Source organism: Haliaeetus leucocephalus, unplaced genomic scaffold (assembly GCF_000737465.1).
Source record: "Haliaeetus leucocephalus isolate CR32 unplaced genomic scaffold, Haliaeetus_leucocephalus-4.0 Scaffold556, whole genome shotgun sequence".
Taxonomy (NCBI): domain Eukaryota; kingdom Metazoa; phylum Chordata; class Aves; order Accipitriformes; family Accipitridae; genus Haliaeetus; species Haliaeetus leucocephalus.
This window is the reverse complement of record NW_010972992.1, coordinates 5,993,693-6,065,781: the sequence shown is the minus strand read 5'-3', so window position 1 is coordinate 6,065,781 and position 72,089 is coordinate 5,993,693. Positions and strand designations below refer to the sequence as shown.

Sequence of the window (72,089 nt, the reverse complement as noted above, 5' to 3'; positions counted from 1 at the left end):
GGCAGAGGGTTTAAGTTGTGAATATTCAGGAACATCAAGCCTAGATGCTGTTTTGTGGCAGGTGACAAAACTTCACAAAGTTTGTCAAGAGTCTAATGTGAGTTTTGATCTGAACCTGTCTTTAATGTAAAAACAAAGATAAAGATTAGGGAAGACCTGCTCTTCCCATAGCAATCCACCTTTTCAACTGCACGTATCCCTTTAGTCTACTGCAACATGAGACACGTTCATGCAGTGTCATTTCTACATTTACCTGATGGAGTGATGTTCCTGTTCAGCTCCATGAAATGAGGTGATGTCCGTGTCCCTTCCTGCATGTATGTTCCTCCTGTATTTGAATGTAGGAGTCAGGGTGTGTCAGAGCCACCTGCTTGAAAACAAATGTCAGGAATTACTCATTCAAATCACAAGTGACAAGGATGTGGGTGATGGTAAGCATGCAACTGCAAGGGAGATGCCAGGCCTAGACAAAGAAAATCACATTACCACCTCATATAGTATGAAATACAGGCAAAGGACAAGAAGATATCAGCATTACCTCATGCCAGCAAATGGCATACCCCAACTACAGCTAGCAAAGCTTTGAGCTCTGCTTTTTTTTTTTTTTTTTTGGGGGGGGGGGGGGGGGGGAGTCATAGCAAAGCAATGTTTCAGATCCCTGTAGGTGAGAAGGCCCACAGTACAGGAGGCTGCCCCTTGGAATGATCTGTGCAGTCATCCCGGGATTAACAGCCTTGATCTTGTGAAATGTAAAGCGTGTGGGGTTCTCAGTAGCTTTAGGGAATAAACATTTTGCAGTGTCTCAGCTTTGCCGCTTTCATAGGCAGGTATCTCCCACCAGCACCACTCAGGAATGCTGTCCCCAGCCACGACTGCAGCACAGACATGCCATCTCCCCAGAAAAATCACTTCTCTGACAAAAATTCTGAGCATAACTGTGCTGTATCAGGGCCACTGTTCCCTACATAACATTTCCCTTTGTAGACTTGGTTTGCGTGTAGGAGATTACTTCCACTGCGATTGTTTCAACTCCAACCAACTGTCCAACTATTAAACTTAAACCAGCTTTCCTAATCTCTGATACCCACACCTGTTTAGCTGCTACTACCCATATTGTTGGCAACTGCATCTGTTTCAATAGATACAGTAAGCCTGGGTAAATCCAACCAATTTTGGAATACTGCAAGACAGTCGCTGCTTGCTAGATGCATCCCCCTAGACAGGTAGGGGCATGATAGATATCAAGTAGCCAAGCACACTTCGGTGCCTGCAAGCACTTATCTTGTTTTCAGCAGCAGATGTGAGCTGTTTCAAAGGCTGCTGCCAGGGCCTGAGTAACTATAAGATTACGTGAGCAAATAAAAAAGGAAGGTGGGTACGATGGAGTTTCCTTCCTGCCATCCTATTTATGACACAAATACATTGGTTTCCCTAGACAAGCTCAAAGTATTTCACAAACACAGAGGGCAAACAGAACAGAATCGCGTACTTGTGAGAAGAAGCGGCTGAAAGATGATATGGACATGGTATTTTGTTAGGTCTTGGGCAAATGAGATGGCAACAAGGAGAAATTTTAAGGGGAGAGATGGAAGGGCTACCAGTTATCTCTACCTACTGCAGCTAAATTTTAAAATTAGTGGGAATACCTCTTACATTCTGATCTGTCATGCAGAACTGAAGTAAATCCACCCAGCTCAAGCAATTTACACTAGTGCCCAGTAAGCTAATCGGACTCAGACCCATGTAAAGCAGTATTAGAGAGACTAAAATACATAATCCAAACTGATAGTCCAATAGCAAACCTGATCAAATGCCCACTCTCGGATGTGGAAAAACTCCCCAAAAATTTGAATGGGCAGTCAATTATCTTGATAACTTATCTTTGACAGAGACCTGACTGCAGACTGTGAGTAGTATTAGCAAGGCAGCTATGCAATGGGACAAAACTACTACCTGACACGGTGCCTTTTGTAACTGCTTCACCGTTTTAAGATGATGAGTGCATCACCAGGCCAAGAAGTATCAAGTCTCATCCTCAGAGATGTGGTAAAGAAAAAAAACATAGCGCTAGAAAGACAACCGAAATCACAGCTATAAACATGCTACACAGTGAAAACAGAGGATGTCAAGAATACGACCAGTTTCCTAGGTCCTTACAAAACCATACTGTATTAAAACAAGATCTCAAAAGCTGGCACATTAATAGCAGTCCTTGTGCTACAGACATTTATACTTGGTGACCAACTCCTGCTTCCTCCCCAATATTATAAAGTTTGGATGATGCCTGCAAAGCTTGTGGTACAACTTCAGTAGCGACACTGCAGTTCTATTAGATCTTCTGGACCTTAAACAGCCAACAAGCCAGTGAGTAAAATGACATTTCAAAACCAGATCACTTTGCATGGATAATTCAAATGAGGAAGCTGACTAGTGCTTCACTGCCTGCACATATTTGAATGCCAAATGATACAACAATAAAAACACAACAAACTAGCTCAACTGAGCAGATCCCAGGACACTGTAAAGGAAAAATACCACAAATCATCACCAAATACTCAGCAATAGGACCTTGATGCACAGTGACCCTTGTACAGGGTCTTACTTGAGTGTATAAAGGTAAAATTGGTTAGGAAAAAACCTTTTTAATCAAATGTTATACTTCAGAAGAGATGGTTTTCCTTCCTGCACCAAGGTGGGGAATATGCACTTCTACCTAACTGTAGGTTGGGCTCTCTTCCCATTGAGATTTGGCATCCCATCATTTCTCTGGTTATTTGAATCGCTTAGAACTTCATTTGATCAGACCTAGGGAAAGTATCAGTAAAGATGAGGTTGCAGCTATGTCTTCACAGACTTGTGAGAAACGCAGGAAGCTACACCAAAGACCATGTTAACTGTCCAGACAAGACATTAACTGGCAGAGCCAAAAAAGCACCCAGGATACCAGGATCGCATTGGTCTGAGCGCACCTGGCAGTTTCATACGCTATCAGGCAGCGCAGCGTGCTGCAGGACGTGCCTGGACAGGCAAGTAAGGAGGCAGCCTTATTGACAGGAGGCAAAAAGAGCCGAGAGCATGCCGAGTTCCCAGCCACTCCCCAGACAGCTCTTCTCTTGTTAGCTTAGACTACCTGTCCTGGTGGAGGGCGAGAATCTTTTTGGTCTTCCTGGAAAGCAATGGGCAAATCCGGTATCCTGGTTAATATCTTCCTGAAAAAAAATCCGGACTGGAAAAACCAAACACTTTGTACAAGGAATCACAGAGAAATAGCGGCTATTTGACCTTTCGGTCTCTGTACTGCTAGAACCAAAGTGTGTATTAAAGTAGAAGTAAATAGAAATAATTATTTTTGTTAGATTCATCAGAGCAGGAAGAATCTAGAACGAAGCCTGAGCAAACTGGAAGTCTGCTTAAAATAAAAACTTGTATCAAAATCTATTTTAAAAATATTTTTAACTAGCACAAATGTATCCTTTTTCAAATCTCACGTTCAGTATTAGAGATGCTGTTAGAAAAAGAGAAAATTACACTTTTCAGCTCACCAACAGAAGACCAATGCTAATTTTTCTTTCCCATTAAAACACTTTATCGTTATATGGGAAATGTTACACCAGTTTTATGAATCCCAAATGTCAACTTGTCCCAAAGACATTACACTTGAGGAAAACATCACTATTTTTCTTGTCATTACATGGATTTATCATTCTAGAAACCTGAAACATAGCTAGTTGGAAAAAGGAATTCTTTAGACCATTGCTTGGTTCTAGACTCCACTGGAAGCCTACTCTACTGTCTTGGAAATTGCTGCAAAAACTAGAATGATCATTTGTCTGCCAGCATGGAAAAATCTCTTCTGGAAGGATTATCTTCAGGTAGATACTGTTGCCACAATTTTTTAGCATTGGGACTTTCCAAGGGGTCTAAATAGCACATTTCCCAACACCCCTCGCCCCCAAGTAGTAGCTGTTCAGAAAGACAACTGTATCTAAAGTTTCCAAAGATTTAGCTGAAGAAAAAACCTTGAGAAAGTTATCAGTAGCCCTAATTTAAACCTAAGAAACATGAGTCTGCCTACCCAGAAAATGAATAAAAATAAAAACATAGCTAGTTCATACTGAACGTTTGCACAGAACATTAAGGCTTGAGATGAAAAATGCTACAGCAGCACAGAGCACTGTAATTTTACAGTGAGCTTCATTTGACAAGACCATCAGGGAAAGGAGCAGGAAAAAAAGCTTTTTACAAAGCAAAAAGGGAAGCAAACTGTGCCTTCCTGACAGCTGGCCTCATCAGTGGCATTAAGTACAGAAAGGAGGCAGGTATTATTCAAGAGACAGCAGTGGCAGGACTGGTAGGAGATCAGTAGTCAGCACAGGAAATGTGTTTTGAAAAAATCCTAATTATGGTTCTTCTCTCCCAGTCTATCCTGTGCTGCACTGTAATTACATGAACAAAGCTGAAAAGGGGCCATTTCTGAAGAAAGAAGTTGTGATACAGACACATGAGAGCAAAATCCAAAATGTGTTTACAGACAGTGGAAGCGATGCCCACACTGTCTAAGCTAAGAGAAAAGACAGACAAAAACAGACAAAAGGAGAAGCAGCAAGAAAGATACAGTGACATCCCATAGCTCTTTCTCCATGGTAGCCACTTTTGCTTTTATAGACATTTTTTAAAACCACGCATAGCTCATTTTTTCCTTCTAAGTCAGAGGAAACAGGAGGGGCAGAGGCATTAAAGGAAGGATACAAGCGACTCCATCACTGCATAAGCACATCTTCTGGGGCCAACAGAAGCCTAAATACACTGAGGTCAATGCATTTATTTAAGCCTATCTTTTATTACCTATAACTAACTCCAATGACTGCCTGGATTCTGACAGATTTCAGTCTTGGGACAACGGAAAACTATTTCACTAAGAACTCTTTTGCTCTGTTATGTGATCAGGACCTTCAACAGAGCTGCAGAGCACTACCACTGGATGGCATGGACCGTCTTTGCTGCTGCAATGAGTGGAAAGGGCAGGCTGCTCCAGTATCAGCATTTTCATTCCATAAAATTTGAACTACGAGTGCAAGCAGTGTTAATCCAGCTTTGAAAGTGGAAGAGAGCTGCTGACAGAAAAACCCTGAGAAATGACAGATGTCTTCTCACATGCTGTCAAGTACTTACCAGAAACCACTTGCATACAATTAAGATAAAAACATTTTTGGTGCTAATCTCATCAGGAGTTTCACTGAATCTTCTTTCCACACCAGAGTTATCTTACCATAGAAGACTCTGCTCTGTTGCTTCTCTAAGACCCAGGTGTTTTTTTCCAACGGGCTCCTGTGTATCTGCAGGAGGAGTGTGCACCCCAGGCTGTCAGGAAAGGTACCTGCGTCATGTTGGGCCACCAGCCAGGATGCTTGGACCCGAACGGACAGGCACTTGCCATAAGTCATGGGACTAAGAGCCTATTATGGATACGAAAGAATACCACAGGACTTACAGATCCACAAGAATAAAATATGGAGAACCTCAGTGTTACACAAACCCTCCATAGATTCCTTGTCAAAGCCATATCAGAACCTGGAGGGCACAGTGCAAGCTGTGCCATCTCAGGGCCCTATCCAGACATCACCCTTTACTCCCACGTTTACATCTATCTATAGGACATTGTATATATGCAACTTGACTCGGGCAGCTTCCTAGCAGCTATCATATGTGCCATTTTGAAATTGCCCCAAGGTTTCCATTCTACAAGGCTGACAAAGGGTCAATCCAGATTTTTGCATCTTGCCAGTCTCGAAAAGTTGCATAAAGCTCCAGTCCCCATTTCCCACTCCTAGCAACGCTGCTTCTGTGGCTGACTTCACCTACAATAATTGGTCTCTGAAGGACAAGAAATGGCAGTTAACTTGCGCTGGGTTGCAAGGTGTGGGAATGGAGGAAATTAACACCAACTCTTTTTTCCATCCCAGTGAATAATGTGATTACTGGGGAGGGAGAGGAGCGGGGGGAGAAGGGCTGAGGCTTACATCAGCTGCGAGATGGGGTTTTATCTTTTTTTTTTTTCCTTTTAAAACAAACAGATGGGGAGACCATTAAATTTGCAGCCCCTACCACACAAACGTACATGACAGCAGCTTTTGCCAATAAAACAGTTAAATAATGTGTTACTTAAATCATCGATACTCTTGTGTTTAAATAAATAAATAAATAAATAAACCTCTCTAGGGAAAAAGAAGGCAGCAGCATAACATAAAGTGATGCCAGGACGTTGAAACATGACATTCTGGACATCAGCCACACGGTTCAATAAAATGGTAGAACTGAACTAGTCAGTTATAACATATTGTTTTTTTCAGTTATCAAATAATTACCACTTCCACATCATTTTGTTTTGAGTCTCACCAGTTGAGGTGTAAACAACATTCCATATGATGATGATGATGCTTATTCCGGACTAGGATATGCCTGCACAGAGGCATAGTTTTCTTAGGAGAACTAGTTGGGAAGACAGGATCATCAACGTAGCATCTTATTTTCTTGACAGCATGCTGCAGCAGGCATCCAACTGCATGGGATCAGCTTTGCTATTTGGTGCAGGGGGGAGAAGCTACAGTACCCCGTCAAGCATTCAAGCTTTCAGAAGAAGCTAGACCTGTTGTCTTAACTTGTCTTTAGTACCCTTATACCAGTATTTACAGTAGTGCACAGGGCATTTCCATCCTGAGAAGTTTTTATACTAAGAGCAACCAAAGTCATCAGATAGCAAACATTAAGATAGTGAGCGCTGCTTGAAACCTCTCCATCATCTACTGATTTTGGAGATATTTCACAGGGACCAAGGTGGAACACAGAGATGCAAAACCCTCTAAATACAAAAGCTTAGATTACTATTTCCTGAACGGGCAAGAAGGGGAAGGGATTAATTTCATGAACATTCTCGTTCTTGTGAACCACTCACCAAAACTGCTCCTAAACGTTTATGGTCAGTCCTGCCCTTGCTTGCAATGGGACTTGATTCAAGACCTTTTTTGTCTCCAGCCATTTCTTTCACACATTACACCCAAACCACTGCCAGTAAGCAAACATGTGCAAACATCGGTCTTTGGTTGAAGCTGGTGTTGCATAGCCTGTAGGCTTTTACTCTGTGCTTAGAGTTCAGCCCATGCAAGTATCAATTAAATAAGCTATTCCAGTACTCTCCCTATTCAGGGTAACTTTTTATTTCTACACGTAATGAAAGATCTGTTCACAAATGTGGAGTATTTAAGGTTAATAGTTTTGGTCATTTCTTATAAGCATTATCATATTTCCCAGAATACAGGTGCATCTTTTGAGTACATTTTCCCTTCTGCCTTAATTAGATTTGAGCAGGCACATAAACAAGGATAACAATTGGCTCCAAAACTAAACACTATTAATACTGCAACAGTTCCGAAACTCTAGAAATTCTCTAGCCAGGAAAAAAAATAGGGATGTAGAGTAGTACCAATCAGTTTATATGCCAGGCTAAGATACAGAGCCTGTTTTCATCTGATTTTTCATTAACTTGCCAAGTTAGTAAAGCAGATGGTATGAGCAAATTCCACAGAACTATGCTTATAGCAAACTTTGAAAGCATCTGGTCTTGGGGGGGGGAATGACACACAGACAGAAATCAAACCGAGAAAAATCTGGGAAAAGACCAAACAGAAAAAATACAAGGGATAAAAGCCATAAACAATTAACTCTGAAGGGAAGAATGTTTGTGTCCAGATTTTGTTGATTAAAACAACACAGTTAAAGCCAGTATTTAGTATTTGTAACTTCTAAAAATGCTTCATCTGATTTGCTGCAGCCAACAGTTTGGCACCAATAGACTCAGGGACATTTCAGTCCAGTTTCTGAAAAAAAATCTCATCTGATGCTGCATATTTCTAGAACATTTTCTAGAAAAATTCATCCTGTTCTTCATTAATTTGATGATATCCATGGAGCCCAACCCTTAAGTTCTTAAAACATCATTCAGGTTTAGTTGAGATGAAAAAGGGTTGCTTTAAAACTGCTATTCTTCCTGCAGGAAGATATGATTACAACTTCATATTTACAAAGAGTTGCTTGTGTACTGTGGTGGGATGGCTGTTATCAGCTACTAAAACATCTACCTCTGTCATTGGTAGACCTTAAACCATTTCATAAAGGAAATTAACATTCTTTCCATTTTACAGATGAGGAGGTGGAAGTGCAGATGAACAGCAGCTTCCCTGAAGAGACTCCTTTGGACAAAAGTCCAAGTGCTCTTGCCCTTAGATTACACACAGTATCAGACATACGGAGACAAGATTTTAGCTTTTGAGTTGAGATTTGCCCTGCGCAAATCCAGACAGACTCTGCTCAAGTACAACGTGAATCCAAGGGAAGTGTGAGGGGAAAAAACATCCCTTTCCTTGCTCTTGACCAGTCAGGAATGCCTAGCTGACCATGTAAGTGAGACAGTCCACACTGTGCTAATAGTATAAGGAGAGCGTATTTCCACTGAACCTGCTGGGTATGCTAACGTTTTGGTGTGATCCAACAGATATTTGGGAGGTTCAGGTCAGGAGAAAATACTGTCCTTAACTCTGAATTTCCTGGTTTACTTTCCAACTTTGAACAAAGCAATCCCTATTTAAAAGATACCTCAATCCCCCCAAAACCCAGCTAGTTAGAACATGTCTTTTTCTCTCTTGGCACCCTCCAAGATAGCCTCTATAAAAAGGGCACTGGAACAGTGTTCCGAGCAGAACTGAGCACACTCTGAGTCATCCTTCCCACCACAGCAGTTAGTAGGAAAGGGTGTTGGCCAGCCAGGAAGCTCCCTAGATGAGTCATTATCAACTACAACCGTACCTAGATAACCTTGGCATGGCCTTGCTTAGCTCGGTTCATTAGACAAGACAAGCTCTGCGCTGCTACTCCTCCCATCTTCTTTTTGAAAACTGTCTACTAATGGCAGGAACCGTTGAGCTAATTGAATGCAGAGATTTTAAAACTGAAAGTCAAGAGACATGTAATTGCATTTAAAGAGTGGAGGATCATTATAACGAAAATAACCGCAATAAAAAGAATGAAGAGTACAAGGAAAAGCAAGTATTTGGTACCCAGCTGGACAAAATCAGATTCTGGCAGTTTTGCTCAAGTCATTTTATGATTTTCAGCACTGTAAGCATTTTCAATGCTTACAAACATTCCTCCAGTCTGTGTACCAAATTTACAGAAGACACCAGCAAGACATTAAGAGAATCCTGCCCTTTGCCGCGCAGAACTCTGCGTAGAGGAATCCTGTCCTTGGCTCGTTACTGAGAAATATTAGCATTGCTATCATAAAGGAGAGACAAAGCTTTTGAGATGGAGACACACACCACTGCTACAACACAGTGCAAGATGCAAGTGACTTGCTTTCTGTGTTGCAAGATAAGTTAACAACGTGGGATGGCCCCGTATTGGCCCTGACTGCAATGCCCAGTTCTACTTTGAGTACTGATTTTTCTCGCTTGTGAGTAAATTTGTTAAGAAGTCAATGACTGAAATTAGATATCACTTTCTGGCCTCTTGATTGCTTAATTGCCATTGTTTTGGCCACGATGATTGTTAATTACTGACTATCAAATAGAAAGCGTGATAGCGCATTATTAACCTTTAGCTAGCCTTAACATGGTGTTTGACAAATATAAGTAACTTTTAAAACCAGCTTTCTCAAAATTAGTCATGGTCCAATTTACACACCAGTAGTAAGCGATAGGAAAAATCCTACAGAAACATCACATGCCACATGAACAAAACGCCATGTGTTTGTCTTAAGGTTATCTTTTCCCTGGAATTCCTCAGAATCCATGAGAAAGGGAGAGGTAGCTGAGACCTGGCAGTTCACCTCTCCAAGGGTAGGAGAGCATGATGCAAATAGCATAAGATACTGCACATATGCCCTAGACCAGAGAGGGTCAAACCTGCGGGTATTCTTTTGGAAAGCTTTGCCTGCCATCAATGGCCAGTTCTGAGGTTGTCTGCAACTAAAGGCAAAAGATTTCCGTCCGGATGATGAACAACTCCCTTTACAAAAGCTACTCCCTTGACAGATGCTAGGGAAAAAAATTTGGAGTTATGCATTACCATCAAAGTCCCCAATGTTTACAAAACATTTATGTACATGTCACCTATTCCTATTCTTCTCCCCCCTCATATGCAAGCTGAAACTTTTTCCTCCAGTACCACTCCAGTGTTTCTTTCTGTAGCTCCCATCAATCTAACTTCAGGCCAGGACAGAGGGCAACGATAGTGCTGAAGACAGCTGAAGCCTGCCACGCTTGATCATCTCAACAGACTGACAGTTGTTCAGCTATGTGAACTCCAGGAGCATTGTGTTTTCAGCTCACCTCCAAGACACCTGAAATGGCCTTGCAGACGATTCCTCTGTGCATTCCTCAGAAAACGGAGGAAAGCTCACTTGTTCTGAAAACGGGCTGACTTTACCGGTCAACTTGCAAAATACTTGTCAGGGAAAGATGTCAGTAGCATCAACTAAAGGTCTGCTAGGGATGGTTTTTAGAGTTCATCCTACCTGGGGCAGAGGAAAGGACCAGGTGACCTCCCGAGGTCCTCCTGTCCTTTTCATCATTCGTTCCATGGCTTTCTGATCATTTTCCTGCCCTGCTTTGCTGTTTTGTAATAGCACCAGTGGACTTGACTCTTTCAAGCGAAGGATCTATCGCTTGTTAGGCACATTTTGCTTGCTGTATTTTGCTACATTAGCTGATGGCAATGTATAAATGAGTAATAATGCTGCTGATGAATGAATTTGCCAAGAGCTATCACCAAGCCATCTTGCTACTCACCACCCCACGCTTCTTTTGCTGCTTACAGCACGTTGCTGTAAAGGACCCCAAACATGGTTTGACACTGTGTAGCATCCAGAATTCCCATTGCAATAGAAGCTGTAAACAGGGTCACCAAGGAGACTATATCTTTTTCCGGCTGTTCCCTTTGCAATGCACTGGGATTATTACGTTTTGTTTGTAAAGCAATCCTTTCCTTAAGGGTCATGTCGCAAGATTATTAAAACATCATGAAATAATATAGATTTCTCTTTCACTAATTTACCTGATTCCCTATCTTCTTAAATGAAACAAAGGGAGGAAGTAGGATCAATAAAACATAATTCATTCTGCTCTTTTTAACCAATTGCTGATAATTTTCACTAAATGGGGAAATTGGCCCAATAGCTCAGTTTATCAGTATATTTTTTTGTAAAAAAGTTATTCTCATTTGTCCCTATTCATCTAACACTTAAAACTGCATATCCAGTGAAAAAGCTTGTGTATGTTGCCTGTAAAGAAATGCAGTTTTTAATCTGTTGTCTTAATGGTATGGTATCTTATACCACTTTAATTCCTTAAGAAAATTGAAAATTAACTTTTTTACCAATTTATGCTCCATTTTATTTTCATGCTGCTGAAAGGGCTAAAACCTGTGATTTATATCAGCTAGAAGAATTCTGATAGGTTCAAAACCTCCTCCTTCTAACCTGCAGTTTATTGATGAGAACAAAATAAAACTTGGAAGCGACAGATGAGCTAACCGACAGTTCGGAGCTGCAGGAGAGTGTTTTATTCTATTCATCATTTAGAGCATGACTGATTATGCCTCACCGTGGCTGAATTCACTATCTTTTTTTTTTTTTAATGGATCAAATATGCAAACTCGATATGACTGTAGCCAAAACACCCAGGTCAGCAGTTTTGGTAAAGGCTGTTATGTTTCTTACTGTGGCACCAAGTCTATTCGGCTAACATCTGCCTATAGATGATGCTGTTTCTTTTATTCTGGAAATGCAGCAAAACAGATAGATGTTTGCTAAAAACAAAGGTAGGCTGGGACGGTCAGCTGTCCCATGGCTGAGCTAACTCAAGTCTTCTCAGAAGAGTAGGCAAAAGGAAACCAGCTCTTCTTCAGAGGGAAGGCACAGAGCAAAGGGGAAACAGCTGGAACTGGAGAATGGGCTTGCTGCTCTGGATGCTCCCAGACAACGGGAGTTTATGGGAAGTTTCCACTTTTAGGAAGGCCAGGTCTCCTCCTACACCCCGTCTCGCTTCTTCCTCTTGGAGCATTTGATGCCCTGACACCTCTGGAGCAGTTGCTGCCAGTCCAACTCTCTAGGGCTTTGGCAGAATTGGAGTAAGCAAGTACAGCCACGGCCCCTCTGCTACCCCTGACAGCCCATGGTAGGCAGTTGCCTACTTTGCCTGTATTAGGGGACATTGGCCTAGCATTAAGAAGGTTGTTTTAATTGAGGTTGGGTGCCCAGCTGCCTCAGCCACTTAAAAAAAGCCCTGAGACTATTTTTTCCAAACCTTGTGTAATACTGAGAAGCAATTAAACAGTACTCTCTGAGAGGAGCTGCACGCCGAGTCCAAACCAGGCAGTGACTGGAGATAAGTACAACTACTGCAGGATGCTCACACGGCATAGAAACTGTTGTCAGTAAGTTGCAGAACGCTGTTCTGTAAAGAGCTCCTAGGCAAATGTAATAATTTTATGCTGTGTTTTTTCTGGAAGTATTTGAGGCCAGAGGTTGACTTGGACTGTTGGAGTCCACATGCTTCAAGCAGAAAAGACAAGCCCATTCAAGTTAGCATCTAAAATAAGAGTTTAGGGGACAGTATTTCTCCATCTACCCCAAGATCTGAATCCTTCCTAAACAAGGAAAGTTGGGGGCTGGGGGGAGCGGGAGGATGAGAGTGAAGGCAGAGAAAGAGATGGGAAATTGCTGTCTGTACTAATATTTATGTATTTTAACTGTAGATCTTGGGACCTTTTAAAAAAAAAAAAAAGTCTCGGTTACTGAATTTAGTCCATAATGTTGAAAAATGCATCTTGGAACGCCTAGATTTTTTTTTTTTTCATAGCATCCATGATTTCAGTAGATGCTGAAAAGCATGGAAAAGCAACATACCTTAGAGGATGTCAGCCCTAAGGCATGAAATCATTATGGCATGTGTTTAGGAACTGAACTCTCCTTCAAATCAATGGATGTAAATTCTGAAATGCCTTCAAATCTGGCATATGGGCTTTGATCACTTCTACAAATAGAACTCAAGTTTCTAAATCACTTGGAAGCTTGAAAATTACACTGAACATGAACTTGATTGATGGTGATGTTTTCAACTTGCTGATTCAAACAGCTACTCTAGATGAAAAAGGAATTTCTACTTGCAGAAAACAGGAGGGATGAGCTTGGAGAAAAGGGCCATAAAACAAATTAACACAGGGCCCTCCAGGCATTGGCTCAAAACATTTCATTCCTTTGAGATGAGGTACCTTTGGGGAAACAGAAGCAGCAAAACAAATGACAAATGGAAGCCGAGGGATGCAAATGATGAAACAAGAATGCTGAAAAAAGTTAGATAGTATTTGAGGACTGGATTTTTGTTCTGTACATTATCCAATTCTCTATGCAGAACAAACCTTTAGACAAGTCCATCTAAGCATTGATACTGGAAATAATTCTTTTTTTTTTTCTTTTCTTTTTTTACATGACTGTATCAGATCAGGATGTTGTCATACACTGGAAGCAGTGCATTACAGACTGGGGAATACCCTGTAAGCCTTGATACCATAGCAATCTGCTGCTCTAGTCCTACTTTTGCGTTCAGTGAGAAGTAGGCAATATAAAATACTTGCATCTACTGGCCATGCAAGATTCTGAAATCTGCACAGGATATGTAGGAGAGACAACAGGAACGCCAAATCTCTGACTAGACCTTTCCTGAGGAGCAAATTGACACGGCAGCAATCAACATGAAGTGCACAGAAGCGGCACTAGTATATCCAGCTGTGAGGGACAGAAGCCCAACTCAGTCAACTTCAGAAATCCAGAGGCAACATCCCCAAATGGCTTGTCTTACAGTAAACTAAGTCCCTGCAGCTGTTCAGCCATGGTACTAGGAAGCCTTGCTTTGCTGGCGATGGAGAATACTTTTTTCTACACCATTTCCACATAGGAGCAGGCTAATGAAAACTCCCTTTGCCGTACCCAGGCCTGCAACCGGTGAGGCACCAAATACTGTGCTGGTAAACTATCTGCCACAGTCCCCTCTGCGTAGAGAGGGCCGACAGTCCAATTTATTCTTGTATCCTGTATTACAGCTTTAAGTCCTTATACACAGGGTGGAAGGCACGGGCCTCATCTTAAACTGGAAGGTAGGTGGGATGGGCGGTTAAGAGCTAACCCTCAGTCAAAGGAGGAAGTATCAGGTGACAATTTTGTGAATCACCTACAAAAAATGTAGGTTGTAGCCTCAAAAGAAAAATCCAAAAAACACACTACAGGGAGTTTGAGAGTATAAAGAGTTCTGAGAAGCATCTCTTTACACAGATTGACTAATAAATACATTTCTGAAGTAATGCATTTAGCTAGCATAAGTCTCCTGTGGTTGGTTACATCATCTCTTACTGCCTCTGTAACTCATTAACTTGCAGCTTATCTCTGCAACCCTTTCTGTGCCCCTAATGCCAGGCAGCGTGTTCTCCCATAATATTCACTGGGCTGAGCATGACGTGCCAGGCACGGCTGAACTGGAGAAACAGAGCGGTCCTGGGCTGTGTCAGGGCTATGAAACACCCATCAGCCCCCTCCTTAGAGGAGTCCCACAGGCTTGAAACCTTTTTCCAGCACCTCAAGTGGCAGCTTCCCTAATTGGTGACCCTATACTGAAGCCTCACATATTGAAGCAGAAGATGCTTGAACGGTTCGAACGCTGCAGCACAAATATACAAACCAAGAGTAAACCCAAAACTTAGAATATAAATGTGGAACAGAAGAAAAAAAATAAATCTGCATCGCTGAAGGAGACCCCCTGCCTCCCAGCTACAAACACATTAATTCACTGCTATGCTTTCAGTCAAAGGTTTATGTCTGGTATAAAACAGCACTGCTCTCTCGTGTCAGCAGAGCTTCACTGTGTTACAGCACTCAGCTCTGTAGATAAGATGCTTCCTAAACACTTCTTGAGCTAGTGGTGCAGCAAAAGATTTTTTTTTTTTTTTTTAATAATTCTCTTTATAACTAGTCTGACAAGTACTGACCCAACCACAATAGAGTTTGTTCAAAAGCTTCCAAAAGCAACTCTGTTGCTGCAACCACCCCTACCACCCACTTTCCAACTTGAGTGGGAAAGCTGACCCCAGGGGAAGCACTGCTAGTCTTCCACCCTCCACATTTACAACACATGCCAGTAAGCAGGACTTATCACAACATCAGTTCCGCATCCTTAATTGTGGAGAACTGTGCAGCCCTTCAAAATGACAAGTTCTTTTCCTAATTCTGACAGCCAAGAGGGAAAAAATATAGAGGCAGAGACTGATTCTTCAGCTTACATTAACAGCTCAAAATAATGCGCTCAGTTTCTTTCTGAAGTAGAAGATAAGAAACTGTTGCAACAGGTCGCAACTCAGTAGTCCTTCCCCTGCTCTGGTAGGACTGAAAGCAACACTGGGGCCTGGCTGGAATTTCAGTGGGGATTTATGCAAAAGGAACAAGCATCTCTATCTCGGACCATCCAAGATTGTATGCTATCTTCTTGATTTTTAAGGCGGATAGTGGGAGGAACAGGGAAAAGGAAAGACAGGTAATGGGAAGAAATTATTATGACCCACAAATGATGTAAGAAGATTGAGCTGTGCGGAATTCAAGACTGTTTTTCTTTTTGTTTGGTGGTTCCTTTGGTTTTGTTTGTTTTTTTTTTTTCCAAAACACCTTGAGGGTTTGTTCCATTATATTCAGACTATTTTCCAGAAAATATTTTAATGTTAAAACAAATATTGCTGTGCTCGTGGCTTCATTTGCAAATAAAATCAGAGCTACTGTAAATCATAGAAGGAAGCTGTGATTCAAGGCTACACTATTCAAATCCCTTTTTGGTTATGAAATGCTGATCACTGAGCTTAGAATAGTTCTGATGGGAGCTATTGATATTCTGTTGCCATTTCTTCCACATACTGTCTTTGTTTCAGAGACACCTGACAGGATATTAATGTTCAGTTATGCAAAGTGTACCCTTATTTCCAATGTTAATTATTAGAGCCACTGATTTCTTCAATGACTTCTCAAAGCTAAGGCAGAGAAAGATATTCACAGGAAGACAAGTAAAATTTGTGAGATTTATGTCCTTTCATTGAAAGTAAAAGTTAATCTCTTTGCCCCTGTGAGTTTAAAGATAGTCAAAAGGTACCGTTGACTTTTAAAGCAAGGATGTAATATTGAAAGCTGTGGCTTTATTATACCCCCGGAGACATTTAACTTTGCATTTATGGCATTGCTACTAAGGTTTTTTGGTTCCTTTTCCCTCCAACCACCTGAAGAAAAGCCTGTTTGCTGATAGTGGTATAGGGTCCAATAGGTGAAGAAGCTAATTCCACTTCAAAGACCAATGCTTCAGCACTTCGACATCCACACCATCTCGTTAAATACAACATTGCTACCAAAACTGGACCAAAGTATACCAAGTGTTCCCCCTTCACTGAGACACTTCAGTTTGCCTTATTCAGATATACTATATATGTTTCTGAGCATTCCAGGTGCCGTTTATTCAGTTCTAGCAGCAGTTCCTTCCAAAACGATTACATACATACATACAACAGTCAAGTGTTAAGTATCCAGGCTAGTCTCATGAAAGAGGTGATATTAGGTGGGGTGATAGTGACTTTATATATTTGGGTTGTTCAGGGGGTTTTTTTGCATACCTATCTTTTGGATATCCTTCAAGTGAAGCAGGAAAAGCAAAATTCACTGAAAGTGGAGCTTATGTATTTTAAAAGTTTATTAGCAGGAGCTAGATTCTAAATTGCTTTCTCCCCCTCCCCAAAGATTTGGATCTGCACTCAGCTTGAAAGTCCTGGCTACAGACCAGATGTAAGTTCAGCTGTCCCTTCCCCACACACCAAAACAGTTTCCAAACACTCTGTTTCAGTCTTTAAAAGTCTATCATGGTTTGAACGGTTTGAACGTGGCAGGAATAATCACTCCATGCTCACATTTCCTGGGTCCTGATCCAACTCCTACTGGCATACCGCTGTTGATTGATTCCAATGGCCTGACACAATCGTGTTAGATGAACAAAAATAATCAAACATCTGGCTCTATTCTAAAAGAGTGCACATAGGAAAGTAAACCTAAGTAAGCCAGGTGCTGTTAACCCCACCACTACAATAAAGTGCAGCTAAGGGGACGATTTAATAACCAGCAGCAGAAGATAAGAAAGCTTCAACGCCCACCTAGTCCTTCAGTGTCATAGTCAGGAGAGTGCCTGGACCACAGTAACCTGAAAAGGACTGGGAAGAGAGAGGGATGGCACATGGCACACACCGTGGGAAGCAGTTTTAGTCTGCTTCATGGTCTCTATTCACAGCAACTCAGGAGTTAACCAACAGTAGGCGCCTGCACCTTTTATTTACCTTGGATTTGCACCAAGTTTGAGTCATCACGTTCAAACAGAAGAGAAAAAAAAATAAATTAAAAAAAAAAAAAAAAAAAACCAACAACCCCCCCCCCCAAGCTTCATATTCCAAAAAGGGCATTCCCATACCAGGACACTTTTAAGTTGTTACCAGGGAAAGGAGCCTTTTTGAATTAAAGTGAATTCATGCCTGTCTCCTCTTCTGAAGGAAAAACAAGATCTGTCCAGAACACTAAATAATCACAAACACATTCAGATGTACTGGTGTCTAAATAAAACAGGACCTCTAGATACATTATGTCATATCTGGCTCTATGGAAAGACTTAGCTTTTCTGTAGCTCCATTAAACTCATACTGTAGGTGGGACTGAGGGCTTTTATAGTAGCAGACTATCAAAGGAACGTAAGGAATGCAGGGCGTAAACAGATTAGATCTTTTCCCCCTGACTTATAGAACAACCTAGATTTTTTCCCTTTCCTCCTAAGCTTTAGAAATTTAAATGAAACACTGAAGCATGCATGTTACTCAAGTGCACCCTGTCCTCAGTCCAGGATTCAAAGCCAACAATTCACAGGTTTTTCCTGTTTAATCAGGGGTTGTGCAGGAACTTAACCAAGCTTTGGAACCGGATCCACTGGCAGTTTGGGTTGAAGTGGAAAAAAAAAAAAAAAAAAAAAAAAAAATTGACCTACAGCACATTAACCCCTCACTTTGCTACGTCACCCTTATTGAAGCGTTTACCCTAAGGTTACCAGTGATATCCACTGCTCATGTCTCCACTGACTGGATTTACTATCCTAATGGTGTAGAGTTTGCTGTACTGGATAAATAACAACCAGGGACCCAGGCCAGGCTTGCATCTAAAGTCAGTTTGGATGCTTCTAGGAACCTTTCTCAACAGAAGCTAAACCAGCTGACATCTTGTCTCAGTTATATGAACTATTTCACTCGTGATTCAAATAACAGTCTTATGAAAGCTAATGCACTAGCAGAAAAGGGATGCATGAATCACTAAAGAATTACTTACCCATCCTCTATTTCCTGCCTGTACTGGACTCCTTTCAATGCTTGTTTGGAGGTTCACATTCAAATGTTTCACTGGCTTTCCCAAGTCAGTATTGCCAAAGGTTTGGCCCTTTACATGGGATATGTGGGATTTGTTTTCTCATTTTTATACTGCAATTCTAAACCTACATTCACATGTAGAGGCAGTCAGTCTTTTGCCAAGATAGCTCTGTCAGTCAAGGAGAGACCAAGGACTAGCACATGATAAACACATGTAAGGCATGTACCCCAGATTCGGAGATGTACTTGAAGTTCAGCCAGAGAAAGCAGAACTACTTTAGACTAGGAGCACAGTCCTTTCACAGAGCTCAATTAAGACACAGGAAGAAGGTAGAAGATAAAGTCTAATGCAAGAACTGAGGTAGAGAGTTGTATCTGCATGTGAGAGTTAAGGACAGCAGAAGTAATGCTAACCACGATAGAGATATACTGGCAAACCTGTAGCTAGGTGGAAAACTGGAACTTAAAAGTTTCTTAGCTAATTGATCCAAACATTCAACTTCAGACTGACTACAGCATCCTTTGTATGAACAACGCTACAAGAGCTGAAGTAGACGGCCAATGAGTGAATAAGTCTGACGTGATTAATTCATCTGAAAACTTAACCCACTAAGAAATACCATTAGCACATATATTCGAAGCAAAGCAATTGCCTGGAAAAATCAAACATGTACCTAATGTGTTAGAATATTAACAGAAATCTAGGGAATTATAACAGTAGTAAAATCAAAGGTTCCATCTGAAGAACCTCATTATCATAATTTTTGAACTGCATTCATGTTGCGCTTTTGCACATTCAACAGCACTTGACATTAAGTAGTGAATAAGTATTAATTAACATTCCATCCCAATCAGGGCAAGAAGGTTAAACACTATGCTGTCTTCATAGCTAATCTTTAAAGAAAACTAAGAATTGCCTGAAACTCTAAAAGGGGAAAGCTTTCAAGTGTGTATCCTGGTAGTAGAGATTGGAAGAAGATAAGGAACAGTGTGAAACCTTCCTTCACTTTTCTTATTTCTATGTACAACTGGGGATAAACTTTAAGTCCACTGAAATATCATTTAATTGGGAGGGACCGAGTAGATACTTCATGTCTTCTATTCTCATTCAGGAAGTTTTTTAGCTAAGGATTCTTGAAAGCCTGCATAAATTTCCCTCATGTACTTGTTTATATATCCTGCCCACATGTTCATAATAGATAGGTTACACACAGTTTCTTGATCTCTATTCTTAACATGAGCACCCCACTTAAGAATTAATATAGTTTAGGGTTCCTCATCTCCCTGATATAACTGTTGCTTTAAGTGAGAATCAGGGTAGAAATTCCTATCAGCACTGCAAACACACACCATGAAATCAGACCAAAACAAACAAACAAAAAAATCCTCCGTCAGACACTCCTTCTCCCCTCCTCTTCTCCAGGGAACAATTCAATGGAGAACTCTCTGTAGGGGAAGCTTCTGTGAGTTTGTTTAGCTTTGTTGTCTTCCTGGCAGTTTTGCAGCACATACTTTATTCTGCTACTAAGTTCAGCAAATGTTTAGTACCTTCAGAAGGTTAAAGGGCCATTTTCTCAAGAGCCAAGCCTCTTTTGTTTTAAACTAATTGATTTGGTGTTAAAATCTGTTGAAAATGGAAGTTGGAAAAAAAGACACTGGAGCAAGAAAACAAGAAGTTTGAACATTTGAAAATGCCCGTGATCACTGGAGCCAGTTCTCACGCATCTCAGTCTTTTTAACCACCTGGCAGCTGGGCAGAGAGCTTCAGAAGCTGATCAAAGCAAAGAATACAGCTTTCCACACCAGATTCTTTCCCCAAGGCCTGTAGAACCTCTCGCCATAGATGGACTAACTGGGAACAAGAAGAAATGGAAAATGCTGCTTTTTTTTTTTCCCCTCCTGTTTCAGCTATAAAACCAAAATTTTACATACTCTACCCAGACACTTGAGCCAAGCCTGATTTCTCTGTATGCTGATGAAAACAGACATCTCGGAGAGAATCCCCTCTATCATATGCTGCAGGGAATCAATAAAGTGCTTCAGCTATCTTGTTTTCTTGAATTTATGTTCCTTACTAACATGCAGAACAAGCATATCTGGTTCAAAGCAGACTGACGGGAGGCAAAGCAATTGTTTGGGGGCTATTCAGCACCACCAGGCCTTGTAACAAACCTATAGTGTATTTTCATTAATGAGGTTTCAGTCCTTTCAGCAAAGGCTGCATTAAAAAGCAGTCCCAAAGGTAGAAGATACAGAAGGATTAATTATATGATGCAATCTTTGCCTAATTCAGTCCTGCTACTAGGTCCAAATCTAGAAACAGGCACTAAGGTAGGGAAAAGATGCCTTTAGAACAGTTGTTTGCCCGGTTACCTGAACGCAAACACTGTAAGGTCCGTGTGAGTCACTGCAATCTATCGAAAGGGCTGGTCCCACCAGGATAATGCAAGAGCGACCTGAATCCAGTAACCTCAGACTGAGAGTGCAGATCTATACAATCAGGAAGAAGAAACCAAGTGAGCTAATGCTCTGAATTGCACATCCTTGGCACGAATCACCAGATATTCAGATCAGGGGTTACCGTAGTCAATCCCTTCTCCCTAACTCTGCTTCTCCTACAGCAGACCCAGATTTACATGACCAGCATGAAATCAAAGCATCCCGCAATCTACGTAACTAGGAAACTAGGAGTGACTTACTGTAATGAACTATTCCATTAATATAGCACCACACTCAGATTGCTTGAGGTCCACATCAATAGATACAAAATGGAGAACTTTAAACCTTTGATGCCATCAACACTTCCTACAAAAAGGAAGTTACACCCAACTGGCAGCCCATCCAGGCTGTAAATTCCAGAAAACCCATGTGCACACTTAGTTTCATACTGCCCTGTTTGTGAAACAGAGAAAACATACGGTATACATGTCATTTAGATATTGCTGTATTCCAGGTCTTACATTAATGGGAAGCCTCTAGATAAGCTCCAAGTTTGCCCCTTAATATTCCAACTTTTACCATTCTTCTTGTTTGCAATGCTCCTTATCTCTCAAGAATGGAACATCTTTCTAAAAAGATGAACCCTTGTTAGTATTCTGAGTTGGAAATTCCTCTAAAAGGCTGATGAGATTCCGAAGAAACAGGTAACATATGTAACACACATATAGTCACATGAGTAGTTCTGATATCATGACACACCCCAAAGTAACATACTGGCAGACAGGTGCTCATAGATAGGGAAGGATGTGGATTTTATTCCTAATTGCAAACTCCATCCTATTATATCTAACTACATCTAAGAAGCAAAAATGTTCTTGCACCTCATTCTTCATTATATTACTTGAGCTTGTAAAACCAAAGACCATTTTGGTTTTAATTACTTGGGTGCAGATTAGACTTATTTTCTATGCTGTTGCAATACTTCACAAAATGGGCATTTCTGAGTTGATAAAACAGTGTTTCGTAGCGGAACTTCTAAAGCCTCTCTGTCTGGGCATCCACTTTCATTTTGATTTGTAGTTACTTTGTTTTATGATTAAGGCAAGTTTCACACTTATCTCTCACAACATATATTCTTCTCTCTTTTCTTTTCATAGAGCATCTGTCACTCGTGTTCCACAGAAGAGACCAACATCAGCTTAAAAGTATCACAAATGCTCTTTCCAGCTGCGATTCATGTGTTCTGAAGCCTTGTTTCTTTCTGCTGGGAGATGCTTCCCAAAAGAAGAGATTAAAATATGACTCCGGCATAAGAGGGAATGCAGAGTGACGTTTTTCCTTGGGAAGGCAGAAACTGCTAGTTAAGGTTTTAATGGGTAGCTGTAAGAAGTAATTAAAAGCAGAGGGTCTATGAAATACACAAATTTACATTTGTGCACAGAAAGAAGAGTTCTCAGGTTTCTAAATCTCTAGGACTTGGACCAATGAACTGCTCAGCTGAGCGTGCATCACATAACTACATGGATTTGCATTGGCAGAGAAGCTGTTACAAATATTCAACCTGCTGTAGGAACAAAGAGGCAAGCCTCCGTGCTAAAAAAAAAAAAAGAAAAAGCCCTACAGCTGAATTTTAATAATAAATATCAAAAGGTGAAAAACTTTATAGGTCGCAAACATTCAAAAACGAAACATGTAAGTTTTCTTTTTAGGGAAGGAGTACTAATTAAGAGGCAACTCCGGGTGCTTCCTGCAGACCTAGCAGAGTGTCAGGCCAGCGTCAGGTTTCACACCAAGGCTGCTGACTCAGAGCAGACACGCATGGCCCTGCTATTGCCTGGCCACTGGGAAACACGAACTACACCAGTGAGTTATCAGCCAGGGTGGAGGAATGTCTGACAGACGGACGAGTAGGTTTTTAAGGCGGTTTCCTCACATAGTTGCTTTAACACCTGAAGGACGAGCAGCAACAACCTGTTTCTATGCCCTGCCACCACAGCACAAGAAACACTGTTTAAGATATTTTATAGGACATCAGGTCTTTCCCATTGCTTGCCAACAGCAACACCCGGTAGTGGTTGTACCAGGCGCCATTTCTGACCTATGGATTGTACTCCAGCTAGTAGCTGAGGATGAGAAGATCCTGTCCATGACTCCAGGTTTGCTGCTTATGTTGTGGTCCCAGATGCTGGCCTTCGTGGGCCCAAGAACCATTTCTGTTGCCTTTAAACTTAGAAACAGCTCCTTTTGGTGTTATCATTACACTCTCCCGGATTCTTAACCGAGGGAAGAAGCCACCACTATTTTCCCAAGCAGACAAGAAACTTGACCTTTAAGAGGCACTTGGCAAACCCAACACATTAACTCAGTTTTTCTAAGTGGAAGGTGCTGTCCTGAGACATGATGCCACCAGCCTAGAGTGTCAACAAGAGTCAGTTCTACTTTATCATACTCGTTTTCTTGGTGAAAAAAGAAACATTTGTTTTTAACATACCATTCTGCTTCCCAGTACAATTAACAATCAGGAACCCTGACATGAATCCTAGCAGAAAAATTGTCATCCCAGGGAGGCAACTTTGCAAAGGCTCAGTAGTGCTTTGTATTCCGTCTAAGTTTTTTGTTCCCCCTCAGATCCTACTTTTTTTAGGTGTCCATCAAGCACCCAGACTAGAGCACAAAGTCAGTAGAAAGACTCTCACTGAATTCCATGGATATTAAATGAGGCTGCGGCTGCATTATGCTCAGTTTGGATATTACCACAACATGAATAACAAGAATGTCTATTTTTACACTAGTGTTGATGCAAGAGGCTGCATTCTGGTTCCATTCACTTGGTATCAGCATATATGAATTTTGATGTTATTCTCATATCAGTATATGAAATAGTCTTGTTATATAGGATAGTATAAGACAGTATATACATTATCTAAGATAGTATAACACGGATTTCAGTCTGAGCTACACAAGCATTTCCAAAATCACGACCAAGTTTCACAATACTTTGTAAAATATGCAGTATTATGATGCAGATCATAATATCACAGCAAGTATCCCTGTGGGCCAAGTAGTGTGTTCACCTGAACACAGAGATGAAAAATAGATTCCTGCCTACGTTAGCCAGCTGCAACAGACCTGGAGACATACAGCTTCCGAGGCACATAGCACGAAAAAGAAAGTCAGTTTATATTGCCCCTTGGATGTGGAAAACTCTCAAATTCTGCTTCTCATTAACAAGAAAGGAAAAAGATCTGTCTTGGGCATTCCCAAGATGCATCAGGGGATATCAAGGGATGTCAAAAGATATGTCCCTGTGTACCCCCCTGCCCCCAGACCAGTTGCTCAGCAAGGTCAGAAAGCTCCTGAGTGTGATTTCTCCCAGAAAACATTTTGCCATTCTTTTGAAACGTGTTCTCATTTTACGTCTCACTGCCCTATAAATCATTAGCAATAATTACCCTTTTCACTTGAGCCAAAACGAAAACAAAACAAAACACTTTTTTCTTAGAAAAGAGATAGTAGATATTAATCAAAATCCTGACCCAAATTCCAGGAAGTGAGTCAGAGTTTTCCTGTTGCCCTTTATGGGCTTTGGATCCACTGTGCTTTTTTTGAAATTTTTATTGCATATAGCCTGTATATATATATAATTACATATCGCCTAGAATCCAGGGGGGTGATTTTATCTAAAGAGTTGAAAACTTCAGCAGTCCAAAATGAAGTTTTATGCCCTGCAACTGGATCTGGCCCCATACATCCAAGCAAAGATCCCTGATGTCACAGCGCAGTCAGAATTGCTGATGCTACTTCATTACCACCCCAGTTCAACTGAAGGCCACAGCACTAAAAAGAAAGGTCACGACAGCTGAGGGCAGGTTGTGGCACAGCCTGCCTAGAAATAATGTGAAGGGACCCAGAAGCAGAAGAGCATATAGGAAAGAAAGAAGGGAAATTAAGGAAGTCCTGCAAGTCCAGCACATCATTTTTATGTGTTGCCATTTTCAAATAAATACATGCAATCATCAGCAATAAGAAAACACTTCCTTAAAAGTCCTGGCTCCTTTGACATTGTGATTTGCCTCCACAGTATCTGTGCCCTGCTCCTGTTGTTGAACAACGGGAAGCCATTGTGCACAAGTTTCCCTGCTAGACTGTAAAGAAAAAGCACCATAATAAGAAGAGTGCTTATCTCTCTATCTAATGAAGTCCAAAAAATTTTTACAGGTATGGACAGATTCCCAAAAGAGGGGACAGACACTTTGTCTTCTGAAAATTTCACGCTGAAATAAATGGCAACTATTCCTATAGTGTTCTCAAGGGCAATCTGAAATGACCTTAGGGGTTGATTTTTCAAGTTGCCTTGAATGCTTGGCACCACGTCAACAGGGGCTGCAAATTATTGTTGCCATGTTCTTTTCAATGATTATATTTCAAGCCCAAACCCACATTTGTCTCCTGTGTTCTGCTATAGTATTAACCCGAATTTGAAATAATATCTAGTTTTGCTAGGATTTCAGTATCTTTTTAAAAAATAAATAATAATTTCCCTTCCTCATGGATATTCAACATTCACAGACATATAAAGTATCCCATAAAATAAGAAAATAGTACCTAGTTCATTTTCAGACAGCAAGCTGGAAATACTCCTACAGCTTAAGCTCCGCGTGCATTTTGCGTCTGCTTAAGAACTGCACCCCTCTATCCAGTCACTTTTTTTTTTAGCTATCCACTCATCAGAAAGAACACAGATTTTGCATTAGGACTCCTTTGTTTAAAGATTCACCGCATACCCATTTCCACAAAACCTACACAGCAATGTAAACCTGACTTTGCTGCTAACATTTGTACAACAGATCTAGGATACCTCTGAATAGGAAATGGCTTTCACAGGCTGACTGATGATTACGGTAATAAGCCAACAATGGAAGTTCATATCCCCAAGTAAATATCCAAGATATGATTACAAACAACATCAATCACTACAGATCCCTGTGTTTAAAAAAAAAAAATTAGAAAGCGTTTTGTCTTTTTCTTCCACTGGTAATTTCCCTCCTGCCTCTCAAGCAACCATATCAGTGGCTGAGCATTTTCAGAAATTATCAGAAAGCTAGGAACTTGCAGGTAGCTCTTTTAATACACAGGTCAGCAACAAGAATCACTGCCTCAAGAAGCCACCTTGCACCAGAGAACTGTTACCATTCAGCCTTACTTCACTGTCTCAAAATACAGTAATTTTTACCCTTTTGTTCCTAAACCACTTTCAAAACTGCATCAAAACATTGCCGAGCAAAATTACAACTGTCCTCAAGAAGACTCTTCATTAAGAGAAGATAAAGTCTAACCACTTACTTGTTCTCTCCAGTCGTTCTTGTCATTTAAATGCGAAGAAAAAACCACCACCAAAACAACAACATCTAGCTTCATTTGGCACTGTTCGCATTAAGAAAAGAAGTCAAGTCAAATATCAACTCTAAGTTCACGCAATACCTTATTAAGCAAAGGAAAAACAAGGTGGAAGATGAACACCCCGACGGAATCTCGGAACCGTAGATTTATTCCACCAAATGCTTTACAGTGTCTGTTATCTCAGCCTTGGCTAAGCAAGAGAATGCTGGTGAAAATCTTTGCCTGGTACAGTACAGAGCCTCTGTTTCACAGGCCAGGAATTTTACATTGAATAATTTTTAACTTCAGCTCTGGGAGGAAAAACAGGGTCTCATACACTGTCTGCTTGATTAGGTTTTATTTATTTATTTAATGGAAAAAGAACTCCTAATTGGGGGGTTGGGGGGGGGGAAACACGTGCACTGTCCCTTCCAGCTGCTACCCTGGGGTGGAGGGAACAAGGGGAAAGAGGTTAGCACAAAGATGATGAACTTGTCTGGGAAAATGAAGAGATAACCACATAGCTGAGAGGCTGTATCTTTCAAGAACTGTAGATTATGTGATTTCCCTGTTCATTTTCTTCTTTTTTAAAAATATAAATAATTCTACCAATCTGTGGCTAATACAACCTAATCTACTCAGAACTGCTAAAACAACAGTAGTTAGCAATTCTAATCAACTATATTATTATTTGTATTATGTTACACCTCTGTAGAGGGCCAGCTGAAATTCACGCCCCACTGTGCTAGGCACATTACTAACACAAACTAGAAAAGTCTACCTTAAGTCACAAAATAAATATGCAAAAATCTAGGACAAGAAACAAAGGAACAGGTCACCTCAGCTCTGTGAAGAAGTTATATATCGAACAAGTGCGAGAGCTGGGAATAGACCCCATCTCCTGAACCATACCCAGACATTGAAAAGATCGGATTTTCAAATGGACTGATGTTCAAGTAACTTTGTGTAATGCAAATTACTCAAGTACCCTTCCACCTGGCAACATGGGCCAGGAAATTGAAAGAGTTACAGCAAACTGCATCATTCAGTAAGATGGCACCAAGAAGCCACTGAATCCCAGGCCCATACTCATTGCCTTAGTACGTGATATTTTAAAGTGATGTTTTTCTCCTTCCACGGTGATGAAGTCCTCAGCAAGCAATCACAACCCAATCCAATGCCCACATAGAACAGAAGAGAATACTTCATTCAAGGCTTTAAGGATCTATTTCATCATCCCCATTTTTGGCCTCAAGGACATTTTACCATCTTTCTGGTAAGAAATGTCTGTTCTCACAACAAAGCCCAATACAGAAACTGCCTCCTCTCCTGCAGGCAGAAGCACATACAGACACACTAAACCACAAACCTGGCAATGCCACCTGAGCCCCATTGCAAATATCTCAGTCCTTTCATAAGGCACCCTGTTATTATTGTGTATGTCATTGTTATACCCAGGTTTGATCGCTTTTCTTCAATACAGCAGCTGCCCTTTTCCACACTGAAAGCTGTGGAGTTAGTAATATAGTTGCTGAGCACCTGCACAATTAAAGCTTCATTAAAACAGACATTTAAAATTGCTGTCTCTGTTGATTACATGTTGTTAGACCAGAAAAATCAGTTGAATAAAGCCTCTGAGCTGGTCAGGAAGAATCAAAATTCCCTGTTTCATTCCCATCTTGCTTTCTGTAGTGAACATAGAGAATATTTGTAATTCAGTAAGTTGAAGTGCCTGTCCTCATTAGTGAAGTGGAAATATAGCGTATCCAGATATATTTCAGAGAAAAGAAGAACATTCTCGTAAAACAAATTGTCAATGCTCTTAGCTCAAAACAATGTTTCTGTACACCTATTGTCACACACATCATTTATTGCACAACATAGTTAGGCAAACACCTGTCTAGGATGTATAAACAGGTATGCACATAGTTATAATACAGCCTGATGGGTTTCATTGTTTAATTGCACCAAAAGCATAAAAGCAAGAACCTGGACAACAAATATGTGGAACCTTCCAGGTGGATGATGCTGTGGTTCTGGAAAGGGGATTGTTAGGAACACATGGGCAGTTTTTATACATTTTTTAAGTTATTTTGTATTAGTATTGAAGTGTGACTTCAAAGACACTCTCACGTGCAAGTACAGACAAATGTTCACAGTTAGGCTCAATGAAAGCTGCAAAAATTTACCGTTTAAATCTGAAAACAAGAAAGCTCCCCAAATTCAACTTCCTGATAGCCGTTAAAATTTGCATCAACTGAAAATAAAGGCCTGCTGGGGAAGGGCTGAAAGACCGGCTGGCCTGTTTTTCAGGTAGACAAACAGCAGCATGAATAACAATGTACATTAGCTGAAAGCACTGAAACAAAAAACCTGCAAAACATCCGTGACTGACGCTGCTGAATGTAAACCTAATCACGCCCATCTCTGGACAACTCAGTAACACACACACAGGTGTTTCTTAACATCTTAACAGATGCTGCCCATAGCAATTGGAAACTATCACTAAGCAACATCCATCACAGTAAGTTCAAAGTCACAGCTCACTTCCCCACCCACACAGTTGACAAAGGACAAACACCTTGTGTTTCTTTTATGGATACAGAAGGCATGGAGGTATTTAAAATCACGCTTACAAGATTAATTACTGGACCTTAACTTTCCCAATTCGTATATCCCAGAGCAGGGCTACTTTGTGCAGCACAGGCAGTTAGGGAATCTTCACTCTGGAAAAAGCAGCTAAGTAATGTTTGTAAAAGTAGTTTTCCACCTTTCTATCTGTAGCAGAGTAGAAGGTACAGCCAGAGTGGTTTGGTCTCCAGTGATACTCAGCCACCATGTTCTCCTGCAGGCTGATGCAGTAAGCCATTGCAGCAGCCTTAAAGCTGATCAAGATTACTGTGGGAAACAAACAGGTCCGGCATGGATTACCTTCGTCTGTAGATTCCTCGTGTTGAGCATAGTTCACATCGACACCACCAGACAGTTTATTTATTACATGTGCCTTCTCAGTTGCTCCCTTCCTCTCAAATGCATTCATGTGCCAATAAAGCAGAACAGAAGTACCTAACTTAACCATCAGCTCAGGTCTTCAGCAGACTGAATCACAGGCAGCCTACCTGTTGTACGGAGCAAATACAACCCCATAGTTTTTATGTAGTCCAGCGGGTGGGGGGGAGGAATCCTAATTTCAGGTAAAATTAGTGCTCAGAATTAACAATAACCTTGCACAATTCAGGAACTGATTGGAGTGGAAGGTAACTGGCAATGTCCTCCTTTTTCAAATGCATGCAAAAGCCTCCCATGTACCTCAAAAAAATCTTTCCCCAGCAATCCCCATGTCACAAGAAAACTTCAGACCTGTATTTGTAGAACACTATCCCTTCCAAAGCAAACAGACACCATGAAACTGCAGCAGGCATTTCATATTGAGATGCATCAATAAAATGTGATTTATAGCAATGTCACAGGAACGTTTTGTACTTATCAAGTTCAAGATAAGATAGGAGGCATTGAGAAAGGCTCATTAAAGCACAGTCTGGCAGTCAGCACGTTAACGAACTTGCTTTTCAAAGCTTATTAGCAAGGAGGCAACTGGTATAAATGAACAGCTTGCAGGAGTAGGTGTGCGTCGAGAGGGAAGGATTAACCTGCTGGTGATGATTATATGAAAAGCCTGGTTACAACACAACTTCTGTGTTCAAGAAGTCCACTTATTTTATGATCCTGAAACATTCAAAAGCTCCCACGAGGATGACGAGCTCACCATGCTCCTCCCATCCATATCTATTTCTAGTTCAAAGTTTAATCAGAGTGTTTCCGAGACTAAGTTTTATTTTTTCTCCTACAGGACTGCCCTTAAGTAGTACTTGTATTTGTCAGGAGCGCACGAACACAATTCAGAAACAGCACCAAAGTTAACTGCCTAATCTTAGTCTCCTGTAGTCTTCAGATGAAGTAGCAGTCAGACCAAATTATCAGCTGAAAGCCAACTGGTGGATACAGAACTGGCTAGTACTGGGAGTTACTGCTGTTGGGACACCCAGATGGGACTGAACAATGCTGAGGGGCAGGTGTGACACCACTAAGAGAAAGGACTCTTGTGGCTGCAGTCCAGGTGGGGTCCTTTGTTTCTTATTCCAACAATAGTTAATGCCACAAGCCAAAAATTATCCTCTTTGGAGAAACCCCAACCTTGGAGAAGGAGAAAAGCTTCATTTCTCTTCCTAAGATGATTTTTTTTTTTTTTTTTTTGGTAAATTCCTACCAGTTTGTGTTTGCCATCAACCACCAAGTTTCCTGACACTCAGAAGCTTGACCAAGCCAGCAACACTGACTAAAGTATCTCCTGGAACACAAGTTCCTCCGATTCTTCTCACCCCACTGCTTTGCTGGAAAGTCAAGTGCTTCCAGAGCAGGAGGGCACTACGCCTTGCATTCTAACACCCCCAAGTGGCCACAACAACAGGCCACTACTTGCTCTGGATCTATGAACTTCCACTGCCCAACCATTGGAGAGAGCGGAGAGATTGGGCTGTGACCGCAAAAGGAAAACTAAAATAAGGGAAAAAAGGAGGAAGGGGGGAGAAATAGACTTTTCACAGCGGAAAGCCTAAGTGTTTAAGGTAAGGACGGAACTGGTGAAAGCAATAGTCTATGATAGGGAAGATCTTGATCAGAGAAACCCAAGATTTATACCAATATAGAACAAAAGGAAGAATAGTCCACTGCTTGGAAAGATACATCCAATGCAGTTCTGCCTACTTCAGCAAATTGGTGACCTCCTTTTTATAGCCATGTCCATTTTAATTGATAAACAGCTATGTCTTTTTCCCTCTTCAGTTGCATGTTACATTTCCTAGCAGAAGTGCTCATCAAGACTGACAATTTTTTGTGCATTACAACTTAGATTCCTCTGTCTCACCAAAGACAGATGAAATCCACGGAGCCTGCTGCCATTGAGGTATGCCAAAACCACTTTGTTGTGTTACAGACTACGAAAAGCTTGCGGCTTTACAACCAAGGTGTAACTGCATTGCAAAGTGACAACCCCGCATCTACCCTAGTTCTACCTAGAGCTATATAATGAATCATTGTAAGCATTCTGTGAAATTAAATACAGCTACAGCAGTCAGTGGCTCTATGTCAGCTTACCCCAGCAGCAATGTGATATTCCACATGCATCAAAAAAATTAGCAATTAACTGCTAAAAAGTTCCCCAAGATCGATGGGGGGAGGGAGAAGCGAGGAAGGGAAAAAACAGCTCATGACTCCCATGCATTTCCCTGGGAGACCCAATTAAACAAAACCAAACCAAAATAAACCCATGCTCTGAATCCTGCAAAGTCAGTTCCTTTTCAACTGGGGTACTGTATTTCTCACAGAATGAATGGGCATTGTTGTATACGCCTATTTAACACCCAGAGTTATTCAGAAGTATGCATGTAAATACCTGTCCAGTGTGAAAAATACCTAAGAGGGAACCTACAGCTTAAAAATATATTTAATCTCTACCTGCTCAAGGATAAATGGCTCATATACTGCTTAGGATATTTAGGGAAACCAAGGCAAGCTGACACTGAAGCTGTATGGCCTACCTAAAATTTAGAAGTGCTGTAATGGTTTACTTTTCTTGAATAAAGGTACTTCAGAAATGCTTACAGGGACTTCCTTCATCTGCCAGCTTTCACTAGGAAAAGAACAAATACTGATACTAATCAGTCCTGCATCTAGTCCTACCACTGATCAGTTATAACACTTGTTTTTTCACCTTCTCTAACTCCATTCCTTCTCTCCATCAGCAGTTTGAGTCAGTTAGAGATACATCCAGCATGAACCTTGTCATATTTGAAGCCCAAAAGACTGCTACCATACAACTCCAAGCATAAAAACCAGATATCTGCTGCAGTAATCACAGACATTTATCCAAAGAGGAAAGTAAAAGAATACGCTTGTTCTTCTAATTCTACTACATAGAGTCACACTCAGAATGTGTTTGCCCAACATTTAAAAAAATTGCTTATTACCAGCAAGGCAGCAGGAATGCCCGCTATCCCAGAGCTCACTAGTGCACTACTAGCTAATCAAATAATAAAACACAGCTCATGGAATCAACTTGCATATTCACACATCTCTCTACCAACTTCTGTTTTTGCATTCCCTCTCAAGGCTCATTAATACCCAGTGAAATAAAAATACCTTTAAAATAGACAACATCACCAAAGAAGAGAACAGTATAAGTAAGGTACTGCATTTTCTGCTGTCTATGATGCTATTACAGTAGAGGCAACCCTAACCTGTATTTTCACAATCATTTGACCATGTCAGTGAACTTGCCAAATCTGAAATACCCTTAAAAATGGCTTGATACGAAGAGAATGTTAGCTATTTTGGAACATGCAGTCTTATACAGCACAGGGGCAACAGTGACCTAAAGCATTCAGCTCCACCTACCCTGAAGTATGCAAGCCTTCAGCCTCTGAGCCCCCTCTAACACCGGCAGAACGTGGAGTTAAATCCTTGAGAGGTTTGGGATATTCACTTGTAAGCTGCTTCACTTTCATCCCTCTGTCCTCTGACTTGTGCCCCTTCAGCCTTTTCCCTCCCTTCACAAACCATCCTTATCATTGCCTTCCATTTTTTGAGCATGCATTAAGATAAGGCAAACAGATAAGTAACCTTTCCCACATAGATTTACTTGCATAATCTGATAATTTACTCCAATTAAAGCACAAAATACTTCAGTCTCTCCATCCTGTTTAACCCAACTTGTAAGTATTTACTTGGTGGTAGCTCTTATTGCCGAGGGCACTGGAATAGTACACAAAAGACATCAATAAACAGATCATTCTTCATCTTGCTTTAATTTGAAAGTGGTCTGCAAACATAAAAGCACTGCAGAAGTCATCACAAGAGAAATTAAAGCATGGGAACAGTTTACCTAAGAACACAGGGAATTCCCCCATTTGAAATCTTTGGAATCAAGGCTGGGTGTCTTCTAGGAAGACACACCCTAATGCAACTGGAAGTTAAGTGGGTATCACTAGTTCAGGGTTAGGGCTTGTTGTTTAAAAAAGACCAGAGTAGCTGACCATTATGTTCCCCATTGATTTAGAATTTCTAGCCCTCACTACAGATGCCAGCAGTGAGCAGAGCTGTCAGGAGGAAGAAGTTCGAGCAGCCAAGTAAGATGACAGGTCTTAGTGAAACTGTTTTTTGTCTTGGTTTTGGTGGAAGTTCGATAAGATAAGATACATGCAAAAAGTATGAAGCTAGGTTCAGAACATCAGGTGACATAGGATGTCACCCGTTGCATTTTGATGAGAACAGCACCAATTTTTGTTTCCTAATACGCTGGCCATGAGACATTTTACATATGCTGCTCTTCCTCTCCTTCCCCAAATGCTGAGATATTACAGAACTTCTGCTGTACATGCTGCTTATCAGCCTCTCACCTACTCCTATTTATCAGCGGAGAATAAAACAACTGCAATAGAGACCACTACTGCCAGCAGAGTTTTCACAACAAAGACCACAGAGAAACAATATTAAAAAAAATACTTTTAAAAAACTACAGCAGAAACAGGCCTTCAAATAACCCTAGACATGAATATCCTTGAGCTTTAAGTGATTTCACGTTTGGAGCAGAACCTCTGAACAATCAAAAGACCTTCTCTGATGAGATGTGGCAGTATTACGCTCTCTGCATTTAGTTGGCCCATCTACCTGAAACTGTCATTAACACAATGCCAAAGGGAAGAGAGCTGGACTTTTCCCCACTGGTTTTCAATACTTGTTTGCACATCTGTTCTCCAGGGCAAAGCACAGACAATAACACTTATTGATTTTCAGTTGTTGACTTCCCGTTTCTCACAATGGCAACACTCACGGCACTAAAGCATTTTTTGAGCATATTCTATCATGTAATACACAGAAGTAGAGGGAGCCAGAAAAGAAATGCATATGGGCTCTTATTCAACACAAAGTTGAATTAAATCATGCAAGTTTAAACAACTGGTGCTTTCCAAAAGCAGTTAGTTTGCGTGAAAGAGTTCTTTTTCAAAACAAACAACGCATAGGTGAATTTCAGTGAAAGGCACTTCTGCAGCCAAAACGATCCATCACAGTGCAATTCTTGGGCCAGAATGAGAATGCTACTGCTCCATAAATGAGAAAAGGCAATAGCTGCCTGAGGGGCCATTTTCCACTCCCTGCTCTTCCATGAACTTTACAGGACCTTTTGCTTTCTGGTTGTTCTGGTAGGAGATGGTACAGTTGCTAAGTACACCTGCCCAGGGACAGCCCCTGCAGCTTTAGCATTATTAGTACTTGCTGATGCCTGGTGGTGAGGTTCTTGAGCCTCAGGTGTGCAGTCCAGCATGACACTACCTAACCTAGATTTCTGTATTAGTCTGTTTGTCAGTTAATCACCTGTGGGCAGCAGAGTTTTATTGGAAAATGGAAGAGTCTTTAGAAGTTCTTATCAAAAATGTCTGCTGACAGATGGTGTACAGATCTGTTATCGGGAAATATTGCAGCTTTAAGAAAATCTGATTTCAAGAAATTGTCATACTAGACACACCTTCTGGAGTAATTATGCACCTTCTTTAGAACTCATCATGTGTACGTTGAACTCCTTTCCGCTATTCTGTACACAGGGAATAGATATTCTGATCTACTGGACAGCTTTATCAGTTGCTTTGAATTTAATATGTAAGCTTTGTCTACACAGCTGAGTTCATAATATAAGCAATTCATTTTACAATACAGCCACTTAGGGCGCTCTGGTCCATTCAGTGGATGTATAAATATCTCAGCATCTCATATTAGATATATGTTTGGATGGTCATACCTGGAAACTGATCTTGAAGTTATAGAGTAAGCCAATTAGCCAAATTTACATACTGTGGGAGTTCTGGATTTTCAAAAGCCAAATCTGACACCACAAAGGAGTTGAGGATATTGCGGTGTTAAGCTCTGAGACACCTTAGAAACAAGCCTTAGACAGCAGCCACTTGGGATAGGGGCAAAAAATATCCTTCTGCCTGCAACAGCAGACAAAGATCCCTGTTCAACCCAAGTGCTTAAGGAAAAGAAAGCAACTCCAGACAAAGTATCTTTTAAGAGGCTTTAAAGTCCATTTTATGTATGCTTGCAATTGGAAGGAATAGTTCTGAATGTGAAGTGATTAGCAAACTTCCATATCCATTAAGTGTAAAGGCAAAAAAAGGCAGACCAAAACAACTGTCAAAACCTTGCTGCCTTCGTTGCTTTATATTATGTTATTTGAGCTAGATAATCATTTGCCAAAACTCAATCTTAGATCTTTAAATTAGCATATGGTAGGGAAACAAGAGTGAAAAGCAAAATGTTTACGCCCAGCTTTATATGCAGAGAAGGCTTTGTCTGATCAGAGCAGAGAGGTTGCAAAATGTAAACATAGTAATTAAGGCACTCATTCTAATTGCAGGCAGTTAATTGTACTGTATACTGCCTAATTGAACCACTCTCGGAACTACAAGCCCTACATTATTACAGCCTCCTGACAGATCACTGGAGTTTACTTGGGGAGAGGTGTTAATCCCCTCACCTGCTCATTAGTCTGACTTTTAGGGATCCCCTACTTCCAACATCAGCTTTTTCATTATCATTCAACTCTAACTGCTATCCTCTTCTGTATGAGAATTACTTAAGGAGTTAAAGAACAGTGTCCATGGGGTTAAGGAAACAGATGTGAAATGGGATTTGCGGAAGCATGTTTTATAGCATTGAAACAAACAGTGCTGTATTTTCCTTTTTCTGAGCAGTTTTATACATTACGTAGCACTAAAATGAAATATACTTTATGAGAAAGTCCCCCAGCTAGTTAAGGTTATAACTCCATTTCTTCCAAAATCAGTTTTGATACTTCCTGAAAGTAGACAAAGAATTCAAAGGAGTAACATTGCTTTATAATAGTAAGTTAACAAAGGCTTCCCTGCTCAGTAAGTGCTGGCATTCTATCATAAATATAGCATACCAGTCCCAGCATTGCAATAGAAACAGAGTAGCATACCTATAAAGTGTATTTTGGTATGACGACTGAAAAATACTTTTGAAAAGTTCACAATCCTCTTCCTCCAGTCTCAAGACAGATGGGGTCTGCTGCCCAAGAGATTGTCTTCCCAAAGACAAGGCGGGGGGAAGGAAAAAAAAAAAAAAAAAGAAATATCACACTGATTGTGAAGACACTCATATTCACTACCCTTAAGTCTGAAGACATGGAAATGCCATGGAAATACTCCAGTGCAGCAACCAGCAGCCACACCTTGCTGCTGTAATCTCTTGAGCTCACCATTTCAGGCACCGTCTGCTCATGGCCTGAGCAGCCTCTGAGGTACCGTCATGCTTCAAAGAGGATTCCCCAGCTGTGTTAGAGAAAAAACATAGCTGCACTAGATTGTGCTTGGGCACAGACTCAACAAGGTGCCTTCCCCAAGCTTTTACCCTTAGGCTGCTACCTGAAGCGTTTTCTGCGTTACTGAATGCTCTGAGTATTAAATAACCACGCTTTGCTAAACCATTCCCAAGACTCAATCCTGACAATTGTGGACCAGGTCTGTAGGTCAAAGACTTTCTTATCTGTTCTGGCTTTCAAGGTGCACCTGCATTCACTCTCTAACAAAGATGAATTAGCCGCCAAATTCAGGACAAGACCAGATCCACAACAGATTTGTTGGTCTTGGTTTCAAGGCAGACCAACAAATATCTGCTTCCTGCTCTGCAGAAATGCATATGCAGTAGAGGGGTGTCCTTATTCTTCCATCTTCACTTAATAATTTAGATTATTAATTGTGAGAGTCCACACGTATTAAATATTTCATATTCTGCAAAATTCCCACCAATAAGGTAGCACACAAACAGGAAAACATCAGCATGGATTCACCATCAGGGAAGAGGTCCCCAGATAAAGTTTTAAGTGGCTGTCCCAGCAAGATTCTCCCATCCCCGATCTGCCCTGCGGCACATGCACGAAACATACGGAGATACCATGGCAAAATGCCCTCCGTGTTTATCAATGCTAAAAGGAAGCGAAGCAGCAGCAGGGACACTTAGGCTCTTAAAGTGGGTTTTATCAGCCTAACATGCACTATTAAACAGTGATATTAAACATTTACTCCCTTATAAAAGTGTAATTACCACACCCCCTGTATACAGAGAACTAATTTCAAAGACGACAGCACCAAGGAAGAGCTACAATATGTACAATACATGACTGGTTTTATGGTTTTTCCTTCATGGTAGTCAACTCCTCAATAGCAAGTGCTTGGCTAGCCTTTTACCAAAGGCTCACGTAATATTGTCTAAGTTTAGACCACCAATAGTTTAGCAGGCTCTCTCTCACTTCAGGTGATGCTTTGACAGGGGGTTACATTCTTGAAAGAATAAGGTCAGAATAAAAGGTAAGGCAATAGCAGACTGCTGTGGCTAGGACAGCAGAACAGTAAAATAGGCTATTCGCTAAAACCTACCACCAGCATGTCAAGAGTACCATGGCCAAGTCAGCCTTCTAGGACCGAACGTTTTAAAGCCTTCCCCAGCCTAAAACAAGCACCACAGAAGACAAGCGCACCCCTTCCATTTCTGTCACAGTTTTGGGTGTCCTAGGATCTCAGCACATAGGACTGGAGCGCTCAATTCGTATCACACACACACAGACTGGATCCTAAACCTTTATTAGAAGGTTTCTGCTTCATTCTGGTGTTAAATAGGTAGCAGCCATCTGCAAAAACTGGGCAGTGAGCAACTGGCAGCTCTGTGTGGTTGTAGGCATTTGGGATTGGCAACACTGACAGCTATCCTGTATTTGAGGGCACCGGATCCCTTCAGAGAGAACATTCATGCTCTAGATTGCCTAGGCTGTTCCAATAACCAGGCAAAAAGAAGTACAGCAACTGTTGATTAGCCACATCTCAATTAACAAGATCCCATTTCCATCACTCCATCTCACACATCCCTCTGCAGCGGTGCAGTGTCAGGACAATACAGAATTCATGTTGCTCCGACCCACATCTACTCACCTTTTGTTTAGAAAAATCCTGTTTTCCACAGAAAAGCACACTCAGAAAAGATTTTTTTTCCTTCCACTTATTTTTTTTGCAGTTTAACTTTGATGCTTTTCACATTACATATATCGATTTGTTTACATGCCCATTCTCTGCTGAATAAAAATTCAGTTCTAGCAGCTCTTCAGTAACTTATATTCACTACATTTAACTGACCTTTAGTCCTGGTGGGGCAGATATTCACATCACAGGAGAACACAGACTCAGAAACCAAAAACCACATTCACCTGGGCTATGCTTATACTGTTATCAACCATACTTTCAGGGCTCTGCCAAAATTTAGAAGCCTTCAAGCCAACAGTGTTATAGAGAATTAAAATTTGTTTAAAACTCAACACTGGAGATAATGAAGTTTCTATCAGAGAGCAGTTCAGACATTTGTCTCTCTTTTGGAATTAGATGAAGCACTCTCCCTGCTGAATCTGAAGTGGGAATGTGGATAATTCATGAAATTACACGCTCGGTTCATCTTAATCACTGTTCAGCTCTGAATCTCCTGAAAGGATATTTACCTGTAGAACCAGATTAGCTCATGCTGTGTTATCTGAGGGCAGCATACGCTTTGAATTAGATTTTCAAATATCATCTCCCTACTTGTTCTCTTTGTTATATTTTCCAACTGAGAATTTCTCATGAAGTTGAGGATTTTTGACAGGATGCAAACTAAAATTAAATGCAACGTTAGGGCTTTTCCTTTCCTCATTCAACATAAAGCCCTTCTCCTATCATCATGACAGATAGTAAGATTCTATTTACCATTCTCTCTCTCTTAATCAGAAATAAATTTTCTTACTGAAATTGTATTGTAGAATGAAGAAATAATCCATAATGAAAAATAAAGCAACCACCATTATATCTGTGGTGAACATATTCAAAATTATTCACAAGCAAGCCAATTAAAATGTCAAATATTTCTGCTGAACAGATTCTTGATCTGCTATAAAAACATAATCTGGAGACCGCTACTCGGAAAGACTGGATTCTTTTTGATGTTCAATACTTTGTGTCTTGCCATTTCACTGCTGTGAGGTGCTACAATGTGCAAAGGGTCAGCTCTGGAGTGGCACCCAGCACATTCCAAAGCCAAAGACGTGATTCTCTTTTTTTTTTTTTTTTTTTTTTTTTTTTTTTTTTAACAGCTGAAACCAGGACACTCCTGCACTGGCAAAACTCCACCAGCTGCTTCTACTCTGGCCTTAAGGGAGCAAACGGGCAGTGAAATTTTGGCGACAAATACATCAGGCTAGTGCGCGTCCACTTCATCACAGAGCAGAGCTGGGGACCGGTTCAGCATTCGTTCTGCAGATGGGCAAAATGAAGTGCAATTTTTGAGATTACGCCGTGTACCACAAGGTGTCAGTCATATACCACTTACTATGGCAGGAAGCCGCTGCAGAATGAGTCATCTTTTCAGAGCATGTCAAAGTTTTGACAAGGCGCAGTTTTTTAAGGAAGGGTGGTCCAGAACATGATGCATAGGATCTCTGTTTTACTCAATGGTGATGATTGATAACCCAATGCTTTCTGAACTAACTCTGGCACAGAAACTTTTACTGCCATCGGAAGTACGCTGAACTTTGTCAAATCCCCACCAAAACCCCCCTCTAAAACAATACTGGAAGTTTTCAGTGTAGCTGACCAGTTACTATTGGTTGAAAAGAAGAAAAACAACCTTGTAGAAACATAGAAACCTGAGCTTTACGAAAACGCTTCTACAAAAGCTTTGCACATCCAACAACTGTTATGATGCAAATAAACACAAATAAGCATACAAGGAGAGGGCTATACTGCATTGCTTCCTTTCAAGTAGCCTCTACTAAGAAAATTTGATTTGCTCCTCCAAAGCATGCTAGCAGGATATATTAAGACTGTACAGTTTGCACTAATGGATGACTAATGGATGAAAACGGGTGAAGCTGCCCAGCTGTTCTTTGAGAGGAAAAACCTCTGATAGCTGGTCTATGCCAATTACAAGACAGTTCCACATACCCAGAAGTTTACCAAGGAGATATTTTAAATCAAGATAGTTTGGTCTATCACACAGGCAGGAAGCTCAGGGAAATGGGAGAAAATCTTTTACAACTTCATGCATGAATAGGCTTTAAGGCCCCCTGCCTGGTTTTGTCCAGAGCCTCTATCAGCTGGGAGCAGGGGCAGCATTCCTTTATTGCCTTTGTTGCTTCTGTACAATTGCTTCCTATCATGTCCTCCTCTCTGCCTTAGTGCTCTTACAGCACTAGTCAGAAACACTAGACACCAACTCCGTCAGGTAGTAGAGTGCATTAAACTCTGATTAGAGACTGCCTTCTCCTTTGAATCCTCATGTAAGTGGCACTCGCTCTGTTCAGCTGCCTGGGCTTTTTGAGCAAGCCCTGCCCAGGGGATGTTTAGAGCATGAAGCCTTTGACAAGCCCCTGTTTGAGCATGTAGCACAATGCCAGCTTTGTCCCACTGAACAGGCTTGCCTTTCTTCCTGCATATAAATATAACCGCAGGACTCTGCACCTCCCAGGAAAAGCAGAAGCCTGGAACACAGGGCTTGAGCGCAAAACCAGAAAGAAGCCCTGTTATGTGCTGGCAGAACAATGGGGAAGGGGTGGAGCGACAGCCATGTGAGCATCAAATAAAGAGCAACATCTCCTCCACAGTACGTTCCACCTCCTGCTGCACAGATGCAAGACACACGAGTGGAAGTAACACTACTGAGCCCTCCTAACACCCACCGAACTCCAAAGGGGAGCAGGACTGAGCCCAGAGGTCTGAGCGCTCAGCGAAGTGCTTCAGCGCACAATCCATCTGCTGCCGAACAGACACTGGAAATCAAAATGGCTGGGGTCTAAGCCAGAGGGCTTGCATGGACAAAAAGTCTCCTGCTCTGTAAAAATGGGAATTAGCTCTCTTCCACAGCCTGATGAAGGGCACCAGAAGCCTAAGGAAAAAACATGCTGCATCGAGTCCTCAACACCTGACACCCTGCTTGCATGGGTCATCACCTGCCTTCCACAGAAATGCAGGTTCGTACTACAATACAGAGACAGAATTGGCTATCGGTATCAGCCTACAGCTTTTACTTTAAAAGAAAGAGACACCAAAGATCTATAGGCAAATAAAAATACTAAGTGGTGTAAACTACAATCACTAGAATCGGTTTCTTGCACATATGTACTCAGCATCACAGCCCTCCTATAGTTTCATGTAACGTGAACGAAATGAAAGATCCTTTCCTTTTAGTTACAGTAATCAGAACCCTTGCTCCTTAGATGGGCATGAACAAATGAACACATACTCCCTGTGCTTACCCACCCACCCACCCTTTTAGGCAAATTGTTCTTAGAGCCCAAGAACTGCAGATCTGGCTGGAACGTGATTCTGCTGCAACAGGACAGGTCCTGTTTCTATACTGGTCATAACCAGCTTTCTGTTTACTTGTATAGGTCAGGGGTTATAAAGAAAGCACTTATCTCTTCAAGCCATCATTGTTAAAGAAAATTCATTCAAGAACTGACGCAGTTACAAAGTATTTAAAGTGTAAACAAGAACAACTATCTCCAGCCATCTCTTCCCTGGGATTTAGCTGTAAAACTTGTTTTCAGACTGATTTAGCTCTTTTAACAAAAGAAGCATTCTTAGAAACAAGTCATGAGTGAGAGCACTTGTGAGCAGGACTAGAATTTGCTTTGAGCTATATCTACTTAGATACTATGACACCAGAGAAGAGTCTTACCTTCTGAAGGGGCAGAAACTTCCCTTCCAGCAAGCATTCCATTAAGTTTTTTCAATTTGCACCTGCATGAGGACTCTTGAAATTAAGTTTTATTTTGGAGAGGCAAAATTCTCATTCACCTCCTTGTCTTTAGAAGGTGCGTTTTTAGCAAAGCATAGATTATCACAGGGAAAGTATGTAAGGCCTAAAGGGGATCTTGTAGCTGGCATAAATCATTATTTTCATAAATCAAACTTAAAACAATTTGACAATTGCTCTAAGTCAGTTTTGAAGGAAATGGAAGCTTCCAGTATAAAGATTTTAAATAGAATCTAACTTTTGGGACACACAAATCAAGTGATGGTCCCCATCAGATACCTGATACTTCACTGGATAGAATGCTATAAAAAAAAAAAGTTTGGCAGGGGACTTGTTCCCCACTGCTTAACTGCAATAACCAGCACGAAAAGTCAGTGATTTACTCGTGAAATTCCTTCGGGGAGAGTGAGAGCTTTCCAAAGGTCATGGTCCTGGACTTCGTGTGACCCAGCAATAAAGAGCTGTGTGGTGTGCTGTAAAATGACACATCAGTAATATATACCTTGTCTTCAAACAATATTTACTGGGATGCTGGTAAAAGCAAGAATAATCAGACAGGCCTCACAGATAGCGCCTGAGGCAGTGGGAACTGCTTTGTACAAGAAAGGGATAGCGTGGCAATGCACAGCAGATTAAGGAGTTCTTTGTTAGCAGCAAAGCTGGAAAGCCAGCATCGGTCTTGGTACGCCTGGCCTTTGGGGTGCATATGCAGCAGCTGGTCATAAACCTAATATGCAGTGACAGACTAGAGGTTCTGTGTAATACAGAAAGCTGGTAAGCAGCACAATTTGCCCACATGCAATTCAGTAAGCCAAAGACGACTGACAGTGTTCTGGTGTAGAAGAACAGGGCTTAAGACTCCCACATAAAAAGTCCACCTAACACTACACGTTTTCAGAAAGATCCTGCTATCGGTATTATTAGGGGCTGCAAGGCCACAAATTCACCACTGAAATGATCTCTCCTCACATGCATGCATTTATTTCAGGAAGATGCACGCAAGACTCCCAGGTTGTAGCTGGACAATAAACATAATCCAATTTCATCATTTTCCATGGGGCGACCGAGTATTCCAGATTCATTATGTGCACATACGGTACCAGTCTTATAGAGCTGCTCAGACTCTTCAGTTTTCCTTGCCAAATACTTGGAAGATTAGCAGAGGTACCAGGTTATCCACCAGATACCAATAGCTAGAATCTTTGCCCAGAAAGACAGATATACAGGACAAGTCGCCTTCTCTCCTTGAGCTTGTCTGGCTGCAATAAAATCAATACACTCACATGGGCATTTCTGCTGTGAAAGGCCAAATCTTTCAGTTACGAAAACCCAATCCTCTCTATACGTGCTGTACTTTAAATACACCGAACCACACCTGTCCTAAGACTAAGTCTGCACCTAATCCCCTACCCTTGTGTCTGAAGTTAGGTCCCATCTGGTGAATCTGGAGATGCCGTTTAGCAGCCTGGCTGCACTATAGTAAGCCTTAAAAACTAATTAGCACTTGTTTGCTGTGATATGAGAGAAGATTCTAAGTGTTGCTGATACAGTTGTACTTAATTTATAGCGATGGACATTTTAAACACCAAGAGAAACTAAAAAGCTTTGTTCTTACTTTGAACAACAAGCCAGGGGAATGCAGGCAATGCTTCAAATGCAACAAACAAAATAATCTACAAAGAGCAATATTATAAAGAAGCTTCAACAATCCTTCTCATTTTGGAAGTCCATAGAGAGTTGAATGCATACAATAATAAAACTAGCATGTCAAATCCCTTCTGCTAAGTCACCCAGTCCCCTCATCATAGACCTACTCATGTGAGATCTACTGAGAATTTGTGCTGGAGCATCTCTTAAGCGAGTAGTATGGCTTTTTGCCCTTTAGACAGAGTCAAAAAGTCAAAGCAATCACACTGAGTATACGGAAGAGTAAAAATCTGCTTTGTATCTCAGAATAGTTACATGTTAAGTCCTGGTTTAAACCTGCAACCCGTGGGTCTTAGGAGTCTGATGTGTGATGGGCATGTTATCTATCATTCTCCAGATCTCCTGCCCATTTTTCAGATCAGCACCAGAGTCCATTCTCCCAACAGGAATCTGCCACAGAGCACAGCAGTCCTCCATAGAGTAATAAGCAACTAGAGCTCCCCAAGAAAAAGCCACCTCCCTCCAGCGTTTCCTTTGTGACCTGGCTCCCTGTGGAGCAATACTTTAACTATTGTTTTTCTCTCCCACTCCCCTGACTTCTGTTGTTGGCCTAGCACTGTTTGGCAAGCTTCAGGATAAATTGCTCTTGTTAACAGATCTTCCCGTTCACACTTTCTTCACCAGTACTTCTGCATTCCTTTGCAGTTAGAACAGGGCTCAGAGAAGTCAAGGAGGGCAGGGACATCGGCTCACAGAAAGAGCTATTGTGAGATGACACTCTTAGGCATATATGTCTGAAGCTGTTCCCATTTAGCCCTCACTCCCTGAGTTTAAGTGGTGCTTAAATTCTGTATTTGCATTGCACTTTCTAACACCATGTAGCTAGAAAGTCTAGATACTATGTCACAGGCTTGTGTAGAGCCTGAGCGCTTCCCAGCTCTTAATGTGCTCTCCAGTAAGTCTGACAATAAAGCTGCCTTTTTGTTCTCGGGTAACTTGTTCAAGGTCAATGAGGAAAGCCTAAAGGAACAGACTCTTGCGCTGCAGTCACAGAACTATCCCTCTGCTCACCTTGCATCTGTACAGAAAAGCAATATGCTTTCATTCATTCTGAATATTGTTCTGAGCATAACAAAATAACTCTTAACACTGAAGCGCGATGGAAGGGATAAGAGAGACAGGGGGTGAAGGTTGCAGGCTACATTTCCCAACCCTGACCTGAAGGCACAAATTGCAACACAAACAATAGCTTCAAGACAATATCCATAAACAGGCATGTATACACTCTTCAAATTCATCAGCTCATGAAAGCTGCTGCAAACTTGCATCTATGCTCTCTATTATGATGACAGAAAGCCTGATGTAGTTCTCTATTTCCATGTTTCTTGCCCAGCCTAAACCCTTGCCCCATGCTCCAATGGGCTGTTAAAATGATAAAAAACTGAATACACACAACACAAAGTATTGTTGAGAGAAGATTTAAGCTGACGCCTCTCAAGAGAGAACAATTAAAATGTGTCCCACATTATGAAAGCAGAACTACAATAGTACACTTAGTAGACTGGAACACTTCCATTTGGAATTTCTCGGTTTCTCTGGGTAGTTAATTTTTTTTTTTTAAACAGTGCTTTATTACATTGTATTGAAGTTGAATTTGTATTGAAGTTGAATTTTTTTTTTTTTTAAAGCTATTTTTAAATAAAAAGGAGGGGAAAAAAAGCTAATGCTCCAAAGGTTTTCAGCAGTGAAATACTCTGAGTGGTTCAGAGCACACCCTAATCTATCATGCAATTAACTTAGGATCTTTCCCATCCTCCTTGGAAATTGATGAAAAAGTAATTAACAATGGATGCTCACTTACAGCTGCTAAAAGCTGCCAGAATGATTGACAGCCTGTAAAGAATGGAAGTGCTTTTGTGTACAGAGCAGCAGCAATATGAACAGAGCCTACTGCTTTACTAGCACAAAAATTTGTGCCTTACAGGCAATAAAATTCATCCCACTCGGTAGCCTACTTGGTCTTTGACCACGGCTGAGACCACTAAGACAGGAGCCAGCAAGTTATTCATAGTTCTCATTTTCACAGTGCGTGAATCCGGACCCTGTGTCTGAGATTCTCAGACTCTATACCTGCAGAGGTATCAAACATTAATGCTGCACTGGCCTAGCCCAGGTTTGGGCTGGTAATCAAAGCCATCCAGCACTGTCAGTGATTTGCAGGAATGAAAAGACACTCACTGCTCCTTTCTATACCATATTCACAACCCATTGCAGGGCAGGCAGAAGCACTAACAGCACCTTCATCACAAACTCCAGAGAAGGAGAAAGGCAAGGTAAAGATTTCAACAGTATCAATTAAGTGCCCAAGTCAAAAAAGCATGTAAAAGACCCTTCCAGCTACATGAGAACAGCACTGCCTGGCTACAGGCTAAACCCAGGACACCCACATCAGGTGTCCAGCACTTTTTTTTTTTTCCTTCTTTCATAATTAGCATTAGATTAACTACCTTTAACTAACCACCTCCTCTTCAGCTAATTTGAAGAGCTAGAATATTGATGTCTAAAGGATTGACTGATACAACTCCTGACACTGGGGAGTTCAGCTATTTTCTGCCTTACCAAAATGAGATTAGGCAGTGAAAATCAAAAGTAAGATCTTCTACAGTCATGTATTTGCAACAGGAAGTAATTCTCCCTTAAGTCGTCTTACTCTTTTTTTCACCACTTTTACACTTCCCATCTTCCAAGATTGAGAATGTTAAACCTAGACAAAGAATTACACCATTACTTTCTGTGAGTCAGACTTAGATTTCTACCAGGAGCGTAAAACCATCATCAGCATCAGGCTGACTGAACTTCACAGGGAGTTCCTTAAGAAAACATCACCCTATTTTATTTTGATAAAAGCCTTCTTCCTAATTATGTAAAACATAAAGGAAGTCTAACTGCAAAACAGCAACCCTTTCAGATTCAGGATTGCCAAAGCAAATAAATTTGAAAAGGGTTTACAGTCAGCAAGACGTGCTTCCCTGGGATTGGAAAAAAGCCCTGAGCTGTTTTGCCCAGGAGTAACTGTGCTTCATAAAGCCAGGCCCACACAAAACCACCACCCAACTGGAAACAGATTCAAAACCAAAAGAAAGTCCAAACGAAGCACTGCATTTGGAAGAAGAGTGACATCACCCAGCAGTAATTTTCCTGATGCCACCCATCAGCAACACGTTAGAGATGAGTATTCACCGATTAAGGTTTTCCCTGCTCTCTCTCTCCACACTCCCTCACCCTACAAAACACAAGTGCAGACACAAGAGATTGTACAGAAAGCACAGTTAAATGCAAGAAAAATGGGGGGGGGTTAAATTATGCCGCTGTTTCTTGGGGGGAAGGATAGTTTAAGTACTCAACCTAAAAACTTTTTTGTCTGGATGGATTTAGGACCTGCTTTACTGAAACCAGCAGGCAGCCTTGCTCTACTTCAGTGGGACAAGCCATTAAAAACATCCAGACAGACGCAAAGCAAACCTAACAGAGAAACTAAAGCGTGCCACAAACCAGAGCTGCTTACCACGCCTCGGGCTGTCTAGACTTCACAGCCACCCCAGAACCACGCTCTGCAGCTGCTTGCTGTTCACGCAGGAGCCAAGGGAAGGCTCCAGGCAAGCTCAGGCCAAGGGAATGCAGGCGGGCTAGATCCACATGGCTAAACCAACCTCACAGATAAAGGGTTACAGGCACAAAGGTGCTTTCACAGCCCCTGGCAAGTTACCACAATCTCTGCTCCTGTTCTTTGCAGCCTCCCAAGATATCTCCCACCGCTCCACAGCGACTCAGCCGCCCTCAGCAGGGATGAGCCCAGGCCACAGAACCCCGGACCCACAACCCACCCCAGTACCGAGAACAACACAAAGGCACAAGCCAAGTACCCCAAGCAATTTTACCCGACCTGTTCCTTGCTCTGCAAACCAGCCTGTGCTGCCTGAAGAGCCCTTACACGTCTGGAGCCCTCAGAGTGACCGGCTGCACCTGAGGGATCAGCCCCCATCAAAAACAAGTCACACCTGCAGCCCCCACAGCACCAGCCTCCAGCTTCCCTCTGTGCACCACACTCAAGAAATCGAGCTGCAGACACCAAAACGAGCAGCGAGACCCTTCACACCGAGTCCCTCCTGTTCTCAGGACTGCGGCGTTTGTGCCGGTTTTTTGGAAGACTGCTTCCAGAACACCGATTCCAGTAATTCTCAAGGCTTGCTTTGCTCAGTGACAGGTTGCAGAGCAGGCACAGCCCTGAGCTGAGCGAGCAGCACAGGGTTTGCAGTCAGGCAATCTTTATTGTCTCAGAGACGAGAAGAAACCTTCGCATACAGCACCGAACATCGCTTGGAGCCTGCAGAAGCGCCGCTGCGCTGCCTGAAAGAGCCATACGTGTCAGACAGGCAACGCAACATAGAGCGCCCAGAGTGCCTGGGCTTAGGCAAGTATGGGATGTTCAGCATCCCAGATCCTCCTCTGCTTGGCCTTCTACTGGTAGGAAGGGCTGGCCCACAGTTTGGGATGCTCTACTTCTACACCCACGTTGTGGAAATCCGCACGTAGAAAACCCAGAGCTATTTTTCTGGTTCATCTTGCTTGGGGACTATAAAAGATGATGACCCAAAACATTAAAAAAAAACAAAACAAAAACAAACACCCAAAAAAACCCCAACCCCCCAAACTGCAAAATTCAGAAGAGTCTGATAATGTTAGTATCGTGTAAATAATACTTAAAAACACCCACAGAAAGATCAGTACTTGGCTTGTGACACCAGCCACTGGACTTAAGGAACACAAACCATACGAAGAAATCAGGGCATGATCAAAGTCAAGATACGAGGTTTAATCTCATACAGAACTGCAGCGTGTAACACCGTATTCCATGTAGATAACTGTCTTTATCACTCCAGCAATAGAAATGTAACCCTCTGGCCTGAGTAAAATCTCATCTTCCCCTGCTTTAACTGGCTTTTTAATTAAGATACAGACCATAAACTCTCATCAAATGAGCATCCAGTTCAAGTAATACTTAACCTTTACTAGTGCTCTTTGCATTTTGTCAGGTATTTGACCACTAGAATTGTAGGTTCAACCTATTCCTGTGAGAATGAAGATATGTTTTTCTTCATCCAGTTGATGGCACGTATATACAAATCACAATCTATATCAACTGTTCCATATCTGAAAGCTGTTACTGGGCTTTTGTCTATTTAGTTTGTCAGCACCAGCAATAGAGAAAGCTAAGTCAGTGTGGATACTAAAGGCTTAATGAGAGAGCAGAGTGCTGCAGAACATGTTTTTTTCTCAGCTGCTTGGATTCAGAGCACAACATTAAACCAATCATACCTACTGCCTTTTTGACTTCTACTTGAACGTGGAGAAGGTTCCCAATGGTTTGATTTCATAGGTTTAGTTTCATAGATATGTGAAATATTATGATATGGAGACTCAGGACTGTACACACGTAGCTCTCTTTAGACAGATATGTAAAACCATGTATTAGCTCCTACCAGCTCTCTGAGCCAGCAGGACAGAAGCCAACACTGATTCAGGAATTGTTTACCCACACAGCTAGTAAGAACCCATGCCTCTCAGATGGATGTGTTAGCATGGGTGCACTTCCACACTATCAAGGCCGCAGGGGTTTTGGAGGAAAATTTGTTCACGTCCTGTTAACTGGGGCAGCAGCAAAGCTAGTGAAGGACTGTTTGCACCTAACAGCATAAGCTTGCCCTTATCAGATAAGGTTGTGCTAAAAATAATTCTGTGGTAACAGAGGTCTCAAGACCCAAAGAATCTTCTGTCTCATCTGTAACTTCTGCACTGCCACAACTGATTTGTGGTTTGCTTCTAATTTTAAAGGTCATGGTCCAGCCAACACCGTTGAAATATGACTGACTGCCATTTTTGTCTTTTCTAGAATTTTTTTCTTTTTTGCTAGCTACAATGTATGCTCAGTTTCCACACCAAAAGGAGTCATGGTGATGGGGAATGCAAATCCCACCCTTAATCTTGAATGCAGTAGACGTGATACAATTCTGCTGGGAGGGCAGCAGCAATATCAACCAAATTACCCAATGGCCCAGTTCTGGAGACCTAGGACATGGTCAGTTATGTGCTGGGAAGTGGACTGCCAAACTCATTTCACAGCAGTCAGACTGCAGCAACTTGCAGTCAGTAATGATTTGGGCTTGATGTGAATTGGCAGCAGATGCTGATGAAAAGCATTTTTCCCCTTATTGCAACATATCTAATCACAAGTGCCCTCAGTCAAGTAAGGTCCTGAACCTTACTACTTACAGCACATTTCTCAGTACATTATAAACTAGCAGTTCCTTATGTAATACATAAAGTTGCATGCAAACAAGATGCCTCCCCATAGTTAACTTATTCCTAAATCATTATCTTCAGCACAATTACTGCTGAAAACATTTCTGTAGCTGTTTTAAGCTCTGCCAAAAATAATTTGAGCAGCATTTAAAGTTAGCTTCATTGTGTGTGTATTTAAAATGAACTCTTTTTGCAGGTCTCCCTTTTCTTTACCCCCATTGAAAGTTTCAGATTTCATTATGTAAGTCTAGGAATTCTTCATATCATAAAGGAGCACATACAAATGTTGGTGCCACCTCCTGTCCTTTGTAGGTTGTATCTTGAGGGTCTGCAGTGTGGATGCAATGGAGATAACAGAGAGAAAGTAGCAGGATGAAGTTTACTTTTGTAAGAAAAGATCACGGTCTAGGAAAGAACAGTTACGTACTGGTATTTAAAGGGGAGTAATTGCCATCAGAAGATCATTGGAGTTTTACAGGCACTGACATCAAGTTATAGTAATTTGATGAGCTGACGAACTATACTACAGCATTGTGGAACAGCCTGAGCATTTTAGGAAGTCGAGCATCCCACTCCAAATTACTGCATTCCTGTGGGGAGTGGGATTGTGAAGCAGAAGAGAACATTACAATTTGATGGATGTAAAATTGCAACAAAACAGATGACTTATTTATAAACAACACTCATTACAAAATCAGTATGACATGTCTAAAGCCTAACCCCTTCTATATTAGTCCTGTTACAGAATACAGCAACTTTAATGGTAAAGACTTAATCATTTGGAGCAAATACCTCCAACCTGCATCACATCTTACTGAAACTATCATTTCAGAATACTTAACACTTTACTAAGGGACATAAATCACCAGGCTCTGAAACAGGAAGTGCAATTATCTGAATACTGTTGCTTCCAATCAGTTAGCAATAAAAATATGTTGAGGCTATTAGAATGATAAACACTGTATCATTTCTTTTTTTTTTTCCACCAGGGAGCATTAAAAATAAATGACAAAAATGCAAAGCAGCCTTTAGACACTACAACAAACCTCAGTGTTGGTAGCAAGAGCAACACAAGCACACTCCAGATATTGACTACATCTTAAATGCATTCTTTCAAACAGCTTAAAATGACAACCAAATTAATTCTGAGTGCAAGCAGGTACAACTTCTGTTTGTTTTGTTTGCTTTCTTGTGTAGGTACTAGCTTGGCACAGCACAGCTACACTTCCCTGCTAAGCTCAACCGTTTGTAGCAGACAGCATTTCTGTACAGTCACACACTGCTGAATCTCTCCACCCAGTTATCTACAAATCTCAAGTAGATGATAGAGCCTCAAGCTTTTGTATCAACTTCGGTATTCTTTCCTACTCTTCCATCTCTTTGCCCATGCAACTTAGATCACATCCTGTGTAACTGTAGAGGGACAAGAACAAAAACCGTATTGCTCCTTTTTCCCAATTAGCACCTAAGTTGTCCCCCCAGCTTCTTTTTCCACTCCCCTTCAATTTCTTCTGTAGTTTAACAGCTTTCAGCCTTCAAATCTTACTGTCAGGAAGTTAGACTTGTGCCTGTACTCCCAGGCGTATTTCCAAGCAACGTTTCCAAGAAGCTTTTGATGGAGGCAGGGGACAGAAGAGGAGAAAAAAAGAAAAAAAATGCAGAGAAAGACACAAGACAGAACTTCAGAACGCAGTTTCTGTGAACTTTGATTAATGCCTAGGGGAAGGTAGGTTGAACCTAAGTCATTATGTTTGCACAAAGCTTTATCACTTTAGCAAACTTCATGCAGTTTCATACAGCAAAATACTTTAGAGGGCCTGTATGCAATATCGTTTCTGTTTCATTCTTTATGCATATGACACCAGCCTTCTGGAAGGCCTGTAACCGGATAACAGATTTTAGTGAAACAAGGTTTTAGACTTACAATTTTAAGAAACGATTGTCAGAGTCTTCTACCTACCATGCACTCACCTTCAGATGGTGTCATATGGATAAGGGAGACAGCTCCTCTCAAGTGTGCAAAATACAGTCTCAAATTGTTCCCTGTTGTCATACATCCACTTACAGCTCTCCCCAGTTCACTTACTGCCAATTTCACCTACTGAATTCAGTCAGGTGACTAATGGCAAGGACACTTAGTACTTCCTCTTCCCAAAGGCTGTTATATGCTGGTGTGCATGGTGGTCAGAGTCCATTTAACTGACAAATCCACTTTTAAGTCTTCCTGTCCCAGTGGGATAATTTTCCAGGCCAATTTCTCTTTGTATGTGACACTGTCACCTTGGCTTTGACAACAAAGTTTATTAGACTTTCCACAGTGCATGCACCGTAGGCATTAAAGCATTTGGCTTATCCTTCGCTCATCAGCATACTTCACTAAAAGCAGCATCTTTTCTCACATGTCAGGCTACTTCAGCTAGTTCTGTGAGGGAAAAGAGCTTTGCCGAATTTAACGACTAGTATTTCAGACCATATGGCTCAGCATCCCAATTTCCTTTGGCTCAGCTCTCGTTATTGTGGATTGTTTTGGCAACTGGAGTGAAGAACACAAGATACATTTGTAAGAAAGAAGTCCAACAAGAGTACCAAATTCCCAGGCAGGGAAGAGAAAGGACAGTAAGAACACACTTATTTAAATTAATCAGAGATCAGATAGGGGAAGATATCCAAACCCCCAAACCCAAGACCATAATCTTCACTTGATAAGAAATTATCCTGATAACCTCGACTTCTGGTACATTTGGCACTATTTAGCAGCCTCCTCTAAAAGAGATTTCTTGCTACTCCTGCTATCTTCTTTGAATGAGATTTAAGTAAGCATACACTAATGTAAAAATTCTGTCATCTACTGAAGCTACAGTTTCTGCCAAAGAGTTACTTTCACACCACTACAGGTAAGGCCATTATGGGTGGCTTCTACCATATGGTTTAAGGTGTGAAGATATAGCCTGCAGAAGAACAGCCTGGCTATCCTACTGTAGAACTGGGCAGGATCATTCAGCAGATTTTTTTTTTTTTTTTTAAACTTCAGTTCCAGTGGAGGTAACATGCCATACGAGTCAAAACAATTATCTACTTTGGGTGCTAAATTTAGCTCCCTTCATTCTGTGCTTGAAAAGGAAACACATGAATGACCTCCACAGTCATTAAAAAAAAGCTCGAATATGTTTATTTTAACACAATTTAAAAATATACAAATACATTAAATACCAGGGTTCATTAAAGCCAATTTTTTAAAATATATATATATAGGTATGTATTATTATTTTGAAGGGAGATGGAAACCAAAACACCACATCATATATTTAATTTGACAGAGCAAGCGAATGAGAAACTGTTTAGACCAGGAGTCCACTGTGTCAGACAGCAATAACAAAAGCTGAACAGTTCCTGAAACACACAGAAAAATAGTAAAAATATGCTGCATTTAAAAGAGTTTGCTGGGGGGGGAGAATATGGGAAGGGAAAGATGTTATCATTGAGAAAAACTTGACTGCACAGAAGTTAGAGCACTAGACGCTTGACATTAAACTAAGTTACAATATGCACTTGAGGATAAGATAGGGTTCAGACGGTACAATGACTTGAATGATCCTTCAGTAATTTATGTGTAGAAGGAATACATTAGCAACTAAGCAATACAAGAATGCACTATCATTGATAGATTCGCAAGCAGAAACTCCCTGCTTTCAAAGGTGCAGTTTCTTGGCATTATTTGCATAGTTACTCCTTTTCTTTAGCAGTTAGGAAAATATTCAGCAACTAAGTTCAGAAAAAGTCTATGACCTCCAGACATAATTTCTACCTGTGGAAAATCACAGCAGCACAAAGACAAAAAGACATCAAAACGACAGAAACAAAACTGCCACCTCCTGAACTTGGAACATAACGAACTATAAAGCACATTTCATATTGAAAAGTGAAGGGTCTCAAAATGACATTGTCTGCTGTCTTTAGTTTTGTCCAGTAGAACAAAAATTTCATTTATCATTGTGATAGAAAGACAATCTTAAGTTTCTCCATACAGCAATTCAGGCTTTTTTTTTTTTTTTGACACAGGGTCCTCTTCATGGTTTGCTCTTTATCCCCAATCTTTACCCTAGCTTGTCTGGATGCTACAAGAGATCTCATTACTTTGTAAGGACAGAGATAAAAGTAAACACAACTGCACTGAAACTTACATAAAAACAGGTCTATTCAATAAGATATATTTATCTCCTCCCATCCCAGTTCTCCTTTTTTAGGTTTCAATAAGCTTTTAACCACAGAGAAAAGGGAATCTGGATCACAAGGTTTGGACTCTCCATATGGGTGTCATGTCAGCTCAAGACAGTTATGTTCACATTTTCCTGAAAAAAGAGAACAGGCTGTTCCAGTTTGTTCATGCCAGTGGATGCCGATGAAGAGCTTCCAAGTAATTTATTTTAGGAGCATAGACCCATAATGGAGTGCCAGCTAAACCAAAACAGGCAATAGCAACACAGGTAGGTGGGAATGCACAAGCTGCATAGTTATAATTTCACATATGGTGACAGTGAACTTCAACCAATTTAGCAACCTCAGATTTTTCACTTATTTTCCAGTCACCCACTCTTATGCCCATACCACTGTGCCCATTATGCTGCTATACATGTTCACATAGCAAGTCAGCCATGCCAGGAAAAAAATTGGTGAAAGAGAACCTAGCCAAAAAAAAATGACTTTAACAGCTACTTTAATTTCCTCATAAAGTGACTACTCAGCCACACAGCTGGCATAAGATGGGCAAGAACAAGCATCCAAGAGTGAGGGCTATTTAGGCTGGCACTTTCAACTACGAAATACTTGTCGAGCTCTGTCATAAGGTGCTGGCCTGCAGATGTCAGGCCTGTTAATCAAGGGCTTGACCAAAGAAACCCCTTATTGCATTGGCAGAAATTCACCTGACCTCTCCAGATCATCTCAATACCCACTGACATGCCCAACGGATGCACAGCTACTCTGCAGGAATTTTGGTTTCCTTTCAACTGTTACGTTAAGGGAAGAGTGCTAGCAGAGACAGTCTTTGCAGGACAGACATAGCAGCCTATCAGTTATAAAGCCATAGCAAATGGCTCTTTATCCAAGGACGAAGCTGAAGCCAATTGGAAAAGCTTCCCAACAAATTCCCACACTTGGGATTGGACCTATACTGTCCACAGCCTTCAAAAGCACCAAGAACAACAGTATCTGGATAGCGGGTCTATATTCACAGTTAAAAACCAGGGTCAGCTATGTCATAGGCTGAAGAGGATGCTCCAGGAGGCATCATTTTTTGCTTCAAAAGGATACTGCATGTTAAGTATTGTTATATTGTCCTACAACGTTAAAAGCAGTGGCACTTAGTGTTAGTAGCATTTACAAGTGGGTCCTTCAAACAAGTCCACATCCTTGAGTAATCTCAGTGTTTTGTGTTGGCCTGCAGCACTGAGACATTCAGCTCTGGGGACACAGAACACATCACAACACAGGAAGAACTTGCCAAAACTGAAAGTGTACCAAAGAAAGGCAGATTATTTAAAGATTTTAAACACAGCATCTGTAGGAGACAAATGAAACCACAGAGCTGGAATAGTGCATTTCAAGATCACCAAAGCAGTTCACCGAACTGGATGTAGCCTGCCATCAGTATCTTTGCATTAGTTCATTTCTCTGTTAACATTTGGCACAAACCCTTTGAGACAGTAATTTGGCTTCCATTTAGGTCAGCTGCTTGCGATGTTTTCCTGGCACTTCAGTGGATTCAGAAAAAGTTTCTTCGACACTGTGTACACTTATCAAGTCCTCAGTCAAGAATGAAGGCTAAACATTGCTGACCCTGGTTTCAGAAGAAGAGATCATAGCAGCAGATGCAGACGTCACTAGTGACCGTTCTCGTCTGACATATCGTGGCTTCCGAACTGAAATGGTGGGCACAGAAACATCATTAGCACCTGCTGTATAAGCATGCCTTTATCATTAATTCATAACACCACATGCCATCCAACAATTCCTGAGTGACCAAAGTCATTCTGGACCTTAAAAAAATCCCCCCCAAAAAACAACACAAAACCCCCTACATAGAGCTGATACAACAAAAGTCTGCAAATAAACTTTTTAAACAAGCTTCTAATGGCCTACTAAATAAGGTGCTCATTACAAACTATTCCCATTATTTGCAAGTGTTTACAGTACATGTAGCTTTCCTTTTTCAGCCCTAACAAAAACTCCCACAACTGCACCTTCTTTTTAAACAGATGTATAAATTAAGGTAAGGAAACTAAGATGTTTCAGAAGCAGCACTGGCTGTCAGTTTAACAGCCAGACCCAGATCAAGTTTGGAACACATCTAAAAAATGTTTAAAAGTTAAAGACTGCATCAATAAAAGTTAAATTTTAATTACAACATCTTGATTAAAAAGGCCTATGCATACATGAGAAGCAAGACCAGAAATTTTGCTGAGCTTCGAAGGCCATTATTTCTTAAGTTTTTAGATTTGGTCTATCTCACTTTTAAGTCATTGCAAGTTCTGTCATTGTCTTGAAAGTATAGGGATCATGCACAGAAACAAGGTATTTTACTGTATTACCCTGGCCAAATAAATCCACTTTCCTAGCCACTCTAATTTCTTGTATAGATATAAATTCTTCTATCATTTGCAAAATATACCCTTTACTACCTACTTCTTTTCAAACTTTGTTACATGGTCAGAGACACTTAAAAGAATGCCTTGATTTGATTTGGTGTAATCCATTGCCCTTTCAAATGTATATTTTGGGAGAGTCATATTTAGATATTTCATGCTTTATTAGGCTCTCACTGGCTCATTAATAATATAAGAATGGCATATACTATTTCCTAGAAGTAGCACAAATTTAGAGGCCCACCAAAAAGCAAGTTTTTGCTCTTGGATTACCCAGATCTGGTCTAAACCAGCATATTAGAGTATGAACTACTCAGTAATATTTATAGGTTGAAATTATGAAAAATTGGGGAGAAAAATTGAGACAAGCTGATTAGATTTAATCTTCCTCAAGAAATAAATTTCTGCCCGAGTTTCACATGTATTAAAAACCCACTTTGCCAAAAAAGTCAACCTACAAACACCCCGCACACCACATACACACAAAACTGTATATTCCAAACAGTCTGTATCATTTGTTTCAAGAAGCTAATAAGCTTCAAATCAGCAAGCCTGAAAATGAGCCAACCTGGCACTGACAAGAAGATTCCAATCCTGAAAATAGGTCCCAGACTGAATAATTTATTTTTGAGCACTTATGAAAAAATATTGCATCTACTTGTAAGACTTGTCTATTAGGACAGAGAAGTGAAAGATCTATTTTAGGAGCTGTCAAAAGATCTATTTTAGGAGCTGTCAAAAGATCTATTTTAACATAACATGCTCTATCAATACTGTATGCCTACATTAATTAAAGCAATAAATCCCATCAAGAAGGTCTACTAGACAGATTTCACTGGATTTCTGTCCCCTCAACAGATTCCACCGTTCTATACCAGGCTTTACAGGTAATTGTTTTGACTTGCTGTGTGTTTTTAGCATATCCACTTTGAGATAGTTTGCCTGCTTTTCAATAACAAGATACATAAAAGGGAAGCCAACAGGTAAAACATTTGTACCAGCATGCCCCAGAGAACAGTTCCTCACCTGAAGAAGCTGGGGGAGGTATCATGGATGCCTGCATAACAGAAGAATGATCATGTCAAACAAAGCACCTTTTGTCTTCACAGTCTTTCATTAAAAAATACAGGAACATTTTAGGGTTCCAATAATGTTTGCTGTGTACATACTCTTTCTTGGAGAAAGTAACTCAATAGAATCCATATGGTCAGTATTCATACTTCACCTTTTTTCCAGTTTGGACAAAGAACCCCAAAACATCTTTTATTTTTATTTCGGTCTCTCATACATAGGATTAAGTAGCTCCCTAATGAACTCTTAAAACTTTAAGTTATTGTTTACTTGATGTTTTATGCTTGCTTATTCCCATTGGAAGGACAGAATTTACTTACTGTTTCACTAGGCTGGAGAACAGATGCTAAAAAAGAGAGAGAAAGAGAGAGACTAACCATCATTAATCTAGAAGGCTAGAACTGCTAGTTTTCTAAAAATACATGCATGCAACAGAATAGTTCTATTGTTAAAAAAATAGTTTTGTCAAAGACTACCAAAACAGATCAGAACATTCAGAAATCCCATCAGTAGAATACATTGTCTGCAGGACTCTCTTCAAGATTAGAGGTAAAGGGTTGCAAAGGTCTCCAAGAATGACTTATTTTACTTTCAGAGAAGGCAGCCACAGCAGTGTCTCTTTAATATGAAGAAGCTTCAGTAGGAAAAATGTCACTTTGAGCCAACTACCAGAAAAAGGCAGTACAAATAGAAAACAATTGAGCAGTGAGAGATGCAACCCTTCTTATGCAAGAGATTGCTGCCTTTATTGGCCAGGTGATAATCATCATCCAGACAGAATGAAAGCTAACATGATAAGCCAGAGAAATGTTTCTAATGCTTCTCCTTCAAAGGAGGACATAAAAGCTTTAGCCTGCTGGACCAGAGCAAACTGTCAGTACAAAATGTGGAAGTCAGACAAGTATGACTGAAGCCTCGACAGAGGTCTGGTATCCCGCCAGCTTAGAAATGTCATACCACAACAGCTCTTGACCCACTTAAAAACTGAAGGAGAATCTTGTACTAACTAGATTTACTTGAAGACACATGCAAAGGCAACCTAGAGGTTTCAATATGGCAGTTGTGATTAAGATACTAGCAGCTCCTCTGGCACTGATCAATTTACACCTTAGGTAGCTACTGTTGTATACTTTTACACAAAATGATATCACAGAGACTGGAAATGTGATGTTCCATGAAGTTAACTATGACTAGATACAACATTCTTAGCCAAACAATGGAATTGTATCGCTCCACCCACACCCTTTTCTCTTTTTAAGCTTATTTCTATTGTGACAGTCTAGCTTGAGCTTGGTCCTGTAAGACATGAATGAAAATTGAAAATAACAGGAGGTCTATTTGTTTAGCAGACCTAATGAGTAAACAGCTTGCTTTCAACAGAAGGAGCTCTAACACAGCAAATGCTGTGCTAGAGGTTGTCATGGGAATCATTCACAGTGACTGCATAGAAGGGGTGAGACAGTCATAGATCAGCCTCAGTTTCATGCAAAACACTGGGTAAAATGGAGACAACACCTTCCACATATCTTGCTCACCACCTCCCAGAAACTGAAGACTAGTAAAATGTGGACACATAGAACAACTTCACAGAAACTGAAGCATCTGAAAGAGCCAGATGTCTACATAAAGTCTTGGTGCCCTGTGGCTAAGCACATCCCAGGTGTTCTTTCCTTAGCTTTTCTGGAATCACTTTGGCATGAAGTCAGGCCACTGCATTTTAGTTACATGGCTTCATTTCTCAGTAACAGGAGTGGCAGAAATAAAGAAGAGATTTCTTTATAAGAAGAAAAGCTAAGGGGTGTTTCCTTCAAAAAAAAAATTCAGGCAGTTAGCTCTTCCAAGCCCCAGTAAGTCCTGCATTTAGAGGGTAAACACAGTTGAATGAGTAGTACAGTAATGAGGAACCTCAAATTCCATTCCCTTTCTCCTGCTGCTGATGCATCCATGATAAGTATACTGCCCTTTAGTATTACAGTTCATTTCTCTCTAAACCAGGAATAAACAACTGCTTTTTGTAATGCTTTACAATTGTCTGGCATTTTGTGTACTGAAATAAACAAGTATTAAGTTCTATAAAAATGCCTTCTGTGCAAAAAGCACTGACTAGTTTCCCCCCCCCCCCCCCCTTTTTGAAATCAAGTATCTAATATTCAGTGACAACTAACATCAAGTATTGTACTCTGGCAAATCTTTGAAAGCTACAAAAAACAATAGCTGGGTTAGTGTGAGACATACTGTGTAATATGCACCTAATCACACTTAGACTGAGAACAGACATCCTGTGCACTGCCATAAAAACATACATACTGTAAACACATAGCAGGAAAAAAATTTTCATTAGTTTGCTTTGCTTTAGCTGATCAGAAGAGATAACAGTAGTTACAATAAGTTAGGACACCGACATGAAGAAATTTAAAAGGTTTTAACTTAAAAAACTCAAGGGCCAAAATTTTAGAGATTAAATAGACAATGAGAGATATTTTACCTTTGTTTCTTCTGTAGAAAACATTAGGAAGTTTATTGGCACGTTTGAGGTAGAAGAAAGAAGCAACAGACAGAATCAGGAATAAACTGATGAAAAATGTCCCTAAGATGAGAGAGGCTGCCACTTCTGGGCCCCCTGTACAAAAAAAATATATATAACGAGAGAGAGAAAAGACTATTATTCACTACAAATCTCTTCTAATAGAAAGGTTAAACAAAAGATAAAGACCCACTTCCTGATATTCATAGGAGAAAAAAAAAGAAACAACGGGGTGGGGGGTTTAATATACAGACAGACCTCACTGAAATATTTGCAAAGATCTTTCAATACTCATTTTATTACACGAGCAACTTCCCCAACCCCACCTGTCAAATGTCAGGAAAGCCTTAGTCCCTACTTTTTTGAAGGCAGACAAATTTTTAATCCATCGTTCCGTTTCTTTTATATAACTTTCAAAACCAGCGCTGGGAGGCAGTCAACATTAATATTGTTCTTTTATTCCTTAAATGAAATCTCCTAAAGACAGACTTGTCAACAGACAATATACCACTAGTACAGTACACCCAGTATTATATTTTCCACAAGTGACTGATATAGAAACCATTTAAGGAGGCAGACATTAGCAAAAGGTGCCCTCCTTCATCTCTATTCCCACTTTCCCTGCCTCAGAAAATGTCCTGCATATTCATTCTGCTGTTTTATTTAAGATTATGATCCCAACGAGCAAGCGTTTCTTAAAACAAAAGTTGTTACTCATCTTGTTGCACACAAACTAAGACAGATCTGTCTGACAACTCTGCTTGAGAAGTCCACACTGAAGAGCACTAGATACAAGTCAAGTATATGCAGGACAAGACAAATGTTAGAAAGGGATCAGCAGCACTCAAGTTTGACATGGCTGTTTAGCTTTCCTTTTTAAGAGCACTGATAAGCACTCGCCCTGTAACACTAAATCACTTCATTTAGCAACACTTCAGCAAGAGATAGGATACCATCTAAATAGTCTCAATTTGTATTATTCCTACCAGTGTTGAACAAGTAGTTTTAGGAAATTAAACAGAAATGACTGGTCAGCAGTGATAAAATCAACTTATAGAAAGACTAACCAAGATGTAACAGGTGTGTAACACGTTGCCTCACCCCTAAAACCCAAAACTCTTGCAGCATAAGGTTCAGCACTCAAGTTATGGGGTTTCATAAATAACCAGCTGAACCTGTACCCAAAAAATCACTTCAAGATCACTAGGACAAAAATCAGAACTATTCAGTAAAACACAGTTACCTCAAAATTCAACTCTAAGACTTACAAAAGATTCTTGTTGAGAACAACTCAGAAAAAGTAAAAATGGCTACTACATTTAGAATAAAAGCTATGCTACAGAAAAACATTTTACAACTTGTTTCAAATGCTGTGTCATGAAGGGGCTGGTACGCGGTGAATAATCACAAAGCCTGCGCTCAATAGCTATTTCCATTTACTCACCTATGTTCTGTATGAAAGGAGTTACGGTGCTTACATTCATTTGGAAATTCATTCCTCTGATACCAGCTGTAATAAAAAAGAATTTTTTAAATTAAAATCTCACAAAAACTACAGATCTGTTGAAAATTACTTCTCAGTAATTATTTGAAATTGTACAAGAACCCTGATTTCTACCATGAAAAATTCATTCTTTATATCACTTTTGAGATTTAAAAAAAAGAGAGAAGCAAACAAGCATCATCATAATTTGTCCAAAAAGAAAATAATTCAGTAGTGCATTTCCCAGAAACTTACATCAAGTTTGTCTCTTTCATTAAAAAAATATTTAGAAGGAATTGAATGGTTCTCACCTCTCAAACAAAGCACACATACAAAATGAAGCTATTCGTCTTAATACACATTTTTTTCAAAGAACTTATATTGGGCAGAATAATTTTTTTTTCTTGATATTGCATTTGGCTTTGCAGATTAGCTACTCTAATACATAACAAGATTCTGATTCCCCCCACCCCCCAGACTCTGGAATGGTTCCATAGCACTCTGCACAGTTTCTGCAAACTAAGTTTCAAAGTTTCCATAGGTTTTGTTGCATGTTTGAAAGCTCAAAGTTATATTAGGAAAAGGTTGAAGTTTTACAAGGGAAGGGGAAAAAAACAAACCAAAAAACCAACACAATCTGCAACATTTCATGCCTTCTTGAACAGTCTTTGCTGGACCATGCATGCAAGAAGAGATCTTGGTACCGAAAAACACCCATCAAAATGAAGGGATTGTAAATGACTCACTATTTCTGCATTCAGTCAGATTGTAAATAGATAAAACAGGAAGGGTTTCATTTTTGCATTTAATGCAGCTGCTACTACCATCCTCATTCCATCGTCTGTAACAACCTGCATAAAAATAAGATGTACAGAGGTTTGAAAACAACAAAAGCAACACTGGAGATATTTCCTAGCCTTCAGAAAGAGATAAAGGCAACAGAAGTTCCTTCTGTTTGGTCTACTGGTTACAAACATCTCCTGCTTCCTATTATATTACACGAGTTAAGAGGTTTCATTTCAAAGCATTTATTCCAGAAAAGATAACCTTTCAAGGGCCAAAAAGGAGAAAGAGAGTTACAAGCAAACAGCTCCCAGAGGGCAATTTCAACATAGCTCCATTCACTGCTTCACGTGTTTTAGTTTTGAGAAAAATGGGAAGTGTCTAACAACCTGCAACTACCCTCAACAAGACTAAAAAAGCAGCAGAATTTTGCCATTTATTTTCAGAGGTCATACACTGTCGAAACAAAATTTAATGCCATTTTAATATATAGTACTGAAAATAGAAATAGGCAGGGACAAAGATGCTAAGAACCAGAAAGTGTAGTTGGATGAAAAAAGGTGCTGGCATCCCTATAATCAATCACTTGAAGCATGGCAAGCTAAAACACGAATACTGCCATAATACAGTCTCTTCCCCATGCCTCAGTCCTCTCAAGTATTGTACTATTTGTTTCACTTTAAGAACCACCCAAACCTGTTTAAACTATTCTGTGACAGATGGTGAGTGTTTTATCTCGGTCACCCTACCAGGCAGGCTGGAAACTGATTAAACTTTCATCTTGGCCTGTCTTCAATGTTCAAATCTCAATTTATGCTTAAATGCGCATACTGCTACGTCTTTGTTAAGAAAAAGAGATTTTAGGGCACATCTTCAGTAACAACTTCATTTAATACAATAAAGCTGTGGTGGTTTCACTTGAGGCTTAGACTTGAGACATGAAGATTAGAAGGCTATTCCTACTAGATCATATTACAGTCTACATTTAAAAGAAAAAAAAACTTACTGTGCTGGCTAAAATCCAGTTCTATAGAGCCTTGAGCCAAACTGGTATCAATTATCCCATAAAGCAAACTATTAGTAAGGTGCTGATTTGAAAACAGCTCTGCTGCTACATTTTTCCTTAGAGAGAAGCACCACATTTGATGCCCACAGTAATAAATTACATCTGACATTTAATCTAAACACAAACAGACCCAATGTAAGGGCAAAGACTTTCTACAGTAATAGGAAGGAAGCATCAAAGCACTTATCTGACACCAAAGATATTGGTAGATTATCAGTTTACAGTAAGATTTAAGAACACTATCCCGTGACTTGGAGACAATTGTTTATATCATATCTAAGATCATTTAGAAGCAGAAAACAATGCATTAAATGAAGCAACAGCTAGAGAAGTAACGAAGCAGTGAAAATAGATAGGCTTAAAATGCTTTAACAGCTGTCACAAGGAAATGACTGAACCCAGAAGTGGACCCCAATTGTTAAGTCACTAATTCTCTTGTTACTGTGGGCTCTGAAGCCATTTTCCCACTCTCTGATTTTAAATAAAGTGGCATTAAAATTTTTTTTACTACTGCTGGAGAGTGACAAAAGTTTTTAACTTCATTTAGAAGAAAACAACTCTACATAAATGGCACTCGGAAGAATGAGGCATTCTGTGCTAACAAGACAATATTGAATTTATTCTTAATGCTCCCTTAGATACACATTACAGCATTTTTGCTTTTTATGCTCATTATATGGGCTTTTAAGCATTTACAATAGCTCTTACATAATCTAACTGCACACTAACTAAAAAAGATAAAGAATAACCTTATTAATAGCTGTCTACTCTCCTTACCATGCAAGAACAATATTTATGAGTCATAAGAAGCATTACCTTGTGTCTACAGAGGAAGAAAAACTTCAATATGTACATGCACTAATTATTTTGTTTTCACTCCCCAATTAATTAGGCACTGTATTTTGGTGTTAACTGTCAAAAACAATCTGGAATTTTATTAAACAATGACACACTATACCTGGACTGCACTGGTTCGTTACTGGACAGGAACTGTTTGAATCCAACATATCCACACAGCATTCTGTTTCCGAAACCTAAGAACAGAAATTCTATTTCACACGGTTTTTAAGTTTACTGAAACACTTCAACAAGAAAACAAAGAATCTACAGAGAACATAGAGGAATAAGCAGTAACTGCAGTTAAAACTTGCTGTAACTTTTTCTTTTCGCATTAAGCAACCTTACAAGGAAAGAACAAGCTAGATGCACCATCAAGCTGATTTTGACCTGGCAGCTGCTACCCAAACTAACACTTGGAGAACAAATGCACAATCTGCTGTTGACATTGGACAAAGCCTCAAAAAACTGCTTTAGAAATATACTTGCTAAATTTTTCAGCGAAGCACAGTTCAGAGGGGGTTAGCCTTCCCACAGCACACAAATGCCCTAACAGATTTGCTCAGAAATACTATTGGCAAAATGACTAGCAAAAAAACAGTTTTCACTGAATGCCCATATTGCAAGTGATGATAACATCTACATTTGGCAGAGCAATCCAGCAGAACTACAAAAGCTTCTTCCTTCAACATTTAATATAAAAGAATAACTTCACATATCCTGAAGGCACGTAGTTTATTTTAATTTTTCCTTTGTTTATATAAAAGCCAGTTTCAAAATTATTTACGAATTACAACAAGCTGTGACATAAGCTTAGAGATAAATGGTTGTTAGAAACTCTGTGGTTCTTTTGATAGATATTAGTAACATCCCCTATAGACTTGGGCATATCCACTCTCTGAATCTGTACAAGAAAAATAAGCCACAAAACACCCATGCCTTTTAAAGCTTTGCAGGTACATTCCCCTAAAGAATATAGCAAGTCAAATCAGTCTTAAAAATGGATGAAGTATTCTTGGTCAAAAGTAACAAGACCTGATCTATATTCAGCCATAGAAGCAACTTAAATATACCCAACATGTAACAGCCAGTATTTTTCTGCTTATCTGCAAAACCCATCAAATCCAGGGGTGACAAAGATCAAAGCTATCAGAAGAAATGGTTGGGACTGTCAAAACTGAAATTAGTAGGCTGACTTCACACTCTTAGCACATCACGGGGAGGTAGACTACCGTAAAGAACCAGAAGATCTATAGATAACAAGCTTAAGACCAGTTTCTTAAGAAGTTTTGTTGGTCAAACTCTCCTGCAACTAGAATTTTGTACTCTTGACCTTCTTCTGTGACTTGAAGTAGTGTTTGCTTCAGAGCTTCTCAGTCATTTAAAAGTTAACTTTTGGGTATCCAAGTTTTGGACTGTTTGTAGTTAAACTGCCAAGCAGCTTGAAAAGTGGGGGTCTTTGACCATCAGGGTGCTTTTTCCACATGATGAGAGGCATTACCAGTTGCACCTCTGCTATCCTACAAGCACATGACTGGGAAGAATTCAATGCTTTAATAGGCAATCAGCCATCACGGCAAACTGACCCACTGTAAAAGTTTCAGTTAATGACTGCTAGGAGTACAGGTCACTTCTATTGAATTAGAAAGCCTTCTATAAACTACAATGTGAGAGGAAAATAATCTGATACTTCTGTTTTTATAGTGCCTAGCATGACAAAAAACATGAAGTACCTACCGAACTTTCAGTAGATTTGCTGGTAACTTCTGCTACGAGTCTAGTTAAGAGAAGGACATATGGCACCTCCATGCCCAGGAAAGACACAGGTCTAAAGAACAGGGAAAGAAATTAGAGCGTCTTATTAATGACGAGAGAAGTTATGCTTTCCATTTGTTAAGGAACTTTTGCATTCAAATAATAGGAATGTGTTGGTAAAGCCCTTTGAATTAAATATGCCAGGGGGACTTACCTTGGTTCAAGATACAAATTTGAGACATTCAGAATTTTCCCTCCAGCTGCAGAGGGGAAGGTTCTGGCTATGGCAGACTGTGGTTGCTAAGAAACAAGGAGCCTTATCAGTCTGCTCCAAACTGGGCCATGCAGAGACTATTCCACACCCAGGATCTAAAAATCAATGTGATTGCAATAGAACAGTAACCGCCTGGCACCACCACTGATAAGCCTCCCCACAGTTACAGGCTCCTCGGGCTGCAGCATTGAACTGCAATGGATTTGTGTCAGGACAGAGAGCACACGCCACTTTGAAAAGGCAATACTGCAATTAATTTCTCCCATGACAGCACAGTCATAAAGCATTAATGAAGTCTGTCTGTTAATAAGTAGTATTTCTCAGCTGCCTGAGAAGGGACTTTCTCAATGTGGAACAGAACATTGTGGACAGTCTGCTACAAGCCTTGCTTTTTTTCCCCTCCACTTTTGCTATATAACTCCACACATAACCTAAATAAAGTCCACATTTCTTACATGAAATTGTTTGGATAAACTAAAAGGTGCTACATCATGCTTGATCCACATTGTTCAGACACTCCCTATATCAATATTATAATATCTGCCTACTCTCTAGTCAATATAATGTTTGAAGCCACATACAGTTCTCAGAACTACTGTACCTGCAGCCTGCTCACTTTAGGAAAAGTCTTTCGTATTATAAATAAAACATGGAGACAGACAAGGCTCTCTAACCAGAGCTTAATAAGAAGAAAGTGTCTGAAAGAAAGCCTTCAACTGTAGGGGGAAACTCCTTTAGCGACTCATTTCACAAACTGAAAATTGTTACTATTTGTTAAATATAAAAAAAAAAACAGTGGATGAGTTTTAAATTACTGCAAAATATGTATCATGACCCTTGGCAAGTTGTTTTTCTGAAGAAAAAAAATCATTGACCAGTTCCTATGATTAATTTCCATTCAGTGATTCCATTAAATCACTTACACATAGCCTGTTGCCTCAACTTCAAAGTAAGATTAGTTCAGCTTGGTGGGACAACTTACTATTATCCCCTGCTATCACACAGAAGCTCCAAGATCAAGGACTGAAAATCCTGAAAACCAAACTCCAGTCTTACTGCTACAACTAATTTCTACAGTTAGTGAGGATTGGGGCAGAGCAGGAAAAGCTTGCACTGTCACAATACCTTCCAATTTAAGCATAACAATGGATATCAAGTCTGTCAGTGTCAAGCTACAGCATCCATGATTCCATCAGTTCACATTTACATACACGTAAATAAAACGATGCATATACTAAAATGAAAAGCAGACAGTCAATATAAAGTGCACTATGCATGCAATGCTAGCTGACAACGGCCAAGACAGTGCCTGACTAGCCTTGCTGTTGGCAATGTAGATTATAGGAACCAAGGAATGTAAGCAGCAAGGAACCTTTGAACATGCAGAGATTCTCCAGAATGAGATACTAAGAGCTAGTTTGCTTCAGGAACGGTACCACCACCACATCCTGGAGTGAAAATTAAGATGGATCATGGCATTTTACGGAACTGCTAGAAAGTGATGGCACTGCCAAAAACAGCCGGGAAAATTTAGCTTTGGGAATTCTATGCAAGGATGGAAAGATATGTTTCTAATCCACAGCTAAGCTGACAAACTGCTGACTAAAAAGCTTTAATGTTATTTTTCAACAATACCCGAGGTGACAAGATACCTCAAATGCAACCACCTGTTTTAACAAAAAGGTGAAGTCATCTCAGAAGATGAAAGGAGACAACCTTTCTAGAGTGCAGTACGTATCCCGAAAAGCCAAGAACACCTAGCTTATAGCTTTGATGGTAACAGTTTCTCCTTGAGCACAATTGAGCAGAACAGAAGTTACTCATGACTCAGTAAATGATCGCTGATGTAGGCATTGCATTTACCTAGTTTGACAGAGAGCTTTCCACTTGTGTGTGACAGTATACAAGTGCTTACATAAAAGTTATGAATAATTCTGTTTCGGATCACATTGGGTGTAACTTTAATTTGCACATTTAACCTTTTAAAAACTTTTATTTTTATGCCTTTCTATTGCAGCAGAAGTTGAGTAGCACAACTTTTAAGGTTTTTCAAAGCAGTCCAGCTGAGTCTAATGTTAAAACGATCCTCAGGATGTGCATATGGATGGATGCATTCTAAACAAATACATACACAGAGTTTGCCTTGTTACCTATCAGTTCTCTACAATCTGTCTCCAGAAATGAGATATTGCTGCTTGGCTGAGAAGGACTTCCTCTGGGGAAAATACTTTGAGTTGGTAAAGACATTTGCTGATAATTCTTTGTTGTTTCGGATGCTATGCACACATTTTTGTCAATACCTGGTTATTATAATAGTTGTAAATACTAATAAAAGGCAGGTGAAAGAGGCATTTGTTTAAACAAGTATATTCTTGTTATCTAGAAAAATACTTAGTTGCAGGAACAAGTCATACTAAACAAGAAAACATTTGTGAAACTAGCCACTTCTAAGTGCCCAATCCCCCTCTTTGTGAATGCAAATAGCTATACAGCATCAGCTCAATATTGGTTGTATTTCCATTCCTGAAATAAATCAAGCTACTAATCAACAATACTGTTGCAGTTATGGGCAGATATTTGTTCACAGCCACTAGTGATTCTAACAAACTGGAACATCTGCCCTGCAGCTGTTCCAGTAGAAATAGGACACAAGATCTATTTGCCCGCAAATCATCAGCCAGTATTTTTTACTTCTGTGAGAGACAATATCTAAGCTTTTTCGTGTGCATATATATACACACACATATATGTCATTGTTGGTTGTTTGTTGTTTGAATTTTGAACCAGCTTTAACTGCAGGAAAAGGAAATCGGAGATGAACAAGATGCTTTAAAGCTTCCAAACATATGAAACATGTTATGTTTACTCAATCTACATTTTACTCCACATCCCAGAACCACTTCTTCACACCCTGCTGGATTCTCTATCAGCCAGTAAAAATTAGAAGCCTTTTAACATAATATATAAATAACATCCGTCTGAATGAGACAGAAATTCAAGCCATGAAGGTAACACTAGATATCTACTTTTTTTTTTTTAGGGTAATGCCCATGAAAGATATCAGACAGACCTAAGCATCCATATTCTTTATATGTAATAATATGAAAAACATATATAATGTTCCTAAAGTCTGGTTGTGCCACACCTCAGCAAGGTTGGAGAGAGCTTGGGACTTGTAAGTCAAAGAATAAATCAAGTGCAGAACTTCCAAACAAGACAGCAACTTCAAGTTGGGATTTGTACTGTTAATTGGTCTCCCCGTACAAAACCACCGAAGTAACACAACTCATTTTACTGCTTTCCAGCCACAAGTCAGTCATAACCATTCTACTGCCAACCTGAACAGTATTTTACACCATAATTTTAACTTTAGAAAGGAAAAAGCCCTAAAGCCTCCAAGACATTCAGTACACAGGAATACTAACCATGCCTCTGAATGAGGTAGCTGAAGTTTTAGTTCTTAAATTCTAAGTACATGAATTTGACCAGGATCAGACACCCACAGCAAAACAATTTACAAGCCCATATAATATGTTTCACTTTTGGCAGCATTTTCTCTTTGGATTACAGAAAAAAAAAAGATAATGTCATGCACAAACTAGAGCCCAAATTAGAAGGCATTTATGCTTGAGATACCAGCACAGTTTTGCTAACACAGACATTTTAATTAAAACAAGTATTTCGCACCAGAGTTCCACATTTGAAACAAATCTCAAATCACTGTCAACTTGGATCTCAAGTGCCACAATACACATAAGCTAAACACATCAAGATCCACTAAGGGAATTCTTCCTCTTGTTGCTTTTAAAAAAAGAACACAATTCATGAACACCAAGCACTAGAAGACTTTTTCCCTTCCCACGCCTGGAAGCAAGTGTTCTTTAATTCATTTTTATGTCTACATTTTCCATACATATAGCTGTGCATCTATTATTTCTGTTGCATTATCAGTATCTTGCTTGCTTAAAATGGTGGTGGAGCATTGTTTGAGTAAGGTAATTTTTTCAGGTACATGGAAGAAGATGGCAGTAAAAAGAAACATTGCCTAAATTTCAGGTGGTTTTATAATTCATTCAGCAGATCAGAGTTTGAAACTAATAACACTCATCCCACTGCCAAAGGCTTCTTAATTCTGATGTGACCTTGAATTAGCCATGATAAAACAGAAGAGTCAAAATGCAGTCTCACAAACAACAGACTTGTAAAGGCCTAAACTCTCACTTACCAGCTCTGTCAGAGGTATGCACTAGGACACTGCATCTTCCTCAGATAACAACGCTTGCGGTATGTGGTTTACTGCTAGCTTCTCATTGACACTGCAACTGTTTCACAATAAACCTGCACAGTAGAAGAACAGATATGGGTTGTGCTTAGAACAATCTTTTATAAATTAAAGCTGAAGGAGGACTTGTTTTTCCAGCTTTCTTAACATGCACCCATGAAAAGAACTACTATCCCTACCCTTCCATCAAAATGATTATGTAATAGGCCAGCAACCAGCAATTAAAAATACACACCTTCCACTCATGACAATGAAGATATCTACTTTAAGCTAGGCTTTGCTTCAAAAGCAGTTACATACCTGGAATACGCCTAGAGCAAACACTAATTAACACCAACATTTACTGTTGTTCAGTCAACAAAAAATTGGCAGTAACACATTCTGCTGTTGAAACAGTCATTGCAAGCTTAAAAACGGAGAGCAGAAGTGAATACTAGTACAATTTGGTTGCCAATAGCATAGCTATACAGTACAGGGAAAGATGCTTTGGAAACTCAGCATATTCATGGCCTGTTTAGGGCTTTTTACCCCCCCAAAAACAGTGCAACAAAAATTTGTGTTATAGACATATATATTTGCTTGAAATGTATCAAGGGGAAAAAAACCCCAACAAACCAAAAAAACCCACCGAACACCCACAACCCTAAAAAGTCTCAGAATGCCAAAATCGGTAGTAAACCGAGTTCGTTTATTAGGGAAAAAGTATCCAAAGTTTTACTGGACCGTGAGAAGGAGAAGATTTGTTTCCAAACGCGTCTCGACAATACAGCACTTCAACGTAAAACGTTCCAGGAACCAAGAAGCCTTGAAAAAGCTGGGCAAGAAGAGGGACCGAGGGGCAACTCCCCCCCGGCTTCAACCCACAGGGCAAACCCCGGCTCCCTCACACACCCCCCCGCCCCCCCCCCCGGCCCCGGCGAGAAGGGTCGGGGGCTTTTTCCTCAGGTAAGGCACCCTCCCTGTGCCCGCTCTGGAAACACATTTCTGCCGCCGCTGCCCAACCCCGGGACCGGCCCCACACCGCCGCCTCCACCGGCAGCGGGACACCGTGGAGGAAGGAGGGAGCGTGTGTGAGGTGAAGGGGGGGGGCCTGGCCCGCGCCTGACAGACCGCTCCC

The 72,089-nt window shown here is 40.4% G+C and overlaps 1 protein-coding gene across 1 annotated transcript; it reads right to left on the bottom strand.

Moving 5' to 3' along the window:
* Positions 1–54,996: 54,996 nt before the first annotated feature.
* Positions 54,997–67,196, bottom strand: LOC104838030 (chromosome unknown open reading frame, human C1orf159). The gene is made up of 10 exons (XM_010577537.1): positions 67,146–67,196; positions 66,631–66,716; positions 66,399–66,489; positions 64,783–64,858; positions 62,722–62,826; positions 61,937–62,002; positions 60,454–60,588; positions 58,289–58,314; positions 57,924–57,954; positions 54,997–56,174 (listed from the first exon to the last, which is right to left on the bottom strand). Exons 1-10 carry the CDS (start codon positions 67,194–67,196, stop codon positions 56,077–56,079), a joined length of 765 nt encoding a protein of 254 aa, XP_010575839.1. The 3' UTR covers positions 54,997–56,076.
* Positions 67,197–72,089: the final 4,893 nt, after the last annotated feature.

Bases quoted from the DNA above. Each gene is read 5' to 3' on its own strand.
- LOC104838030 (XM_010577537.1), bottom strand. From the start codon at position 67,196: ATGTGGATCAAGCATGATGTAGCACCTTTTAGTTTATCCAAACAATTT. The intron at 60,589-61,936 runs GTGAGTAAATGG...TTTTTTGTACAG, and splicing joins TCCTTTCATACAGAACATAG to GGGGCCCAGAAGTGGCAGCC. The intron at 56,175-57,923 runs GTGAGGAACTGT...CCACCATTTCAG, and splicing joins ACCTCCCCCAGCTTCTTCAG to TTCGGAAGCCACGATATGTC.